This window comes from Rhinolophus hipposideros, assembly GCF_964194185.1.
Source record: "Rhinolophus hipposideros genome assembly, chromosome: 5".
Taxonomy (NCBI): Eukaryota; Metazoa; Chordata; class Mammalia; order Chiroptera; family Rhinolophidae; genus Rhinolophus; species Rhinolophus hipposideros.
The window spans coordinates 13,969,437-14,041,525 of NC_138051.1; positions in this window are offsets into that span (position 1 = coordinate 13,969,437).

Genomic DNA, 72,089 nt, shown 5'->3' on the forward strand with positions numbered 1-72,089 from the left:
GTTTCCTGGGTTCTATGAGCCCTTGGAACAAATTAACCAAACCCAGGGAGAGAGTCATGGGAACTTCTGATTTATAGCCAGTATGTCAGAAATATAGGTAACAACCTGGGCTTGTGACTGTCGTCTGAATTGTAGGGTCGTCCTGTGGTATTGATGCCACCTGCTGGTAGATAGTGTCTGAATTGAGTTGAATTCTGGGACACCCTGCTGGTGTCCACGAATTGCTTGTTGGTATGGGAAGTACACACACACACACACACACACACACACACACACACACACACACACACACACTGAAATGGGTCCAGGGACCCAAAAGAACTGGCTTAAGATTTAGATTAAACATTAAATTTCAAAAACAGTATACTTTAGTCAAGTAGAAAGTATACTTGGAATTTCAAATGGATACAGAATAAGAAATATAACACATAACAGCTTCGCCAATTTTTTTTAAGCTCTGAAACATCCCAGTCTCTTCCAAACCCATTACAGTATAGAGTATACTTTTTTTTCCCATTTTTATTTTGAGGAAAATATATCATTACAAGTGTTCTGGAGCCATCTCACACTGACTTGACTTGTGAGAGGTATACTAACTTATTTAAGTGAAAATACAAGTAGAGCAAAGTCATGTTCCAATGGGCATCCATTTTGTTATGACCACTTGATGCAACTTCTAAGGAAGAATTAATGGAAAGTAATCACTTTGCTTCTACCATTTCCACAGGGAAGACCCAGGTATTTTTGTGGGATTTGATTTATATTTACTGCAGAAGAGGGTTTGGAAAGTTACTTACATAACTGGACAAAGAGCCTGGCTTTTGGCTATAAGCCAATAATGAGAGGGGTTTCTAATCATGAATTATCCCTTCAAATCATTCTACTACTTTCCCCCTTGAGTATTTTCAGTTTACGATTACTCTCCTTCCAGCTACCACAGTATTGCCAGACCTCTTAAGTTGTGGTATTGACCATAAACCAATGTCCTGTTCTTTTCAACATCCTGTAATCCCTAAGAGCTTTAATCTGTCACCGCCAGGATTCTCAACTTTAAAAATGGCATGAGGCCTTGGTGGTGGTCAGGCAAGAAAACCTCTGCCTTCAATAAAATCATTTTTTGATTTATCTGTTTAAATAAATGAAATGAAATTTAACACCCTAATTTACATCATATTTTCTTATTCACCTAAGCATTAGTGTGTGGTCTGCAGCCAACCATAGCCAGAAATAGAATCTGGGAAAAAAATAACCTTGAATCACCTCCCCCCACCAATAGGATAGGAAGGACTGTTGGAACAATAACGTCATTAAAGATCTAATCGGATTTAGGGAAAGTCCCTGAAATAGCACCTGCAGACCAGGTAAAAACGTTGTCCTTTAGTTAACCTGTCTTCATTATCATAGCAAAAAACACACCCCTGCTAGAGATTTAAGATGCTAGTAAGACATGCAAGGCATGAAGTACCATACAGCGCAAGCGTATAAACCCACCTCAACGTGTGGAGGGGCGCGCCCAGGAAAATCGGAGAGTAGCCCCAAACCTCAAGGCCACATAAAAATGCTGTTGCTCCAATCCTTCCAGGAGCCACATTCTCTTTTGGTGGGTGCTTCCTTGGTGCATCAAGCATTGGCTTTAATAAATCTTTCTTTCTGCAAAGCTGTTCCGCCGGCTCTCGATTACTATCCTGAGAGGGACAAGGAGCTCCCTTCTCTCCTAACAGGTGGATTCAAATCACATCTACAATCTATTTGGCAGTACTTGTGACGGCACAGGTACAGTTTCCCTATCCCGACATGCCTCCCTGCACATGAGCCTCACTTCTTGTAACCAAGGGCACCTCTCAGGGGTGTGAACTAGAAGCTGGGCTGGGACACTCAGTGAGTATTTTTCTTTTTCTTTTTAAAACAAATTTTATACGTAAGTTAAAGTGTACAACTTGTTACTTAGATACATATATATTGTAACATGGTTGATGTAATGATATTTATCACATTACATAATTACAGTACAATATAATTGTCTACATTCATTATGCTTGTGCACTGTATCTTAACACTGTAGATGCTGCGTTTGCTGTCCTGCATTCTTTCATAAGTAAACCTAGTACTAGAATTAAGCTTATCACATCCTGTAAATGGGCTTGCTAACGGGAACCTGATATCACTGTAGGTTCTTGTTTATAATAAGAATGCTATGTTCAAATTGTTATTTCTGTGATGCATGTTAATAATTTTATTTTTATTTCTGTTTTACATAAATGTTTTAATTATTTATTCAACATATTGTATTTTATGTTTTTATTCTAAATTTTATTACTGCTTCTCTAAGAATTACCTGTTAATACAAAGAAACATGTTATTATTATTCATTTTCTAAATTTATTTTTAAATATTTATTTTTTGTTTTTAACTTTTATACTTCCCCACTGCCATTTTAGACATTATTCTTAATTGATTTCTAGCCACATATCTATTTTACATTGAATCATTTTTATTTCAAATTTCACTTAATAAATCTCTTGTAATTTAGGTATATTTTATTATTTTGTTGCTATATATACTATATATATGTATATATATATAGTTTCATATAAGCATATGTTTATTTTAAAAATGAAAAGAACTCTAGAAAATTACATAGAAAGCAAAAGTGATACCTTATCTTCTACCTCTCTTTTCTAAGTACATATAACTACAATTATGTTGTTTCCCCAAGAAAGAATTGATTTAAAACTATATAGACATTGATTTTTTTTCCTAAATATTAAATATTTTTTGAACATGATCTTCTATGGATGAATATTTTGAAATATAGCTTCTATAGTTATATAGTTATATATATATATATATATATATATATATATATATATATATATATATATCACCAAATTTTAGAAATTTAGGTCATTTCCAGCTATTGCTGTTATAGAAGTATTTTTATATTTGGTTCCACATAAAAATTAAAAATTGTGTAAAGTTAATTATTATCAGTGTTCCATAAATTACTGTTTATAAGGTTTCTTCTTTCTCCCAGATTCTGCTAGTGCAAAAAAAAAAAAAATAATAACAATAATCAATCTACCATAATCACTTACTGCATGAAACTTTTAACAATTTATGTATAAATGCCAAGTTCTAACTCTAACAATATGATATTTGGTAGATTGATTCATTTCTAGAGGTATTACCTCTAGAACAAGCAAGCTACAGTGTTGTTTCCTCAAACACTGGGAAACTCAGGGAGAGATGTATTATAGTACCTCTACCTACCGAGGTAAGTTCATAGTATTATTTTTTTTTTTTTTGATTCATTACAGACAGACTTCGTGGTAGGATAAAATATAGAATTATTAAACTAAATTTTGTTACTATTTCCAGCTTTTGGTGTTATAGAAATGTTATCGTAATAATTGGATCCATGCAAAAATTATGTTGTGTAAAGTTAATTAGTGTCTGAGTATATCTGGACTATATCAGTCTTCCAAAAATTTCCTCGACAGTCATAAGGAGCATTCATGTGGATTCCGCAGAAGTCTCGGTATAGGGGTTGCATATGATAATTTATGTGTATTTGGGGAGTGTATTATTTATCACATTTCCTGGCACATGATGATTTTTAATGAATTATGAGTCTCTACCTCAACTTTTTGAGTTCATGCACTGAGCTTTGCATCAATACAAATTCATAATATCGGGTACCAAGTAGTGAAGAAATGTCTGTTAGTGATATCACTGAACCACTCACCTCAACAAATCTCTTATAGTCATATGCTGGGGGTGACAAAAAAAATATACACATTTTAACGTGTAATGTGTATACATTAAAATGTTTTGGCACTCTCTGTATATTACGTTTGAAACTTTTGAGTTTGTTTTTTTTTTCCATTTAATTTCTTTTTTAAGATTTTTATTTAAAATATGTTATATTAATTTCAGGTGTACACCATAGCTATTCAACACTTATGTACCTAAAGAAGAGATCCCCATGGTAAGTCCAGCAACCATCTTCTCACCGTACCATGTTCTCACATTATTATTGACTATATTCCCTATGCTGTACATGACATCCCCATGACCTATTTGTTTAATACCTGGGAATTTGAACATCTTATTCCTCATCACCTTCCCCCCCACTTTTTAAATTTTTCAATTACAGTTGACATTCAATATTATTTTATATTAAGTTCAGGTATACAGCATAGTGGTTAGACATTAATATATTTTAAGAAGTGAACCCCCTGACTAGTCTAGTACCCATCTGGCACTATACAGTTATTGCCATACCATTGACTATATTCCCTGTTTTATTTATTATCCCCATGACTATCTTGTAACTACCAATTTATATTTCTTAATCCCTTCACCTTTTTCACCCTGCCCCTCAACCCTCTCCCATCTATCACCCTAACAAATCTAGTAACCATCTGACACTGTACATACCAAGTTTCCCCAAAAATAAGACCTAGCCAGACAATCAGCTCTAATGCGTATTTTGGAGCAAAAATTAATATAAGACCTGATCTTTTATTTTTTGTTTTAATTGGAGAGTATTGGAGGACAGTGTGTTTCTCCAGGGCCCATCAGCTCCAAGTTGTTGTCCTTCAATCTAGTTGTGGAGGGCGCAGCTCAGCTCCAAGTCCAGTCACCATTTTCACTCCTTAGTTGCAGGGGTGCAGCCCTCCATCCCATGCGGGAATTGAATCGGCAACCTTGTTGTTGAGAGCTTGTGCTCTAACCAACTGAGACATCCGGCCACCCCAAGACTCGGTTTTATTTTACTGTAATGTAAGACTAGGTCTTATGATATAGTATAATCTAATATAATAATCTAATCTAATCTAATCTAATAAAAATAACATAACATAACATAACATAACATAACATAACATAACATAATATAATATACCAGGTCTTATATTAATTTTTGCTCCAAAAGATACATTAGAGCTGATTGTCCAGTTAGGTCTTATTTTCGGGGAAACACGGTAATTATTACATTATTGACTATGTTCCTTATGCTATATCCTATATCCCCATAACTAGTTTGTAACAACCAATTTGTACTTAATCCCTTCCCCTTTTTCAATCACCCCAATCCTCCCTGCCATCTGGCAACCATCAACATGTTTTCTGTACCTATGAGTCTGTTTCTGTTTTATTTATTTATTTTGTTCGTTAGATGCCACATATAAGTGAAATCACATTGCATCTGTCTTTCTCTGTCTGACATACTCCACTCAGCACAATATCCTCTAGGTCTATCCATGCTGCCACAGACGGCAAGAACCCATTCCCTTCCATGGCCAAGCAATATTCCATTATATATATGTACCACCTCCTCTTTATCCATTCTTCCATCAAGGCCAGCATGCTTCCACATCTTGGCCATTGGAAACAATGCTGTAATGAACATATGGATGCACACGTCTTCTCAAAGTAGTTTTTTGAGTTTCTTTGGATAAATACTCAGAAATGGGATTATTGGGTCCTTCTTTGTCTCTTGTATAGCCTTTGCTTTAAAATCTATTTTGTCTGATATAAGTACTTCTACTCCAGATTTTTTTGTTTCTTTTATTTCCATTTTTGTAAAATATCTTTTCTCATTTATTTATTTTTTTTGTCTGTGTGTGTCTTTCAATATGAAGTGATTCTCTCTGTAGGCAGCATATGTAAAGGTTTTGTTTTCTTATCCATTGAGCCCTTTTATGTTTTTTATTGGAATATTTAATCCATTTACATTTGAAGTAATTGTTGATAGATATGTACCATTTCCCCAAAAATAAGACCTAGCCGTACCATCAGCTCTAATGCATCTTTTGGAGCAAAGATTAATATAAGACCAGGTATTATATTATGTTATGTTATATTATATTATATTATATTATATTATATTATATTATATTATATTACATAAGACCTGGTCTTATATTATAGTAAAATAAGACCAGGTCTTGTATTAATTTTTGCTCCAACAGACGCATTAAGGCTGATGGTCTGGCTAGGTCTTATTTTCAGGGAAGCACGGTAACTATTGCCATTTTATTATTTATAATTTTGATTTTTTTTTTCCATCTTAAAGAAGTCCCTCTAAGATTCCTTATAATGCTAGTTTGGTGGTGATGAACTCCTTTAGGTGTTTTTTGTTTTGTTTTGTTATGTCTGGGAAGCTATTTCTCTGTCCTTCAATTCTAAATGATAACCTTTCTGGGTAGAGTAATCTTGGTTGTAGGTCCTAGCTTTTCATCACGGTGAATATTTTGTGTCAATCTCTTCTGGTCTGCAAAGATTCTGTATAAAAAATCAGCTGACAGTCTTATGGGAGCTCCCTTGTAAGTTAGCATTATAGCTGCATTTCTCTCCCTGCTTTTAGGATTCTCTCTTTGTCTTTAAACTTGGACATTCTAATTATAATTTGCCTTGGTGTGGGCCTCTTTGGGTTCCTCTTGTTTGGGACTCTCTGCACTTCCTGGTCTTGTATATCTATTTCTTTTGCCAGGTTAGAAAAGTTTTCAGTCATTATTTCTTCAAATAGGTTCTCAATTCCTTGCTTTCTTTCTTCTCCTTCTAGTACCCTTATGAAGCAAATGTTATTATGCTTGTTGTCCCAGAGGTCTCTTAAACTATCCTCATTTATTTTCTATTCTTTTATTTTTTTATTTTTGCTGTTCCTATTGGGTGTTTTCTACTACTTTGTCTTCCAATTCATTGATTCGATCCTCTGCTTCACCTATCTACTTGTGATTTCTTCTAGTGCGTTCTTCATTTCAGTTATTGCATTCTTCACTTCTGACTTTTTTTTAATGGTTTCTATGTCTTTTTTTTATGCCAGTTATCTCTCACTAAAATACTTGAGCATTTTAGTTGAAGTTCTCACTAAATTCCTTGAGCATCCTTAGAACCATTGTTTTTAATTCTGTCTCTGGTAAGTTGCTTGCCTCCATTTCATTTTGTTCATTTTCTGGACTTTTCTCCTGTTCTTTCATTTGGGATGTATTTCTTTGTTTCCTCATTTTTACTGCCTTTCTTCTTTCTTTCTATGCATCAGGTAGATCTTTGTCTCCCTCTCTTGGCTAGATAGCCTTATGTAGTAGGTGCCTTGTGGGGCGCTGACACAGTGTCCCTGGTCATCTCTTCCAGGTGTTCCAGGAATGTCCCTGGTGTGGATGTGTATGTGTCATCCAGTTATAGTTTTTGAACCTTGATTACTATTGGCATGTTAATGGGGGTTGATCCTCAGGCTGATTGGCTGTGGGGTTTGGCCATGTCCACAGCTTACAGGCTGCTGTGCAGGGAGCTTACCCTACTGAGTGGGATTTATCCCAGTGGGTTCTGGTGCCTGTTAAGATCACCCTTTGAGTATACTACTTGTGGGGCTAATTAGGTGATGTTCTATTGTGGTCTGACGCCCTGGGGCTTCTTAGAAGGGGCTCCAGTGCAGGCCCTGGTCACCCACCGCCTGTGAGCAGTCGGGGACTTCCTGGTAGGAGCTACAGTGCAATCCACACTTGTTTGCTGCCTGTGTTAAACCTGGAGGTATGTGTGAGAGGCCATGCTGTGAACTGAAGAGTCTGCCACCAATACTGGGCCTGGGGTAGCTCCACCAAAGCCAGGATAACCTGATGCCACCTGGCAGCTCCCTTAAAGTTCAGCCACTGGTAAACCTTCATGCAGTATGAAAGTTGTGTGAAGCAGGGCCTCAGGGAGTCACTAGAGTGGGAAGAGTTGTGGTCACCAGATTAATATAGATTCTGGTTTGGTGCCAGTGCTGATCCTGGAGCTACTCAGCTAGCCTCAGAGCACACCATGGCCAACATGCCTCGGGCCTGCAGACTGATAATTTTGTAAGAAAGAGTGCAATGTGAGCTAGCTGCTGGTGAAGGAGGTGCCTTCTATGTTGGGGAAGTTGGGTAGGGCAGTTTTCCAATGAGTCAGCACAGTGCAGCAGTGGAGCTTACCAGATGAATCGGATTCAAATTTGACCTGTGTGTGTGGGCTCACCACAGGCAAGATGGTGACCACCTGCCAGCCCACAGAAGACCCTCTCCCAGGGAAAATGGTGACTGTCCTCCAGCCCTAGCATTGAAGCCAAACACACCTCAGTTTGCACATGCACTCCCCCCCCCATATACCTCTGATGACCCCTGAATCACCGTCTTTGCCAGTACCCAGGGTGGGTACTTGCAAGTGAGTAATTCTGTGCATGAGCCCCTTAAGTGGACATCAGGGTTTCCACACAGTCTTCCATCCCACCAGGATGGCTGGAATCCCCACTGTTTTTCACAGGCAGATGTTGTGGGGACTCTCCTTCCTGGCAACAGTACTCCAGGTTGGAGAGCCTGGTGTGGGGCTGGGGTCTCCCTAGCCAAGATAGCTCTCTCATTTTTCAACCACCACACAGAAGTTTGGGGCCAGCCAGTTTGGTGTCTTTATCTACTCCACTAACTTGGATCTCTTGATTGTTTTTTTGTTTTACTATAAATATTTAACGTGTAAATATTTTAATAGCAAAAGAAAGACCTGTATTTTGAAGGATCTTTGTTACTACTATTGTACAGAGCCTTATTCACAGCTAATAAAACTTCGTAGTAATCCAGGGTATATGACACACCAAGGGTAGATACACTCAACTATAGATAATACTTTCTGTTTAGGAAATGAGAATCTGGAGTCTTAACCAAAAGGAAAGAATGGAAACTTTGCGTTATTTCATTTCTTTTTTTTATTCCTTTGACACCCTTGATTTTTACTATTAGCGTTATGCTATAGACATTGTATTTATTCTGAAGATCGTTGATACATTTTCTCTGTAATCCAACAGTTTTCCCCCAAATGTATTGGAAATGTAGGTTATTTAGCTTGTCACATTATCTATTAAATACTTCTGATTGTACATGTCATTTTTGAAGGAAAGCATTATATATTTGTTGTGTTTTAGCTTAAGTATAATTCATTGAGGCAAGACATAATGCTATTAAGAAATAAATTTTTATACGTCTAAAATTTATAAAAATATATTTGAATCAGCATTTATTTAAAAGTAAAATATTTTAAAAATATTTAAATGGAAAACAGGATTCATTAAGAAAAGACAGAGTGTTCACTTCCATTTCAAAACTAAATTTAATAGTATTTAAAATGTCAATAAATACGAATATTGATGTTATGCAACTGATGTCGCTATAATTATATTGATATATTCATGTGATATTTCCTATAAAATATTCACATAATTCCTCATTTTCATTACTAGATTTGATATTTTAGTTTAAATGTGCATTTATTATCAAATGATGCAATTAAAAATTGATACAATCGAGTTGACTTAAAGAAATTCCATCATGTTGAGAATTAGTGGGAATGAGATAGACTGTTTTTAGTTATACATCGATTTTTAAATACAGATTTAATTCACAATATTTGAAGCACATTTGATTAGCCTTTATATAATTACCACTTCAGATGCCATAGGTTAAGGATTCAGCCCTACAAGACTGCCTCTGCCCCTCCACTTCGCACTACAATTGCAAGCCCAGGCTATTACCTGTGCTTTTGACCAATGGCTGTAGGTTCCAACAAGACTCTCCTTGTGTTTAATCTGCTAGAACAGCTCACAGAACTCAGAGAAACATTTCACCTACTAGGTTACCAACTTATTACAAAAGGATATAACTCAGGAACAGACAGATGGAGGAGATGCATAGGGTAGGGTATAGAAATAGGGATGCAGAGCTTCCATGCCCTCTCCAGATGCACCAATCTCCCAGCACCTCCATATATTCTCCAGCCTGGAAGCTCTTAGAACCTTGTCCTTTGGGTATGTACAGAGGCTTCATTACCTTGGCATGGTTGAAGAAATCATTGGCCATTGGTGATTAATTCAATCTCCACAATCTTCAGTCCCCACCCCCTCCCAGGAGCTGTGGGCGGGGGAGGGGAGAAGGAGGGACTGAAAGTTCCAATCCTCTAATTACACAGTTGGCTCTCCATCCCATTCTTTGGTTACTTAGGGGTCTTCCTATAATCACCTCATTAACATAACAAAAGTCACCTTTATTGCTCTCACCACTTAGAAAATTCTAAGGGTTTCAGAGTCTCTGTTCGAAAGGGAAGCAAAAGCAAATATACATTTCTTATTGTACATCACAACATCACAAAAGGTGAATAGAATTTTATCAAGATTGACAGAAATGAAAGGGAAGAAAAGCATGCCAGGTAAAAAATACTGCTAGAGCAAAGGAACAAAGGCACCAAAGGGTCCACAGATTTATTTATTAACTGACCATTATTGATACTGAGGGCTGCAAGGCATTGAACCTTATCATGTAACATCTTTAGCCTTAGGAGAAAATTTTCTAATTTAGGGAACAGTAGTATATTTTCATTCTGCAGTAAAGAGAACTGCTTTTAAGCCTCTGTAAAGGCCTCCATAATTTTTCTTAATGAATTGAGATCATTTGCACTTAATTAAAGATACCTACTTTGTGTTTAATAAAAGGCTCAATTGCCTAAGAGTTGTATTTTATTTTATTTGCTTTTGCTTCTGTCAAACCCCTCCCCATTTCCATTACCCCACTTCTTTGCAAACACCTGGCCATTATTACAATCTCATAGTTTATCTGAGCAACTGAAGGAGAGAGTCACAAAATGTTCTTTTGCATTAACAATTCTGAAATTAGATTGAAATGAGAAATTGGTAATTTAGAAAAATACATGCTTAAAAAATTAAAATTTCATCCCTGAACCATCAGAGAATTCTTGTATAAACTACTGGGGAAATTCTTACACTTTACCTATCTTTTGCCATGTGTATTTTAGAACTAATTTGCATCAGCAAAAGCTGGGGATTTTACAGATGACTGATGCCTGTGAAAATGAGATTTCTCTCCTGAACTTGCTTTAATTAAAATGCTGTAAGTAAGGGAACGTTTTAATGTGCCAATCTCTATATTTGTTTAGTGCTGGCTTTAGTTTGCATATCAGAGAGCTCTGGTGCACAGGTTCTGCACTGTTTATACACTAGTTAACACTCTAAATAATTTCTTATTGAATTGTGTTGCATAAAGGATGGCTAAAATGAATAGTCTTTAGTTAATTATACACCTTTACTTGGTTTTGTTTTGCTTTTTGTCATGTCATTTTTTTTATACAACATATTTAAATTGGTAATGATAAATTTATATACCAAGGAACGCTAAGTTGAATATAGTCTATGTTTGCAGATCTAGAAAGCTTTATTTGAAATAATCCTTCATTTTTTTCCCCCAAAGAATCAGAACTTTGATAAGCAACATGTCATCTTACTCATGGTGACAGAAAAATTCTTTTCCCACAAGTTATTTGCTTGTAGTTTCAGATCACCGGATTGTTCATAGGCAGTTTAATCAAGGTTATATAGTATTAACCAAGAGGGAACATTTACTTAATTACTTTGTGATGATTACTTATGGACAAAATCAATAAATATTGTAGACTATACCCATATTTAGTCCTCTTTGTACATTATTAGTATATATGTAACCATGTGTACCATTTTTGGCTGAAATCTATATTCATATCCTCTCTCCATCACAAATTATAATATAAACATAATTACATTATATTTATATAGATGGATTATAAAATATGAATATAATATAATTTTAAATAAATAAATGATTAAATTGAGATCACCCACAAATTTCAGTTCCAAAAATGAGTTTACCTAAATTTCCTGAAATGCAAAAATTAAAAAAAGAAGTGTCTATAGCATTATAAACTTAAGTTTCTATTTAGCTTTTTACTTCTATGATTCGAAAGACATTTTCATTGAATCACCATGCACATTATTGTTTAAAAAGGCAAGTAATATGTATTACGTGCTTACTTTGTCTCTAGGACTGTTCTAAATGCTTCAATATATTGGTTTTTAGATCCTACAAAATAAACTTATGAGGTAGGTATTTTAATGGTTATTTTTAAAATAAAAAACAAATGAGGTATTTTTAAGTTATGTAACTTCTCTCTGGACACGATTAATCAGTAGTTAAACTAAGTTATGAATCCAGACAGGCTGATTGTACAGCTGCAGCTTTTATTGCCTTATTTTTATGTGTTATGAAGCAATTATTTTTCTATATTTATTTATCCCTCTACCTCCCCACCCATCCCCCAAAATAATAAGCATCAGAGACAGGATATGTCTCAAGAATTCATGTTCTTAGTCATGCTGCTAGTGGCTGCTAGTTTTGATACTGAAATGGGGGTTGTAATAGTAAAGGTTGTAAATGGGATGGGAACATATTCTAAATTGGGGAGTGTGGAACTCCTAGGGAGGGTTTTTTAAGGAGCTCCACCTTCTCTCTGTCTCTGTCTCTCTTTCTCTGTCAGTACTTTATTGTGCAATACAAAACACATAAGAAATATGCATACTCTTTCCATATATACTCGCATGCACACATATGTATGTGTGTGTATGAAGAAGTATGTTGTGAACAACAGCATGAGTCAATTAATTAAACATTTATGGCACTGAAGAGGCCTCCTGCTTCTCTGTGATTGAATGTGCTCATCCTGACTTTTTAGACAATTATTGTCTTGATTATCCTTGTAGTTTTATTAACTATACATGAATTTCTAAATAATATAGTTTAACTTTGCTTGTTTTAAACTTTATGTGAATAGAAATTATTGTTTTAATATATATGTGACTTTAAATTTTAAATTACTTGTAATTTATATATATATTCAATTTTTTATGAGCCTATAATATTCCGTGCGTGCTATTTTCATCCAGAGTTGTATCAGGACTCTGTTAGATACAGAGGGGACCAAAAAAATGTATATAGATTTTAAGAAAGGAAAACTGTATTAAAATTGTAATACTCAATATATACTGATAACAAAAGATGAATACAAGTCTTTTTTGACTTCTGCAATTACAAGAGGTGCTCAAAGTGGTTACCATCAGCGTTCAGACATTTCTGATTATGGCGAACTACTTCTTGAGCAACGTTGACCAAAGTGTCTACTTGTATACTTTTTTTGGCACCCTGTATTTAAAATCTATAGAAAAAAAGTCACCTTATTTATTTAGTCTAGAATGGCTTACATAGTATTAACCATGGATATTTGTTTCTTAAATAATTCAAAAGAACATATGCATTGAATGTTATGGGAAATAGCTCAATAAAAACAGTTTTCATCTTTATGTTGATTATTTTATATCTAAATTTAATGTGGTCAAGTTTTATTTTCTATATTACCCATTTGTTTTCCTATTCATGTGAAATTCTGATTAGTCATCTGTTAAAGGTTTTCCTCTAATCTCTATTGTGGTTTTTACATTTTTCATTCTTAATTATGACCTTATGGCTGAAATGTCTTCTTTTTAAACTCTGATTAAATTAATCAATAATTCATTTTTCAGGTTTTAATCTAACAGTATTTTGTACATTATTATTTAACTTATTTTTAATTCCTTTTACTTTTAAAGTGAAATGTTATTTTGTTAGTAGCAATATCTTTTTTATATTTATATTGACAATATTAATAAGTAAAGCATATAAGTTTTGGTTAACTTGCAAATAAAATTTTGATGATATCCTATAATATTGATAATATTAATATTATCTTGAATACAGTTAATTTGTCTTTATTCTCTACTTGCAATCTTGATTTTTATTTTGGCAAAAAATTTATTTGGAAAATATTTTAAAACTGCTACATGGTTGAAATGATTTATTCGTTTATTTTGAATTTATTTTTATTGTTTTATGATAACAAAGTGTTTCTATTACCTTTTGCATTTTTAAATTCATTAATCTATATTTCTGTATTTATTAAATCTTACCTCTATATTTTTATTTAATGTTTCTTTTTAAAATTTTTAGTTTTAAAAGCAAAAGATAATATTTAAATACTGTTTAATGAACTTATTATATATTACTTTAAAGCACAACTGTCTTAGTAGAGTAATACTTCTAGTCAATATTATTAATGTATTAATGTATTTGTTTAAATCCGTACACTTTTGTGTTTTGTTTTGTTTTTAACAGGACTTTATTGGGGAACAGTGTGCACATCCAGGACTTTTTCCAAGTCAAGTTGTTGTCCTTTCAGTCTTAGTTGCAGGGGGCGCAGCCCACCATCTCTTGCAGAAATTGAACTGGCAACCTTGTGGTTGAGAGCCTGCGCTCCAACTAACTGAGCCATCTGGGAGGCAGCTCAGCTCAAGGGGCCTGTGTTCAATCTTAGTTGCAGGGGGCAGAGCTCACCATCCTTTGTGGGACTTGAGGAGGGAAGGGAGAAGTGCAGAGACGGAGCCACGCGAGCGCAGGACACAGACCTAGCTCAGTGCTCCCAGCTCGCTGCATCCCGGAACTACTGCAGCTGCGGGAGAGGGAAGAACTTGGACTGCTAGGGCTCTGCTTATGGCCCACAGGGCTGAGGGGGCAGCATATAACATGGCTGAACCCAATGCTTACGGCAGAGACCTCGGAGCAAAGACTGAGGGAAGAAGGCTGAAAACGATGGTTTAAGCCCTCACTGCCAAGCAGAGAATGGAAGCCTTAGTCACTGAGACTAGCAGCCCCCTCTCTACCCTCCCTGAGCTCGCCCCACCCCTACCTGCCCAGTGCTAGAAGCAATAAAGTATCAGTCTCAGATCAAAAGGACAGGATTTTTGCTGTTCTGAGAACGGTGGACCGCAGACACAGATTCGCAGCCCAACTAGTTCCAGTAAAGGGAAGGGAGCTGTGGGAGCGGGACCAGCTGTGGTGGTGGTCGCCACCATTGCTCTGGGCCACCTGTCACAACTCACCCCACTCCTGGCCCCACCTATATGGGCGGATCCCTGCAGGAGTAAAAAGAACTGCTGAAACATATGGGCTCTGAATCTGGTGCAGGAAGAGCTTTGGAATTTCAAAAGCTCTCCGCATACCAACACTGGACGCTGCACCCTGAGACCTAGGCGAACTATTAACAGAGGAGAAGCCCATCTCCCAGGGAATCCCCCATTGTGTGAGAAGCTGGAATAGTGCAGAGAAAACATAGCACTACCATGAGAGAGAGAGAGAGAGAGAGAGAGAGAGAGAGAGAGAGAGAGAGAGAGAGAGAGAGAGAGAGAGAAAGGCAGAAATAAATCCCAGAAATAAAAATCCACGTAATAAAACCCAGAAATAAAATCCAGAAATAAATCCACATAAATATGGACAGATAATTTTTGACAAAGAAGCTAAAAACATACAAGGGAGGAAAGACAGCCTCTTCAATAAATGGTGCTGGGAGAATTGGATAGCAAGGAGCAAAAGAATAAAACTGGACTGCTATCTGTCACCATAAACCAAAATTTATTCAAAATGGATCAAACACTTAAGCATAAGACCTGACACAATAAACCACATAGAAGAAAACATAGGTATTAAACTTATGGATCTTGGGTTCAAAGAACATTTTATGAATTTGACTCCAAAGGCAATGGAAGTAAAAGCTAGAATAAACGAATGGGATTATATGAAACTTAAAAGCACAGGAAAAGAAAGCATCGACAAAATAAAGAGGCAACCAACTGAATGGGAGAAGATTTTTGTAAACAGTTCCTCTGATAAGGGGCTAATATCCAAAATATACAAGGAACTCATGAAACTCAACAAGAAAAACAAACAACCCAATTGAAAAATGGACAGAGGACCTGAAGAGACATTTGTCCAAAGAGGACATACAAATGGCAAATAAACATATGAAAAAATGCTCAACATCACTAATCATCAGAGAAATGCAAATGAAAACCACAATGAGATATCACCTCACCCCAGTCAGAATGGCTTTCATCAACAAGACAAATAGTAACAAGTGTTGGAGAGGCTGTGGAGAAAAAGGAACCCTCATACACTGTTGGTGGGAATGCAGACTGGTGCAGCCGCTATGGAAGGCAGTGTGGAGGTTCCTCAAAAAGTTACGAATAGAATTACCATATGATCCAGCAATCCCTCTCCTGGATATCTACCCAAAAAATCTGAAGACATTTATACATAAAGACACGTGTGCTCCATTGTTCATTGCAGCTTTGTTTACGGTGGCCAAGACATGGAAACAACCAAAATGTCCTTCGATAGATGAATGAATAAAGAAGTTGTCATATACATACACCATGGAATACTATTTGGCGGTAAGAAAAGATGATATAGGAACTTTTGTGGCAACATGGATAGATCTTGAGAGTATAATGCTAAGCGAAATAAGTCAGACAGAAAAAGCAGAGAACCCTATAATTTCACTGACATGTGTTATGTAAACCAAAAACAACAAAAGAACAAGACAAACAAATAAGAAACAAAAACTCAGAGACACAGACAATAGTTTAGTGGTTACCAGAGGATAGAGGGGCTGGAGGGTGGGAGATGAGGGGAAGGGGGATCAAATATATGGTGATGGAGAGAGCTGACTCTGGGTGGTGAACACACAATGGGATTCATAGATGATGTAATACAGAATTGTACACCTGAAATCTATGTAATTTTACTAACAATTGTCACCCCAATAAATTAAAAAAAAAAAAGAAAAGAAAAGAACTGACATGCATGTATCTCCATGGGAATGCCACATTCTGTTGGTTAGAAGCAATTCACACATACTATATGTACTCAGTGAGAGGTGATTACACATGGTATGGATCCTTAGAAGGAGAAACAGGTAAAAAACAATATAAAGAACAATCAACCATTTCAATAATGTTAGTCATAAATTAAGAATTTATTCTGTTCACATTGTTTCATTATTATATTACGAACTTCATGTGCTGTAAATAGGCCTTCTCATGCAATTACAGGATAAAAAGAGATTACTGATCTTACTACTTGACAAATACCATCCTTCACTCGCTGTTTTTTAAGTAACTGATTTTATCTGCACCAACAGAAATCACAGGAAAATGTTTTAAGTTAAGGTTGAAACATTTCTCCCAAAATACATATTGTGGAGCTCCTGCCTCACTGATTATTTAGGGTCAAATAATTTTGATACACTGCCTACAGTACCCAACATTTAGAAATTTGCAATGTATTATACTTGCTTGTTAAATCTCAGAAGTCTCTCTGATACTGTTCATTTTTTAAAGATTGTGTTAAACAGACTATAAAACACTTTTACTCACAGAACCACTATAAAAATTTCAAGAACTTGTTTTTGAATATAATTTGGAATATATAAAGAGATAGAAAGCTATCCATGTTTTCAATGTCTTCTTAACCCAGATGCCACAACTGTATCAATTTTTTTGTATATTTATACTTAGGGTTTTTCTGAACTTTACAATGCATATTGTAACATAAAGAACTGACATGCATGTATCTCCATAGGAACTTACAATGCACATAAACCAACTCCCTTGCAGTGATTTCCAAGAATTTTTATATTTATTAATTTTATCATTGTGAGTTTTTTGTTTGTTTGTTTGTTTGGTTTTTTATTAGATCTTCTTTTGTATGCACTGACCTCAACTGGCTAATCATTAATATCCGATGCAAATTGTTCTAAAGACTATCTTCTTAATTCTATATTTTCCCCCAACTATTCTGTTCAAAATATTCTTATGTACTATACAACCTTATGTGAAATATTTTATTTTATTTTCTAGTTTTATCATGATGTCTTAATAGAAATATTTATTTATTTAATATAGTCTCAAAATACTACAAAAATCTTTAACTTTTTATTTTGCCTTCCTAATTTGTATAGTGAACAAAAATCCATAGGCACTTTAAACATTTTATGAAATAGCACCTTATAAATAATATTTGAAAAAGAATTCCTCATTTGTAGAATATTAGGAAACACATACTATGATTTATAATGTATTTATAAAATATATACCATTCTCCATAAAATTCATCTACTGATATTTATTAGAACATATTTCAACAGGTGAGAAAAGTATTCTCATTTCCAGCACATCTGAAAATTGAAGACAATCAAAAATGAGGGCAGAGTAAATTCAGATATAAATGAACAGAAGGAAAGGAAGAGTATAGTGAGAAATACTCTGAAATATTAATGTCATTTAAAATCTTAGCATTGTCAAGGTATCAAGAAGTAACGTTTGTTTACGATGTTTAACATAAATATTGGTTATTTTAAATACAGCAATTTTGGTTACTTTCTGTTATAGTTTTAATATTTCCTAAATTATAACTATATATTGATATATGTACACACATCTTTTGCCCACCCCACCCCCCTGAAAAAATACTTATTATAGTAGCAAGATCCTGTCTGAAGGAACTTTTTCATTAAATACTTTTTTTGTAGATGTATTTTTTTTCCATTTCTTTTAAAACTCCCAGTGGTAAAATTTTCACATGCTTCAGCTACTAACACAGTTACTGAAAAAGATGTGTAAAACATTTATCCTTAATAGGCTGTAGATGGAACATTGATCTTAAAGTCTTTGAGGAAAATAGATAATGGGGTTCATGTAATTTAATTGGTTCTAAAGTTGATAACGGAATACATAATCTACTATTTTTAAGAAATGCTATGTGAATTTGAGTTTTAAAAGAAACTTAATTTTATGTCTTAACATTTTATACTACTGAACAACATATTCTTAGTTTCTCTTTCTCTCTGAACTTAGATTCTGTTGCCTTCCATTGAAAAATATTTATGCTTTTAAAAGTTTGCAATGGATTATCAGATTTTTCTCTAAAAAATAAATGGCACTTAAATATAAGATACCAAAATTCAATGAATTCGTACCACAAGTATTGGAGAATTAATAACATATATTTGATAAAACTCTAAGCAGAAACAATAAAAATACTTAAAAATTTTGTTTATAAATCTAACTGAAAGTGATAAAGTTGGCCAGGAATTTCAGGCACATGCGTAATCAAATATCTTTTAATAATTCTGGTATTGGAATCAGCACAAATAGAAATTTATACCTCTGATATTACTAAGACTTTTCAAAAGAAAATAAAATTCCTCATGAACTAATGTAATTAATGATAATCAATTCTAGCAGCTATGGTATGAGCGAAGTTCATCTTTCTAGTTTATTCATTAGAAATATTACCCCCCCAAATAACTATGATTTTTAGTAATTTATCATTTAAAAATATGTAACAAAAGTAAATTTAGAAATATCAATGATAGTCTTCCTTGAATGACTAAAAATTCCAGATATGGATAATTTTAATTTTAAATTATTTTCATATAAAAATATTTCTTCAAGTTTCTGTTGATATGTCTATGCTCCTGATCTCCCTTTCCTTAGATCCTTTACATCAGAAAACTTGCAATTGCAATTTCTTTCTCTGTCATTATGAGATTTAGCTATTTTTGATTTTATTTTTTAATTAAAGTTTCTTGGGGTGAAAATTGTTAGTAAAGTTACATAGGTTTCAGGCGTACAATTCTGTAATACATTCGATTGTGTGTTCACCCAGAGTCAATTCTCCTTCCATCACCATATATTTGATCTCCTTTACCCTCATCTACAGTCCCCCTCCCCTCTTATCCTCTGGTAACCACTGAACTATTGTCTGTGTCTATGAGTTTTTGCTTCTTTATTTGTTTGTCTTGTTCCTTTGTACTACAGAGCAACAATAATCAAAACAGTATGGTATTGGGAGAAAAACAGACACACAGACCAATGGAATACAATTGAAAAACCAGAATAAACCCACATAAATATGAACAGATAATTTTCAACAAAGGAGCAAAAACATACAATGGAGAAAAGACAGCCTCTTCAATAAATGGTACTGGGAGAATTGGAAAGCCAGGTGCCAAACAATGAAACTAGACTGCTATTTATCGCCAGGTACCAAAATTAACTCAAAATAGATCAAAGACCTAAACATAAGACCTGAGACTTAACTCTTTTTAACAGCTTCTTGCCAATTTTACAAGACAGTTTGAAGACTGTCTTTCTCTAGGAACCTGAGGCCATCCCTTTGAAATGTAATCATCAAGGGAGCTAGTGCCCTATCTTTCAGTTTCTGTGGGAGGGTAAAAGCCTTACTTCAGTGGGGGCCTTGGTGCCAGCTGGAAAACTACCTCCTTCTACCTATCATGAAGATAGGAGAAAGATTACTTTTCCTTTGGATAAAGACAATTAACAAATTGCAGATGACCTATGAGCCCTACATCCCAGCTCTTAAAATTCTCCTGCCGTTTATTTCAGTGGAGCTGAGTTTCCATATTGTTCTATGCTCACTTCCTTACTTTTGGTAATAGTATCAAAAACAAACAAGCAAACAGACAAACAAACAAACACTTCTGCAACTCATCTTGTGTGGTGCGATGTGTTTTTTAACAGTGGGATCAGCTAATCAAGTGCCAAACATTTTCCTTTATACATCATTTTTAACTGAAAGATGTCTATAGCTTGACTTTTGTAGTACAATTTGTGTCCTATCAAAGCAGAAATTAGAAATGTGAACATAAATCTTCACAAAACAATGCCAAAATTTTTGACTAAGCCCTGTTAAAGTAATAATGGAGAAGAGATGTACAAAGAAAGATAAAATAGACTTTTAGACAAAGACAATGACTATGATCACGCATGTTTTTTTAACTTGTGCATTTGTCTGTTTAGCAACTAATTCTGTGTGCATGAAGATATGTTTAAAGTCCTTTCACAAATGAAGTCACTTTTTATTTAATGTACAGCCATACAAATAAGATGTTGTTAAATAATAATTTAAAATGGAAAAAGTGAATAACACAGGTCACATTTTTATGAATTTCAACATATGGCGTTGGAGTCTGGGAAAAGTAGAAATTACCTGGGTATTGAACTATGAGAAAAAGTTAGAAAAGTGGAAAAAAGGGGAAAGTGTATTCAAGAAGAATACAAATGAATAAAAATGTTTTAGTTAAGTCTGGCCATAATGCATTTTTCTGGACTTCTTAGAGGGAGGTGAGGAAATCAGAGGCGATTCAGAAGGTTTTAAAGAAAGTGTCTTCAGTTGCTTATAGCAGAATATAAGAACCAGTAGACTTTATTCATTTGTCTTTTTCCTTTGTTGTTTTCAGTTTTATATTCCACATATTAGTGAAATCATCATTCTCGACTTTTTCTGTCTGACTTATCTTGCTTAATATAATAATCTCAAGATCCATCCATGTTGTTGCAAATGGCACTATTTCTCTTATGTCAGAGTATATGCCATTGTATAAATGTACCACATCTTCTTTATCCAATTGTCTATCAATGGAAATTTTGATTGTTTCCATGTCTTGACAACAGTAAATAAAAATAAATAAAGAAAGAGCCAATAGACTTGAAGTACCTGTGCAATCAGGTTAATTGTAGTGAGAGTGCTGGACTACATAACTTGGAAGTATAAGAAATGGGAGAGAGTGCCCAACTGTGAGGAGCTCAAGTGCCAGGCTAGGGCCGATTTCAATACAGCCTATATTTAGGCATAATGCAAGGAAATCAATTTCAACATTAAATCAAATGATTTTAATTTCCTTCATGCAAATCTGTATATTAATCACAAATATTTAATCTCAGCATCTTCCCATTTTAAATAAAATCCTTAACAAGACATATTAATAAATCAGAATAAAGGCAATTTTTATATCCATAGAGATTCACACTGTTTTGAAAGCAATTGTAGACACTTTGTTAATGGATGATCAATATAAACCTATATGATCCAATTAAAAATATAGCTATGAATTAATGATTTAAGTGGACTACTTGAGATGATCACTGTAGTTAGTACTCTCTACATAGGTCAGTGGATGACAAAGATTTGAAATAATTAACACCAGTAATTCAGATTAAATCCCACTGACATTGGTTCTTAGTCAACATCCACATTTTTAATGCTTACTCAAACCTCTGCAACACCTCTAGACTCTAGAATTGATGAACAGAACTCCTCTGTAAGTTCATACCCACCCCACCCCACCTTGTTTCTTGTATTTTTTCAATTGTTTTTATTTATTTTTTTCATAACATCTTGTCCGCCATTTCTTGAGATTATAGGTGTAGGTCTTATAGACATCCATGTTCAGTCTTCATTTTTGATGCAGTTTTCATTTTTACTTTTTGTAAAATAAAAAGTTCATATTTTGTAAAAATTCATATTTTACTTTTTGTAATATAAAGAACAAAGTAAAAAGACACAGTACATTAAACAAAGAACATAATTGTGAAAGAAATGTCTGTTTTAATGGTTTTAGCAAACTATTCATTCATTTTGTTTTATTTGGAAAATCAGTTCCCAAATAATTCATTTAATTGATATTTTAGGTGTACAACATAACAGAAAAAAGAAAACATTACTGGAAATATTTTTTAGATAAATTACAATTATAACAGAATACCATGGATTTTAAAATATGAAGTAATTTTGAGAACACAAAAATACTTTCTAATGTTTGCTTTAATCTCTTGTGGTAAATCCCATTTGAAAACGGAGTTTTCTCTCACATCTCCACTATTTTCACGCTGCAAAATATTTTAAAGAGCATATTCAAATGAGAAGATTTGTATCCTGGGATTTGCCAATGAAGAGGGAAGAGGATTCTCTCTCTTCATCTTCAGTATACATTTCAGTGAGATCAGAATTTGCACCTTACTCAGGCATCACCCCTAGGAAAATCTTTTAGGACTTTATCTTGTGTCTCTTCAAATGGAAAGGACATTTTATTTTTATTTCTTTTACTTTTCTTGGAACTGAAGATGTGATAAGAATGCTTCTGTGGACGTGCTCTGTTATATTTACCACAATAAAATCAGTACATAAAAACAAAACCAAAGAAACAAACAATAACCAAAACAAAAAAATAAAAGCATTTCCTCATTAGATATTCTTTCATCTCCCCTATAATAATACACACAGTGGTTTTCTTTTTTCCCCCACTTCCTTCTCTTTCATTACTTCATTTCCCTAAACATATACAATAGGCGCTTTTAATTTTGTTTGTGCTGTAGGAATGGCTTTTTCCCTAACAATCACTCTGGAATGGGCAACTGTAGTTGGGAGTGGGTGACAGTGTGACTCTAAACCTGTTTTCTAATTTAAGTCCTGATATTTGGCTTTATGAATCTATTGCATCTTTGATTAGTGGTAATTTCTCCATGTTTCTGAAAACAGTTTATTGACAGTTGATTTCTCTAATGTTAGAGAAATAGAGTAAATCATTGCTAGCTAGTTAATATTTTAATGCGACACAACAATAATATTTTATTTCTTACTTAATGCAATGATGAATCTTTCTAAAATAACAGGTCACAAAAACAAAACAAAACAAAACAAAACAAAAACTCTGAGTTTCAGAGTATAGTTTCCCGTCAATAATAATTCAAAAGGGTAGAAACATTTCACTCTTAAGATACATTGAATTTAAACAGAACAATATGGTTTAATGGTACAGTAAAATTAGGCATAAGTATAGTCCTAAATTTTCACCTGCACTTTCCCTAAAAAGATTCATCATCAAAAAAATGTAAAGGGAGACCTATGCATATTGCTTTCGTGGATGTATTTCTTCCTTCAATAAAACTGGGATTCTTTTACTAAAAAGTATATTGGGAGTACATGTTTGAATATACAACTACCAAGGGTATCAAAAAAATGTATACACATCACTTGCATTCATTTTTTGTTATTGGTATATATTGAGTGGTACAGTTTTAATACAGGTTTTTCCTTTCTTAAAATATGTACCATAGTCTGTACCATGCCATAATCTGCCCCTTAGTAACCTTTGTATCTGTGCTTATCCTTCTTTCTGTCAGTCCTCAAACAAGACAAGCCGGACATATCATGCAACTTCTACATCCAGTTCTATATACAGCCCTCCCCACCAGCAACTTGTGTTTTTGTTGTTGTTGTTGTTGTTGTTTTTTGAGGTTCTGGGACCTATAAACACTCTGGAAGGAAATGCTCCGCTCTTCTGTTTAGGCTCTGGTTCTGCTCTCTGCTAACTTTTTCCTTGTTAATCTCAATATGAAGTTAAGAACGGCCGTAAGCTTTAACCTATGTTTCATAAGAAAACTTCCATTCCTTTCATGAGAAGAATGGGTATCAGTTTACTCTACATATTGAATTTAACAAATCTTTCTAAAGCAACCTGTCTTAATTGTTTGTTTGCTGGTGTTACTTGTTAGTATACATTAAATTACTGTGCTCAAGCCTCTTGCTGTGTGTGTGTGTGTGTGTGTGTGTTTATACACAAAATATACACCGAATGCATATTCTGTTTTACATATATGTGTGTGTGTGTGTGTGTGTTGTATGTATATATATACTTCTGTGTATATGTGTACAGAGATGTAGATAGATATAAAGACTGGGGATATTTTAAAATTTTTCTTTTATTTTATGTTTAGTTCTAATTAAAGTGTTTTTTTCTTGTTGACATCTAATGAGCCCTAGCAAAGTGCTAAAGTGTCTATGTAATGAAAAGATATGTAGTTCTTGAAAAAGAGAGGAAAGTTAATAGTTCTAAGGTAACTTTTACCATTACAAAATGAGAAGATAAAAACTTCCTTTAAGCAAATGACATGTTATGTAGTTCTGAATTTTTACAAATCATTACATTCTATAAGAAAAAATATTCTGAAAAAAATGGTGCACTGTGAAGTTTTGACCAATCTAATTAAATAACTCAAAGATGGCAAGAAATCAGAAAATGGAATTAATGGTGTACTTAAACAATAACTAAGGCCTTCTTTCTAGTTTATGGAGAGCAATGTAACACATTTATATGTGCATTTTATATGAAATATAAGGTATTTTAAAATATAAAAATTATGACTTCTGCCTAAAGATTTGGAGCTAAAACTGTAAGAAAAATGTTAAGAAATTGATCTGTGAAATAATATGTTACTCTTATAAATTATTAAGAAGAATAATGAACACAGGCATTCATTATTGCAAGTTGATGCGGTTGAGACAGCTATTCCATTATGCTCATTTTGCATTTATTGCATGATCGTGCAATAAGAATACATATCACAGCTTTCCCTGCAGCCTGGTGTGTCCAGGTAACTAAGAGATGGCAAATGGAATACTGGCCAGAAGTGATGTGTGCAATTCTGGTTTGTACTCTTACATGGAAAACGCATACTTTTTCATTATTTAAAACCCCTTCTTGTCAATTGGAATATCAGTCAGCTATTCCATGTAGATATAGAAGTTACAGCAGAGGATAGAAGGAATTTTGTTTCTTTCATATTCAGCTTATACAATTTAGATTACTTAATAAAAATAACAATTAAAATGGTGTGTAAAGTAAGTTAATACATTTTCCAAAATGCATCTAAATTGTGATTTTCACTGAAACAGTTAAAACACCATGGCAACTTGCTTACCCAGTTTTTGAGTTAAATAAAAAACTGTATCTTTACCTATAATTTACAACATTTCATTTTAGAGATGATATCAACATTTTCTAATATTTTCCTGATGTTTTCACATTGTTGCTATATGCAATAATAATATCACTCACTAGATTGCAAATATGAAAAACAAGTGAAATGCAAACAAAATTATGACAGTTGGTTATGGACGAGAGAAGAAAAGTAAAATATTCATAAAACAATGAAAATACTTTCAATGAGTTACTTAAGCTTCATACATGTTTTAAGTACCTTGAAACTCTGGGAATGATTACATTCAGAACTTTTTTTTTTTTTTTTTCTTGTTTTGAGCACTAATGAAGTCATCAGACAAAAGGGAACACACTCAACTAAATTTTAATCAAGGAAACAAGAAAAGACAAGAAAAAATGGTATTGAAATAGTAGAAATGGGTCCACGCTCAAGTAATCAAGTTGGAAAACAGGCAAATTAAAGACATATGCAGAAGAAAATTTGTACATTTTTAAGCAGATAATTTTATGGTACAGAACTCACTTACAAAACTATTTATACTTTGGAGCATTTAAAACTGTTGTTATGTTTACCTTAATAGATATAACATTTCCTTAAGAATACATTGTTATCCTTCATTTCACCATTTTTATTAACCTTAAACTTCTCTTTTTCTTTCTACATACTCTGGTTTATTTTATTGATTAATTTTACGAAAAAGATGAAAAAAAGAAGAAACCATATTTATAAAAGTATTTTACATAGAAAGAAAGCATTATTTTTTCTGTAATTTCTTCACTTCATATGCATTAAAGATTAATAAAGATATATGACAGACTTTAATTTACAAATAATAATGTGGAAAATTTAAGAAGACAGAAATGTCTAAATCTACAAATGGGACTAGGGTGAAAGGAACTTACGTATCTGTGTTATATTTTTACCTTTACGCATGCACCGCAGTGGTATTTGTAAAATATAACCATATGAAACTAAAATATATATTTTCAATGAATATAGGGTAAAATATTTTAAACAATAACAGAGCATTGTGTAAGTTTTATTAAAAGCATTATTTACCTAGTGATACTTAGAATTATGGATATAATAAAGAGCATTTTGAAATAAATGCAATATAGTCTATTTGGACTTACTAATTATATTGGGCCGACATTCAATATCTGTGCTTATTTTCTATCTGCTAGATGTATCACTTGTTTTAGGACCCTCCAGAAATTTTTCAATTTATATTTTTATATGAAATATATATTCCATTTATACAGTGCAACTTTAATAAGTCTAATTATTTCTGTATGCCAATTGAATTATTCAAATTCTCTCTTTCTTCAGTTATTTTCCTCTACTAAATCAGTAGAATTCTGAAAATGATGTCAGTATTGCCACTCTTGCTTCCTCTTCACTTGTATTTGCATGAATATTATCTTACATGTTTTCAGAATCTAGTGCTTTTAAGAGCGTTTCCCGTATATAATGCATAAAAAATTGATTTTAACCCAACACTAAAATCTGTTTTATAAAATAAATTTACATTTAATGCAGATACATACATATAATGCATGTCTACATACGTGATTGTACTCCTTTCATCTTAGTTCATTTTAAAAAGTAATTTGCGCTTTGTTATTATCCATTCTCTTTTGTCTTTTGCTTATTTTTGATGGTTTAATTTTTATTCATCCTCACCTATAGTCCAGTCAATTTGGAAGATCCCTTAAGCTTTTCTGTTTCTCAAGGTTTTTTTTGTTTGTTTTTTGTTTTACATTCTCAATGTCAATAACCAATTAACTTATTTCCACCACATCTACATATATCAACTCTATCCTACAACCAGAACACTCGCTCCATAGTTCCATGATTCCCCTACCCAGAATATGACATTGTATAGATCTTCAGTGACTCAGCCTCCAATGCTAGAAAACCTTTATAATGCTTTTGTTTTCTTTTCCTCAGTCCAACACCCAAATCCCAGATTTTGCCAAAATAGTTTGGTTATTTCAGTTACAGGCCATTTTATTTTCTTTGCAATTTGACTTTTTTATGTCAAAGAAATATTTTCAAAAGGCAATTGAAGTCTTTAATCCAAGAGAAATATCCATTATTACATAATAATATCCATTATTATTATGGGTAATAATAATGATAATGAATATTTCAGAGGCATCTGGCTTCTGAAATCTCTGCATGAGAGATGCCTTATCCTTGCCTTCCTTATGGGTATACTACCATTTCTCCGGGCTCTGGAATATCTGGCAGGTCAGTTTAGGGAAGGTCTCCAAATGGCAAGGTACCCTACTTGAAAACAGTGAAATGCTTTCTGAGGGCTCCCGTTTTCCTGGTGACAGAGTACAGAATTTTACTTTAGAATTCTTCCTTCTGTTGCTGCCTCAGACCTTGGCTCATAGGAGAACAGAACTCCTTTTCATGTGGGCTCCTTTACAAATCATGATTTTGACTGGCTTATCTTCTTTGCTGATGCATCTATTTTTTATGATGTGGAAGGAGAAATACGTGTGAAAGAGTGTAAATCAATTGGAGATCTAATAAACAATGATCTGATTAATGAAATTGTGTTGAACAATGTGTTGAATGATATCAGGAAATGCATTTTATTTAACATCTATATTTGACACTCTTAGTATCTGTTGCTCAAACTGTACCCACACATAGACGTACAGAGGAACATTTTGGAATAGCCATCTGAAGGTTCAGCATTTTAGCATGTAAATGTATTAATTTCACAGTTAAATTTGCAGCAGAAACATTAATGTAAAGCAAGTAGACTTTGATATTTTGTAACAAGTTAAAAATATCTGTGACTCCCATGGCATAAAAAATATGGCCACTCTATTTATCATCAAATACTCTTTACTTTCTCTGGAAGTAAATAATATATGTTTTCTGAACCCTACTTTTCCAATGTTATGTGTAATCTGGATAAAAAAATATAACACTTGAATATATCTATATCTATTGGAAATCTTAAGGATTAACCTTTTAAAATTGAAACATACCTTTTTTGGTTATAAGCTGTTAGTTGCTATCTCAGTGAGCCCACTCTATAGCCATAATTATAGCAATGGACTACCAAAATTAACACTGAAAGCTCTGTCAAAACTGTCTTAACCTGAATCATTGCCCACAGAAATACATGGAAAATATGGAAGTTTTATTGAAAATAAACCAGTAAACACTAGGTTCTGGATAATTTAATTACTCCATGAATTATTTTTAAGATTCTATATTGTGAAATTCTACTAGAATGAACCAAACTGCTAATGTGTATATAAAGATTAGTAAACTTAACATTTCCATTTTATTTATTATAAACAGTGCTTGGAATAAACCTTTTAAATAATACACTATATTTGATAATTCTTAAATGCATATATTGAATTAAAAAACAATGTGAGAGGTCAACTCTGAATAGTCCCACAGCAGGTTCATTCTAAACTGATAGTGGTATTAATACATTCACACAATCAATGCTATTCTCTTGAACTTTTAAAAACCAAATAAAATTAAAAGCATTATATAAAAATAAAAATAAAAAAGTAAAGATACTTCCACCTTCCTTTTTAAGCGGAGAAGGATACACCTATTCATGGTGCACTACAAAGGTCTAAATTACCTGGCTTCTGAGAGATGACAGGACAAAATAGAACATTTCATTTCCCTTTACTTATAAACTATGAATTTACATTTTAAAATGTATCGTAAAATCAGGAGTGTTCACTAGATGTATATTGTAGAATTTCAATCTGTACTGTGACTTTAAATGGAAGTGTTGATAGCAGGGCACTTGAGGATCTGAAGTTGATATCAACGCATTGGTTCTATTATAATTGACTTTATTCTCAATATTTGTTTCTTGCTTTCATTGTGCACAGAAAAAGCAAACAGTGCTGAGTCACAGGAATGTCTTCCTGATTTATTTACGTAACAATAGTCGGTATAGGGGTCAGCTGTGCTAGATGCCCTATTTGCCATCTACATGTGTATATATATTCTCTTCCCTACGTGATTACATTATGTGGGTGAAAAATTGTCTTTCACTCTGAAACCAAGTAGCTAAAAACTGCCCTCAAATTTAAGGCTACATAAAGTGCTGAAGTCAAGGGATTGGTGCTGCAGAACTGTGTTCTGCGACTTTATTCAGGGCTCTCCCAGGCGACGGCTGTTTTTCAAGCACACATTTTCCAGCCTACTCAGCAAATCTGCCCAGTCTACTCAGCAAATATGAAGTCAGGGTCTTGACAGGGTCCTTGCCATGCTGTGTAGTCTGGAAATGCCTTTTTTTTTTTTAATTTTACATTGGGGGACAATGTGTTTCTACAGGGCTCATCAGCTCCAAGATGTTGTCCTTCAATCTAGTTGTGGAGGGTGAAGCTCAGATCCAAGTCCAGTCACAGTTTTCAATCTTTAGTTGCAGGGGGCACCATCCCATGTGGAATTGAACTGGCAACCTTGTAGTTGAGAGCTCATGCTCTAACCAACTGTACCATCCAGGCACACCTCCAGAAGCTCGGTGGCAGCTCGTTGTCTTCAATCTTGCTGTGGAGGGCACAGCTCACTGGCCTATGTGAGAATCGAACCAGCAACCCTGTTGTTCAAAGCTCACACTTTAACAAACTGAGCCATCCAGCAGTCCCAAGGAAATGCTGTTTTTCACTAAAGAGACTTTCTTTCCAATGGACTTAGGGGAGCTGCTCATCACAGAGAACTAAGCAAAAGTTGATTTCAAATGCATTAGCAAAAATCTCTTTTCAAAACAGATGTTTCGAAAATGTTACTATTATTAAGATATAATTATGTGATACAAATTAAAAACTCTCTTTTTAAATAAATACATTTCCCTAGGTACTCACAATATGAAATTAATTGTAATAGCCGTTGGATAGACTTCGGCACGTCGTTTAAGGTTTTTGACTATGATTTGACTCATTTCCAAAATGCTGATAGTAATATGTGAATTCAGGGTTGTTGTGAAAAATGGGCACATGTAAAATAAACAACAGAGATCTGGCGGCAGATCTCAGATGAAGCATTGACCAATGGAGGTGACAATGAGGGACCGAGCAGCAGGCCTGTCGAGAGCAATGGGACAGGATACACAGCTCGACCATGGGAGCTTTCATTGATTCTGTTAGCCCCCAACACTAGGAGGGTATGAAAGCTGAATAAGAAAGCCCAGAGACAGATTACTGCAGAGGTTAAGGAAGTTAGAGGTAATTAATTGTAGTCAAGAGTCTCTGATATCTGTAAACCAGTAATCAGGAAATCAGAAGTCAATTCATGAGCATTCAGTCTTGTTTCACTTAGGTTTGGAGGGAGAATGTGTACCAGCCTGAAATTCTGCTGTTGTTTCTCCTATTCTTGGATCTACAGCAGGGCCCACATAGAATTCATTGTATTTCAACCTAAATAATAATGAAAAATGAATTGACAGAGGATCTACACAACGAAAAAAAGAAAAAATAATAACATATTTATTAAAGGATACCAGGGAAACTTAAACAGTGGGAAGGCATACCATGTCCTTGAACAAGAATTCTCAGTATTATAAAGATTCACCTTTCCCCAAATTATTTGTTTCTTAAGGGTCCATTAAATGGTCACAACTTAATTTTTAAGACACAGAAAACCTCAAAGATTCTGAAAACTAAAAATAGTTTAGCTAGCTCATTTTGCAACAGCACTAAGAAAAAATAGATTTACTAGAAGAGAGGAAAACAAAAACAAAAAAGTTCTATCATACAAGCTTGTCGGTATAGCATAGTGGCTAATCTACACATTTTGCTTAATAAGAATGAAAATTCTACAGCCTTTTTTGAATTTCAGAAGCAAATTTTAATTTTCCTGTATAAAAAAATACATTTGCAACAGTGTCAAAAGATTCTAAAATTACTAAGAGACCAGCTATCAACATATATTAAAACTTACATATGTAATTTAATTAAAATAATGCAGTATTGTTTAATAAGTAAACAGTTCATGTGAAAGAAGTCTACAAATATACTCAAATTCATCTATAATAAAAGATGTACTGCTTATCTGTGGGGGAAAGCTGAATTGTTTTATAAACATTGTTTTTAGATCTGGCCTTTCTCAGAAGGATACAAATTTAGAAGTCATGAGAGAAAAAATGGATAAATTTACCTGCATATAAATAACAAATTATTATATGGTAAAAAATACCATGAACGATGTATAAAAATACCAAGAAAACTGGAAGAATATTGCAACACATACCAAAGGGGTACATTTTAATCTGGTAACAGGTTCTATGAATCATTAAGAAAAATGAGCCAAGGAAAAAGAGCCAAAACAGGAACAGCAAAGGCACAATAGATAACATACAGATGGTCTTTATACATTTGAAAAGAATTGTAGTCTCATTCAAAAAAATATAAATGATAATAAAAAGACAATTAGACAACCGTTTCCCATGTGCAAGAGTGGCAGAGATAAAAGAGTTAATGTTATTTTTACTGTGAGGTTATATCTACAGAAGCATTCTCAAACATTGTGATTAGGGGCAATTTGGCAATGTTTAGCAAAAATTTAAAATGCTTACACACTTGGAAATAGCAATTCCATTTACAGTAATTTATTCTAAAGTTTTATCCACATATGTGTACAAAGAAATATACATACACCTTTTCATAGTTATATATATAGTATAATTGTGTATATGAGAGTCAGAGGACATCTAGCAAAGACAGAAATATCGTCTCATTGCTAGGGAGCAATGAATTATTGGGGGTTTTGCCTTTTTATGGATCTAGGAGCCCCTGACACAGGGGGAGGAGGAGGAAGGGCTATAAGTGGAAAAGTACTAAGTAAAATTGGGGAAAAGTGAGTAAGCCACTGCCGCTGATAAGGAAACCTTATGAGAATGTGTAGATAAGATACTCAAAGTTTAAACCAAAGAAGAAATCAGGAAACATATGTGTATGCAATCATGCCTGCTTTTGGACCATCTGGTTTTCAAAAATTCACATAATTTGAAAGTTACTTGTCCTTAGTTTTCAGTCCTTTGTGAAGGACAAGAACAATACTTCATCAGAACATCAAAGGAAATGTGTTTGCCATTCATCTTTCCCAACACTATTTGTTCTTTTCCTAGTACATTGGTAGGCATTTATGGGATGTTGAACAATAAAGCAATATACAAAATAAAAATTATAATTATAAAGTAATTAACTAAAAGAAAGGGCACAAGATATCTTTTGAAATATTTATGGAGAATAGAGAAACTTTTCAAACTTAATTTTCGTATGCAAAATAATTTGAGTTGTTACTTTCTCTTAGATCTGATAGAGTAATGCCATTTTCTTCTGTAGTACTAAACCCAAAAAGATCAAATTAAGGCTTTCTCTGTGTTCAGTATCACAGATCATTACCACTCTTTAGATCGTGTGAGTTAGGACCTCAATATAATTATTTTCATTACTTCTCATCTTCTTATTTCAATATATTATCAATTAATCTTTCTTTAGGTTTATACTAGTAATCAATTCTTGATTTCAGGACATCTTATCACAGTTATTCATATTGCTTCTTTGATTGCACTTTTTACCCTGTATAATGTTTTCTTAATAGGAAAATTTAAGGATCCTTGTTTATAAAAGACCAATTTTACGTAAATACAGACCTGAATGTCGCAATTCTTTTGACTCCAGCACATACACCCACAATAAATATGCTTTATTTCAGTCACCACTGAATGAAAAAATTCACTTCCCTCTCCAAGGCTTCTGAGAAAAACAGTGAATACATATAAAATATTACAAATACCTAATTAATATTGTGCCTGTCTCTATTGCTGCCGTAACAAATTATCACAAATTTAACAGCTTGAAATAAGATCCACTTATTATCTGACAGGTCTGTACCTCAGAAGTCTGGGTTGATTCAGCGGACTCCCAGCTCCAGATTTCGTGAAGCTGACAACAAGTTGTGAGCAAGGTTGTCTTCCCTTGTGGAGCCTCTCAAAGTGTGAAGCTATTTCCAAAGCGTATTTTGACTATTGGAAGTATTCAGTATCGTTGGTTGTAGAACTAAGGTCCACCTTTCCTTGCTGGCTGTTGGTCAGGGAGAGTTTTTGGTTTTCTAGATGCCGACATGTTCCTTTTCTTATGGGCACTTTCTCCATCTTCAAGGTCAGCAGCTGTGGGCTGAGTCTTTCTCCTGCTTTGAATCTCTCTGCCCTCCCCTATGCTTCCTGTTTCCCCTTTATCAAGACTGGAAAAGTTCTCCACATTACTAAGAGCGCATGTGATAAAATTAGTCCAACTCTGATGATACAGGATAACCTCCGTGCATCAAGGCTCATAAACTCAATCATATTTTCAAATTCTATTTTGCCAAATAATCCAACATATTCACAGATTCCACTGACATCTTCGGGAGGCCATTATTTTTACTACAACAAATACATTCCAGGAAAAAAAAGGAAAAGATTTTCAAAAGGAAAAGGAAAAGACATAACATGCACACTACAATGCACACACACATGCACATATATATCTGAGTAACTATTTGTTAATTACTGTTTTTATTTCTGATTCCTACCAAATATTTCTATGTTTTATTCTAACAAGTTGATTTTATGAGTCAGTCTATGCTTTAATGAAAAATTTTAAAGTAGTCTAGTTGAAAATATTCATATTTTAAAAAAAATCTTGTTAATGTCACTTCACATATGTTCCTCTGTTTTATTCCCTTCAACTCATATTACTTTTTATTATTTTTCAGACTTTTGATCATTCATCATGCTCTTCCATTTCTGACTCCTCGTCTTTAATATGTTTTTCCAGTTCCTTTCAGCTTTTCTAGTACTGCTGAAGTTATACATAGCGCCACTAGCTTATTAAAAAATCTTAATTCTGTGTTTTTAAAATGACAGTGTTATAAATGTTATCCACATCACTGAAATACATGCTACATACTTTTATGTATAAAATTGTCATCTCCATTCCACCATTTTTTAATTGTTCTGTATAGTCACCATTCAACCACTCTTGACTGGCGAGTTTGGAAGAAAAAAAAAACACAAAAAAACAGGCATGGATAGCTTGGCCCGTTTACCTGCAGAGAGGTCCCCTTTGCCGTTGGCCTTCCATAAGCTTGGCCCTATCTCTGCAGGCCAGGCCTGGGGATTTCTTGCTAGCTCTGGATGTCAGTGCGAATACCAATCTGACTCTGAAATTCAGCAGTTGGAAAGTCACTTGTCCCATAGATAGAATTATTTTTCTATTATATCTAACTAAATTAATAATTGGCCTCTATTAACCATACTTTTTGTTTGTTTTTCATTTAGTTATGAACCTAGGAGGGAAGAATGAGTCCCTACAAACTACTAAATATAGAAATAGTCATTGTGGAGGAGAAACAGAATATCATTCTCTAGCACCTTTTATGTGATCAGGAATTGAAACGAGTGTTGTATCTGAATTAGACTATTGAATCCTAAAAACAACATCGGGGGCTAATTAGTGTCTGTATTTTAATAATTACAATTATTTTGCCAATAATTATAGACCTAGGAAGAACCAGGGCTCAAGTGGGAAGCAATTTCTGCTCGACACACAAAAAATACTCATTTATTGTTTCTTCTCCAATACTTTATATGTATTTCTATTTTGACTAATTTACAAGTAGGTATTATATTATTCATACAAATTCACTGTATCTATTATTATTTGTAACTCAATATATATTCATATGGCAGTTTCTCATTAATAAGTTTTTTTTTCTTGTAAACATTAGCAATTTCCTTTAGATTTGTTATTGGTCAAAGTTATTTTAGTTGTAAATAGCAAAGCTAAGTCTGTCTGGACATTTTAAGTATAAAAATATAAATTTTAGAGTAAAAAGGGGATAATTTGCAGTATCAAAGGAACTCTTGAAAGCTAAACCTTCAGAAAGGCAAGGACCAGGGATGATTCTGGAACCTGAGTAACAAGAATGTTTATAGATCTTCTCTCAAGAAGGCTCTTATAACAAGATTTAGACTCAGGCACTCTCAGATTTCTTTCCTCTTTTTCATGTTTTAAAATTCTTGGGACAGAGCATGTGGCTGATGAAGCTTGAGTCATATATTCATTTCCCTCTTCACCTATCAACCTTGGACATGAGACACAAAATCATGTGTGCAAACTTGCCCAGTGGCAGTATACTCGTATGCATGGAGGGGCAAATCCAGATAAGAAACACTTCGCTGCAAGCCAAATAATCACTTTAGGAAATGCCTAGTCCAACTTACATTGAATAAAATACTCTGCATGAGTTATGAGCCATTTTTTATTTCCGACATATATAGCTTTTAAAACTTTATTCTTCACTTAAATATTCATTGATATAAGAAAACAGTGCTACTTTGAAGATAAATTTAACCTACAATAGAAAGGATGCAGTGTTACAAATGTGTAAATGCAGAGGAAAGTTCCTAGATTTATGGAACAAAGTCAGATTGTCTTTGAAGAGGTCTATTTTCTACATTCCCTACATTTTCCTGTTAAATATATATTATGGCTTCAATGTTATACTAAGAACGGCACTATAACTTATGAAAAACTCATTATCTAAGACAGTAGACATGACAAACCAAAGAAATCTGACTACCTACTTCAGATCTTTTGTATTTTATTGTTCAAAGTCATGATTTATATAATCTGATAAGAAATATGTCCTAAGGTACTCCATAAAATGAAAGGCTAGCAACGCTATTAGTCAAGGAAATATATGATGATAATGATAATTTTTATTTCTTATTATATTAAATTCTGTCTTTTATCTTCTTTGCCAACATCTGACATCCCATATTGGCCATCTGGGTAAAGTAAATGACATTGTGTAAATGACTGACAAACTCTGTTACACATAGTACATATGCTTTTCTTGAAGAACATTTCACATTCTTTGTACTGTGCCATATGTTTTTTATCTTGCTGACAATTACTGCACTAATAGAGAGTAAAGGATGATTATCTATTCAACTACCTTTAAGTCATTATTTGAAAATATAGGCAAAATTAAAAGCCACACGAAAAATTATCAAAATCTAAACACATTGTTTTACACGGCACAGAGTATCTTAATTACTACTATTGTTTGTCTATTCCCATACTTTTTATGATAGAGAATTCCTGTGAATTTAGTTATCTTCATAGACACTTCTTTCATGTGCTTCATTTGACAAGCATCTACATAATATTTACTCTATGCCAGGTGCTATTCTGTTTCTTAAATCTGAGGTAAATAGTCTTATTATATCTATTTTTAGGTGAGGAAACTAATGTAAAAGGGGCTTAAGTATTAGTCCAAATACCAAAAAATGGTATAGCCATTTATATTGATGTGTAAGATGCAAATTAAACTATGTCTAGAGGCTGGAAGAGGCTAGTGGAATGAGAGTGAACATTTCTGCCTATTCATTAATATTTATTTCTCTTTAGGGAAATAATTTTTTAACTTACGTAATGTTTATAACATTGTAGTGAATTGTTATCCTTAATAAGATATTCCACTAAATATAAATTGATATATTATGGTATTAAAACTCTACTTCATTTTTATTAGAACAAATGATACAAAATACTGATTCATTTTTATGATAATAAATATAATCTCCCTACTTCCAATAATAGAAGAAAAATACTGCAGTTAATGCATGTAGTTTAAAAAAGTTACATATTTAAATATTTCTTTAATTAAAAATTACCTTGTATACATCTCTCATTGATCTCAAAATCACTGTTACTTTTCCACACTTTTAAGTGTCTATTCGTGGGGTGGGGGTTGTAAGCAACTACATACTTAGATGTGGTTTTGCTCTTTCTTTTTCTTTTTCTTCTAAAAGAATGAGACAATTTTATTTCCACATTCATTTATGTTTAAGGATAAAGAAATATAATGTATTTAAAATGTTTTATGTTCAGTATAGTAAAAAGAAACTGAATTTATATTTCTCAAGAGCACCATAAACATTCTAAACTTACCAGTTTATTCATATCTGCTCATTGTCTGATGTAAATGTGACTGCATATTTTAATATCTGAAGGCTTTGCACTTAGTACAACTTAAACAAGTTCTTTTTGTTTTTATTTTATTTTATTTCAATTAATTATTTTTCAATTACAGTTGACAATCAATATTATATTAGTTTCAGGTGTACAGCATAGTGGTTAGACATTTATATAACTTATGAAGTGATCCTCCCAATAAGTCTAGTACCCACCTGACATTATACATAGTTATTACAATATTATTCACTGTATTTCGTATGCTGTAATTATATCCTCGTGACTACTTTGTAACTATCAATTTGTGCTTCTTAAACCCCTCACCTTTTTCAGCCTGCCCACTAATGTCCCTCCCATCTAAGCAAATTCTTTTCAAAATAAAATAAAGCTTTAGTCATTCCTTGGTATCCCAAGGAATAAGAGTAATATGTTATATAAAATCAGCAAATTTCTGCATGTTATTCTTAGAATTATATATTCTTGAAACTTATAATACTTTCTTTAATTGAATATTATCTTATGAATCTGTTTTTCTCCTCTTCTGATTTCTAGAATTTGATATCCTTCATCAAAAAAAAAAAAATATATATATATATATATATATATATATATATATATATATATATATATATATATTCAATCCCAACCCTGCAATTAATAGCATGAAAAATTTCAATCCCAGCCCTGCAATTAATAACATGTTAGAGCAAAGATCAATAGATGTCAAACTCGGGGAAAAAAATGACACCTTCAAATCTCTAATTAATAAAACTAGCACAATTTACCAACAGAAATACTGACTTTTAATTTTGCCAAGGGGTAGCTTTAGGGTATCATTTAATCCAATAGTTTGCCATCCAAACAACTATCAAATCAAAGGCTATTAGCTAATACTCGGTAGGAAATTGAAGGTTTGAAAAGTGTCCTAAAACACCCCTGAGGTGAAGACTGATGATTATTTCATCTAAACAAATATGAATGAGATTTGTTTTCCTTTAGTGTCTTTTGACCAGAACATCAGAGCTACGGATTCATTACTCTGTAGTTTGTTTTCAGTATGAAAAAGCGATAGTGAGAACTTCTAGGAGAGAGAATTTATCTACACTTGAGATTCTGTTACATTTCCAAATACAGAAATTTCTATCCAGGACTCATTATGTAAATGTACTCATTAGGTAAATCATAGAATTAAGGGATATATGTACCCTTATTTTACATACACACACACACACACACACACACACACAGCTCTTACCATTCAATAAGCAATCTTGAGTAAGAAAACAATAAAACTCAACAGTTAGGTATTGCCAAAGTGTTATTATACATTAAAGTGTATTTTAATGAACCATAAAATTATGATTTGTGCTTGCCACATAACAGTGTTCCTGACGACTGGCAGGATAAGACGGAGGTAGCTACTCAAGCATATTTTGAGCATAATTCTCCAATAACTATTCAGACTTCTAAAAATGCTTTAGTATTTGTGCTCCAATTCAATGACATCACTGGGCATTTTCTGTTGGTGCCTCACCCACACCTTCTTGGCCCTTAGGATTTCTAGCCATTTTTGGTTAACTTCCAACACATGTGAGCCTTTGTTTTGGGGTTTTTCTGGCTGAAAGAGCCTGCTCTGACCATAGACAAGTCGAGTGGGAAGTGGCAGAAGTCCCACACACACTGTGGGGACAGAGTCAGGAGTGCAGTTTCCAGGCTCTCACCCTCACGTGGAAAGGTGTTCATTCAGGTAGCAAATGGCCATCAACTGTGATTGGATGGCCATCAGCTGGGGCTAGTTGGCCGTCAGCTGTAATCAGTGAGCCATTGGCCACTAATAGAACTGCCATGGCTACGCTAGCAGAAAATGGGGGCTAGGAAGAAGATGGTGGCTGAGCTAGCAAGCGCGAATTGCAGTTAGCAAGTGAGATTGGTTGGTTGGCAGAGAAGCAGTCGGCTGGTTGCAGATCATGTGGCTCCTGCTTCCTGTGTCTCCAACCTAGCCTCCAGCTAGACTATAGTGGTATGACTCCCATATCTATGGCTCCTTGGGTGTTCCTTTTTGGCTTCTCAATGTCCTGTGTTCTTATGTGAGGAGCGGGACCAGAGACCCTACATGACACCCTGTATGATACACACCATCCCTTAGAAGCATTCCACAGATGACTGACAGACCCAAATTAGAAAAGCACTGCTACAGGCAATTGTTGAAAAAGACTACTAGAGTCTTTAGTGACATAGCTTTAAAGTTACCCTCTGCTTGACTAACGTCAGAGAGGCTTCTTTCCTTAATTTAGGCCCTTGACATCCCTTTTCTTAGTGCGCTTAGAAAAAAATCCTTTCTGCCTCTTTGAGATGTAAATCCTTCAAAAGGCCCTTTCCCAGTTTTAGGACCCCTTACAGTGTTTCTCAAGGACCCAGGAACCATCTCTTTGAAATGTAAACATCACAAACATAAGGCCCCTATCTCCCAGTTTCTGTGGAAAAGAAGGAGCTCGGATAAATTGGCTTACAAGTGTTTCCTGAAGAAAAAAAAGGAATTTGTTGGTTTTTCAAACATCCTGGTCAGGAATTTCCTGGAACAAACAGTTATGATAGTGCAGGTAGTCACAGAGAATACTACATGATGTGCATAGATGGCTGTGGAAGTTTTAAAAGATGTATGTAAATTATTTGAAATCCCTCCAATTTAAAGACAGAATCTCACTTTTCTCTTCTCAATATGGTTTGGACTTAGAGATTTGGTTCTAATGAATAGAATGCGGCCAGATGGATTGATTTCTAAGGCTACAGTGTAGTCTAATGGCTTCCCCCAAGCTATCTCTATCTTGGAGTGCTAACCTTAGGAACTCAGTAACCATGTCTTAAGAAGGTTCAGGACATGTGTCATGTCAAGGCCACATCCTCAACCCAATGACTTACTGTCTGTCTTCGAGTTTTCCATTTGAGGCCCTTTTTGGGGACTAAAAAAAATTAATACTTCTCTTCCCATATTCTAAGTTCTTCCAGTTGGGTGAATGATTAAATTAATAGGTAAAAATCAAAATTTCAATACATGCACATGGGGAATTCACATAGGCATGAAAATTCCAAAGACAACAAGGTATCATTGGGTATATAAGACACCTTTGGACGAAAGAGAGAAGTGGGGAATGAGTGTGAGATTTCAGAATGGAGAATGGATGATTTATAGGTACTTGAGCAAGAGGACTGGGACATACAAGGCAGGCAAATTCCTGCTGGGAAACTCAGAAACACTGGGACACAATGGGTATCTAGTTAATGTGCCTGCCTGACACTCTTATTTACCACACTTAATTCAAATTAGGCTAAGGCAGCATTCTAAGATTTCCTTCCTGAAGCAGGTTTCTCTGAAACTCTTGGGCAGGAAAGCAGAGGACGGTCAAAGATGATCTCTGAGTCTTTTTTCTTAATAAACAGCTTACAATCTATACCCAAAAAGGCAGCTTCAGAGTGGCAAAAATTGGGTTCCCTTCACCTTAGACATTGAGGAACAAGGACACACAATCTCTGGTGTGCTTAGTCCAAAATCTAGAACCATGTAATCCATGTGGGTTGTTTTACAACACTATATTCTATAGCACATTTGTTTTACAACAGTATATAAATACAACGAACGTATATATGCTTTTATAAAAGACTTTTATTAAGGTGTTTTATAAACCTGACAAAATAAAGGTATATAGTCTTCTCAACAGACTGAAAAATGTTAAGTACAATGCATCAACCCCTTTCCTTCCTTCCTTCCTTCTTTCCTTCCTTCCTTCCTTCCTTCCTTCCTTCCTTCCTTCCTTCCTTCCTTCCTTCCTTCCTTCCTTCCTGCCTGCATATTTTAGTTTTCCTAGAGCAGTTTTCAGTTCACAGAAATACTGAGAGGGAAATATAAAGATTTGCCATATACAACCTGATTCATACATGACACCATCAACATTCCCACCAGAGGGGTACTTATGTTAAAATTGATAGACCCACACTGACATCATTATCATCAAAAGTCCATCATTTCCATTAGAGATAACTCTTGCTGTTGTACATTCTATGGATTTAGACAAATGTATATTGCCACGTAGTCGCCATTATATTATAAGATAAAATAGTCAAACTGCCCTAAAAGTCCTTTGTGCTGTGCCTATTTATCCCCTTCTCCCATGCCTGATGTTTATACTGTCTCCATAGTTGTGCCCTATCCAGAATGTCAGGATTAGGAAGAGGAATGTACTCCTGAAGTATGAAACACTACTGTTAATCCCAAATAAAACAGCATAATCAATAGCAAAATACAAAACATTTCCAAAAACAATTGCTGTAGAACACCAGTCAAAGGCTAATAAGTGATACTTGAAAATTTGACACTACTTAACTCATTTCAATGGGTATTATTTTTAACATAAAATGTTGAAAAATTAAGGAGAGAGAATATTGGTAGATTCTATTATACAATATTTAATAAAGTTGATTAACCTACACTAACCTCCATTCTTCTAAAAGAATGATGAAACTGGACAGTATTTGTAAAAATCACAACTTCATTGATGTTCTACAAAACAATAAAAGAAATATTGTAACAGAAAAATTAAAAAGGGACAAATGCAGATAAGTTACATAAGCAGAAATAGATATAATTAATAAATATTTTAAAAACCAGCCCTAGAAGTTATTGAAAATTCTCAAAATTGTGCAGAAATGAAATTCACTTACTAATTGTATTGTGTTTTAAGATAATTTGCTATGGCTTCGTTATCGCTAATTCTTATATATTATTTTTGGGAAAATATTGAGTTGACACTTAAAAACTTTGTAAAACATACTCAAAGCATTAAAGATTTATAAATTTTGTTTATGTTTCTGTAATTTTATGAACCAGTTTTTGGTGAAACTAGATATCATCAAATATTTCACAGTCATTTTTATAACGGATTTATTTGCAATACAGACAAAATTTTAAAAATTGGAATAGCCAAAAAGAAAGCATGATTTAACCCACGGTGATGCATCTATTCGAAAGAATAATATATAACCACTGAAATCGTGTAATTTCTATTTTATTCAGACAGAGACAAATGTTTAAAATACAATAACATTTGAGTAAAGCAATAGAGCTTATTATTTACAAAATAAAATCTTTATATATATTATATATAATATATATTATTATATATAATATATATTATATATATATATGCATATAGGACCAGCTTTATATCAACCATATTAGTTGTGGGCCTCTATATTGTGGACTAAATATGTATTTTAAATTTCTTTGTAACTTTATAGAAACGATAAAACTGAACAAGTATTGCAGTTTTAATCAAGAAAAGTATAACTTTTTGATATCTAAAGAAATAACAATTTTTGCAAAAAAGAAGGATATTAACAACTGTAGATATTTCTAGTCAAATATTTTTTATGATAATCAACCCAATTTGAATAATTTAATAGCTTATTTACATCATAATAGACAAATGTTTTAAAATTATTGACATCATGCTTTTTTGACTGAGCATTCAACTATTTCTCAATAATTTCTCAAATAAAGAAAGAAATAGATCAAAGTTATAACCTAGCAGAAAATCAAACAAATATCCACCCCCAACACAATTTGTTACAAATAATGCTTTTAAAGTTAGAAAGTATTTATAAGTCCATTTCAAAGTTTTCTTATATTATAAACAAGGAAATAAAAGCCCAAAGCAATGCCTATACTGTGATTTCTTTGTATATTTTAATGTGCTTGAAATAAAACTTTTTTCTCTTTAGCTGATCAAAGGTGTTCTGGGTTTCTTATTAAGGTGGCAGAGATTCACCTGTGGGAGCCTGGGGACACACTCAGCAGGATCTAATTTTTGGTGTAGTTAAAAAAATGTTTTCCGTTTATGTAAAAGTTTGCTCTTTATTTGACAGGAGGAATCCCCTGCTGAGGTGAGTTTTAGCAGAAATGCTAAAACATACATCTTGAGAATTGTAGGCATCAAAGTGAGGAATGCAAAATTAAAGATTTATTCATTATCTATATTATCCAAAATAATACTCTCTTTTGGAAGTAGATGATAGAGTTTTGCAAAAGTGGACTTGAATATGAAGCATTTGGCTTTGTATTTGCTTGATAGTAGCGTTTGTGGATCTCATATAATGTTAAGTTTAAAACACCCGATTACATTCTCACTCCTACATTATTTAATTCATAATTATAATTTTTCTTTTTAAATAGTATTTCCTTCTATCTAACTTTCTGTCACAAAGATATTAATCATAATTACAGATTGAATAGTTTATTTTTGTTTATTGTCCCTCTGCTTACAACATTTCTTCAACGATCAGAAAGATCTTGCTTCTACAACCTTTCATTCTCTGTTAGCTGTTGAGAATTCTGGTTAGTTGTAAATCTGTGTTAAACTTTTATCGGTAATTTATGATGTCTGCTGAAAATAATTCAAAGTTATTTTGTAACTACACTCTCATAACACTTTAGCCGTTGTCTTAGTTCAGCCAGCTGTAACAAAATATCACAGACTGAGTGCCTTAAACAACAAACATTTATTTTTCAGAATTCTAGAGGCTGAGAACTCCAAGAAAAAGGTGACTGTAGAGAGAAAACACTTTCTTCTCTCTTTCTCTTTAAGTTCCACCCTCAGGATCTCACCTAAACCTAATTATCTCCTAAAGGGCCCATCTCTAAATACTGTCACATTGGGGATTTTGTCCTCAACATATAAATTTTGTGGAACATGAACATTCAACACATCAACAACAAAAGGTTTTAAAACCATTTTTTGCTGAGAGTGATACATTACTAGTAATATAACTTCTTTAGAGAAATTGTGACTGAAAGCCAAAGTTTACTACAATTTTCTATGCAATGTAGAAAATTTTCCTGCAAATAAACATGTAATATATATATATATATATATATATATATATATATATATGTATATACACACATATATATGTATATGTATGTATATGTATATATATACATATATATATTCTCATGAAGAGTGTCTAAATTTAAAAAAAAAGAAACAATAAAATAGTTATTTCCTATTTTTTTCCTCTAGCTACAAAACTCCTGGGACACACTGGTTTTATTTAAATGTGAAGTAGTGTTTTCTATAGAAAGATTTTAAATATTTATATAAAGAATTTTGTGATTTAAAAAATAATTTCATGCCATTGAAGGCTTTGGTGGATAGCTACAGAAAGGTATGAAAGAACAAACTGCAGTATCAAATATCCTGGTTAGAATCAAAACTTCACCACTTACTACTGCCTATGAGGTCTAAAAATATATATTTTTTTAGCATATTATAACTTGGCTTTATCATCTGTAACAAGGGGACAATAATAATGATTCCATGGTAGATTTATTGGGAGTATAAAATAAGGTATCTGTGATTGTTAATTTTATGTGTCTTCCTGACTGGACTAAAGGACACCCAGATAGCTGGTAAATCATTGTCTCTGGTTGTGTCTATGAGGGTGTTTCCAGAAGAGAAGAACATTTGAACTGGTGGACTCAATAAAGATCATCTTCAACAATGTAGGTGGATAATATCCAATCTGTTGAGAACCTGAACAGAACAAAAAGGCAGAAGAAGGGTGAAATTACTCTTTTTGCTTGAGCTGAGACTTCCATTTCCTCCTGTTAACAAACATCAGAACTCCTAGTTCTTGGGTCTTTGGACTAAGATTGGTGTTTACACCATTCATCCCCTAACTCTAGGGCTGTTGGACTTGGACTTACATCACTGATTCACATGCCTTTGTGAACTCGCACTGAATCCACCACTGTCTTTCTTCATTCTCCAGCTTGCAGAAGTCCGATCATGGGACTTCTCTGCCTCCATAATCGAGTGAGCCAATTTCTTATAACAAATCTCTCTGTCTCTGTCTCTCTCTCTCTATCAATCAGTATCTACCTATCTAATCTCTTATTGATTTTGTTTTTCTGGAGAACCTTGAATAATACAACATTCATATAAAGGTGCTAAAAATAAATTCCAGCATAGGAACAGTGCTCCATAAATATTATTTATAAGGATAAAATATAAATTATTTAAATCTAATTTCAATTTTTGTATTTATATTAGATTAGCCAAGGGGCTTAGGGACAGAAGAACAACAACTTTAATACATTTTTTTAATAAAGTACTTCGTATAGCCAATGCAAAATTAATATTCAATCAAATTATTTTAAATGAACTGAAATAATAAAAGAAATATAGTTAAGAAACTTCAACATTTGGATGATAATATATCATATTTAACAGAAATGAAAAAGAATTGCTTTGAGGTTTTAAACATATATCCAATATTATATTGTTATAGATTCTCAATCATAAATGAACTCCTTAGCTTAAAGAAAAGATTTTAAGAATGTTTAAAATATATTTAAAATGAATTTTTTTTTCATTGAATAGGATGAATTAATTTATATTGTGCCAGTTAATTCAAATTCAAATACTTTCCAAACCATAAAGGCTTAGACAGAAAGTGCATTACACATTTTCTGGAGTGGTTTGATGTGCTATGTATTATGAAGTAAATACAAGAAGACCTCACAAATTTATTGTTTATTTTGTTTGTTTTTATTGTCTTCCATTTATTTCTCTACCTTAGGTAGGTAGGAAAATTACTTTTCATTAGTGAATAAAATGCCTGTTACAGTTGGATAAAAATGACAAATCCTATAGTCACTGGTTTACAAAAGGAGAAATAAATGAAGTTTGGCTGTCTGGGCTGCAAAGTAGCTCAATAAAATATATTACTGCATTAAGTTTTCCCTAAAAGTTTGCTTGAAATACCCGAACCTGCTGTCAGATCTCAATCTAAGCAATCTCCTCAGATGTAATTCCTCTTTACTCTTTCTAGATTTAGAAAGATATGCTTTAGAAAGCTTTTAATCATAAAGAATCAAACTGAACAGAATAATCAATCCATTACTAATTCACATTAGTAGTGAAAATCTTCTATTACTATTCAAATGTAGCTATTGCTCTAATAAACTATATTAATTTTTCCCACTTTTCTAAAATATGCCTAATTATGGGTTTGCGTAACGATAATTCACTTTTGCAATATTACTTCTTTCTGACTTTAAAAAACAAATCTTGTTTTTTATATGTGTAAATCCATATTTCTGTTTCAGTTAATTGAATGACTTACATGACTATAAAATTTAGTTATGCTGGACTTTTCATCTGAAGCCTACTATGGGGAAAATGCTATTAAATAGTACTGGTATATTGCTATCCACACACCTTCTTCTTCTTCTTTTTTTTTTGATTAGTTTCAGGTGTACAAAACAATGTAATAGTTAGACATTTATCATTTATATCCCTCACAAAGTGATAACTCCTCTCCCCCAATCTACTACCCCTCTGACATCTCATACCCCCATTACATTTCCACTGTCTCTATTCCTAACACTGTACTCCACTTCTTGTAACTATATGTATATACATATATACATATATATATATATATATATATATATATATATAAATTATAGTTGACATTCGTTATTGTTCAGCTTCAGCTTCAGGTGTATAGTGCAGTGATCAGGCATCTACATCATCCCTGAGGTGGTCTCCCTAATAAGACAAGTGTCCATCAGATACCCTACAAAATCTTTACAACATTATTGATTACATTCCCCAAATTGATTTTCTTATCCCGTGGCAGTCTTATGGTTATTGATTATGTTTTCTAATCCCCTCACTTTCCCCCTTATCTCCACCCCACCATCTAGCAACCCTCAGTTTTTCCTTGATGTCTCTGACAGTGTTTCTCATTAGTTCGTTCATTTATTCTTTTCTTTAGATTCCACACACACCTTCTTTTTCATGTTCAAACCACTCCTTAAACGGTAGGCCTCACTGGAAAGAAAGAACATGAGTTGAATATTTCATACTGTGCTCGTATGTATAATTCATGATTCTTCAAAAAGAAATAGATAAGAAGTACTGAAAGCTAGAAATGAAATATTTTTATATTTAACAGAAGAATTGCATAAAGATCTTTAAGTCTTACTGCACTGATATCATGAAGAATTATGAAAAATGACAAACCACTAAGAAAGAATCAAAGACAGACAGAGTAGGAAACAAAAAAAGGGAAAAAGGTAAACCCCAAAATAGATAATTGTCCATATAAATTGCAAAAAGGGTTTTCTCACAAGTAGTATATGAAAAAGTTAACAAAATACAAAATTTTGGCCAAGATATTTTAGTGCGTTATTCACTGCTTCCTTTTCTCTTGTGGGCACAAAGTTAATGATCAAGTTTTTAAAAGAGGACATTTAAAAACATATTTTAAAAATACAGAATTAAGTATAACTGGGATCAGTTCATTCACTGATTTATTTGTTTATTCATTTGTGAATTCCACAAATCTTTATAGGGTGACCACCATTTACCTAGGTTTCTGGTAATTATGAGGGGTACAAGATTTATAGGTGGAGTGACCATGTAACGTATCATTCAAACGAGTTCACTTTGGGTATGAAAGGAAATACTGATACACAGGATGTTGAAGAACCAGTTTAAAAATGAGACTGTCTCTGGAAGTAAGGTATATAAACTCCGTATTTATAAGATTTTCCTTTTGACCTTAGGATTTCAAGATGTATCATTGTATGCTGCAAAATAAACATTGAACTATAATGTGGTATGACACATTTTTAATATGAGCAGCTCTGGTAGAGTAGAAATGTGTATAAGATGGAACTAACCAAGTTGTAGGAGGTCATAAATCATTTTTTGGAGGAAGTAACTTTAAGCTGAGGAAAGGGTAATATTCATTAAATTACTACTGTGTAATAATTAAATATCAGATTTAGAAAAACACTAAAAATAAATCTGAAGCCCCTCCGGTAAATCAACCAGAATAAAAAGAGATTATATAACATTTTAATTAAAAAAACTTTTCTTGTCTGTGTGCCCATGTAGTAGATACAAAGAAATGCCTACTCTGAACCCAAGTTTGAACTGTTATGAAAAACTGCTAAAAGAGCATACAAATTCTGATAGAGTAATCTGACTTGGATGAATGCTAGGAGACATAAGATAGAGTTTTCTACTAGAAATATAACAGACAGTGGCTCTGCACCACCTTTTTCTGAAGGAGAAATCCTGCTATCTGAAAACAAATTTAAGGCATTTGAGATTTCTCCTGGATTACTCCTCATTTTCAGTTCCAGTCAGGCCATTGAAGTAGAACACAAGGGTTGTGCTATCTTGTTATACACCTAAAAGAATGTTTAGAATCTCCTAAAGGAGAAGAAAATTCACATAATACAGGAATAGTGTCTTGTTAGTATTAAAAGCTATAAGTTATTTTGAAGCACCACAAGGTAACATTTTAATATCATTTACCATGAAAGATAAAAAATCACACACACACACACACACACACACACACACACACACAAACTTAACTGTCAGACCTTGAATATACATCTATAAACACATGTATGCATATATATACACGTACATACTAATATATCCATGTAATGTTTTGAAGAAATAGTTACTGCAAAAATAGTCTCAAAATACACTAAATATATGTTTCTATACACATAATTGTTCTCTCAATATTTTTATCTGATAGCATTTTATACAACTTAATGGGTGGTTATCAGTAAAAATTAAATTTAATATTGAGGTTGAGTACTGGATATTTCCTGAGAAATCTATTCTCGTTGTACAGAAGAAAAGTATAAGATGCTTCATACAATGGGAAAAAAAAGTAGTCATTATCCAGAAAATCTTGAATTTGTATCCATTTCATGTGACATATGTATATACCGGGTTACCAAAATATGTATACAAGTGGACATTTTGGTCACCGTTGCTCAAGCAGTAGTTTGCCATAATCAGAAGTGTCTGGACGCTGATGTTAACCACTTTGAGCACCTCTTGTAATTGCAGAAGTCAAACATGACTTGTATCCATCTTTTGTTATTGATATATATAAAGTATTGCAATTTTAATACATTTTTCCTTTCTTAAAATGTGTGTACATTTATTTGGCACTCTTTCTCTCCATATATATATATTTATATTTATATTTATATTTATATTTATATTTATAAATAAATTTATAAATAAATATAAATAAATATTTATATTTATAAATGGAAAAATGTATTAAAATTATTACAAATTATTAAAAATGTATTAAAATTATATATATATATATATTAAATATATATATATGTATATATATAACTTTCCAATGACTGTTGTCTAAATTTAGTAAGTAAATATATGTTAAGTTTAATTAAAGACTGGTTAAATAACCACAGCCATCAATTTACAGAGTCCTTGATCTAAATGGCTTCCATCTCCAATAAATTTCAGCTTTCCATCCACATGGCAAATCTTTAACCCTGTTAGTACAGGAAACTGTTCCACTTCCAAGGTGATCCTCACAGCATTCTCTTCCCTTCACATTCTTGGCTTTCATAGTTCCTAATTCTACATGATCAATGATAAACTCTTTTTTCACTGGTTCCAGCAATTCCATTCTGTTCCTCTAGAAAGCCTTGATTTCATGAAGGCTAATCAACATCCCCTGTACCTTTCCCTAAAACTGCCTTTCTTCCCCTTCATTGCAATATTTGTAAAGCAATCACGGAGAAGCCTGCTTCACCTGTTATTCTACTTTTTATCTGTTACTTCTATGGAGTTGGTATCCCATGCAATAGTATTCAAATCCCACAAAATAATCTTAAAATGTTTGTCAACTCTTTTATGTTCCTTTAGTGGCTGTTTCTGTTCTTCTCTTCTTCCCTGAATTCTTCACACTTTTTTTTTTCCCCGGAAGCAAGATGATCTTAGCTTATGCTGTATTTAATAGAATATGGCAATATAGGTTTATGCCCTCATGTATCTCCTTTACGGCATTTCACTGAGAAGAGTTATTGAGGGAATATAACTCATTTGAAAACTTAAAGTTTCTGCTTATCAATGTGCTTATATAAGCAGTCTTCAGTTCATTCTCCATAGGCTGTGTTTCCCTCCATGTTATTCTTAAGTACTGACCTTTGGCTCCACTTGTTGATCTCTGAAATATCGAATCCCAGGACTCTCCCTTAGCTGTGGGGATGGCTACAGTGGTTGGAGAAACCATTTCCCCATTGAGATTTAGGAGAAAACAGATCCTCTCATTGTACCGTGTTATGATGTTTTTTATGTAATCCTTATTAAACATTTTCTAAGCACTAGTGGTTAATCACTTCCATGTCTACTGATATGTTGTCAATAAACATTGCGAGTGGTGCATTTAGTTGTTTATCATTTGAAGCTAATAGGATATATTGCACTTATGAAATTTCATGTATTATCAAACAAAGCAAATGTAAATGCTTTGGAATTTAGAGTACATTTCAATTACATTAATGTTGAAGTTTATTTATTCATGTAATGAATACGTATTGAAAAGGGGGTGTACATAAGAAAAAATAGGCTTCCGAGTTGTAAAGATCTGGGTTTGATTTTCATCACCCCTACTTAGCACGTGGTTGACTTAGGTGGGTGTTACATAACCTCTTTGAGCTTCAGTTTTCACATCCGAAAAATGAAAGCATGATCATTATCTCATCAGACTATGAGGGATAAGAATATATGTTTAGAATACCTTGCATAATATCTAAAACATGGTAGATGATGTTGAATAGCGTTTCTTATTACCTGTGTGAAATTCATCTAAAAAATATCTAGAGGAAATTATACGCCAACAATAGCACAAAGGTCAGGAAGGGAAAAATAAAAGTACAGAGATATAAGATTTTTATACTATATCAAAATGTTATATCATGTTACTGTCATCTTTGCTAAGTTGACAATGTGCAGTGTAAATCCTAAAGCAAATAATAAAATCAATAAACATAATAAGCTAACAAATGAGAAACAAATCATAAATAACATTCACTTAATTTAAAAGAAAGCAGAATAAAGGAAAAAAAGATAAAAGAGGTGATGGGACAAGTATAAAGGAAGTAGAAATGTGGTAGATTGAAACACAGCTATATTAATATTCATATTAAAAGTAAGTTATTCTCCAACTAAAAGCAGAGATTGCTACATTGGATGCTAATAAAGCAAGAAACAACTGTAAATTGTCCACAAGGAACCCATGTTACATATAAAAGAATCCAATAGTTTACACTAAAAATGATTGAAAATATATGCCATGTTAATGCTAATAAAAAAAATGAAGACAGTATATTAATATCAGGAAATGTGGATTTCAGAAAGAGAAAAGAATGTTACTAGGGATAAAGAGACACTAGTGTTATAAATGATTAAAGATGCAGTTCAGAGAGGATGGCCAAACCACAACAAAACAAAACAAAGCAAGCCAAACCAAACCCAAACCAAAACAAAATGTTTATACACCTAACAAAGCTAACAGAAGTAAAAAAGTTATAAAAGAACCAAAAAAGTATAACATAGGCAAATCTGGAATTATCATCAGAGATCTCAACATTTTCTATTAAAATTCATAGTCCACATAGAAAATCACTAAGAACATAGGTAGTAGGCTTGAACACCATCAATCAACTTTTATTAATTAATAATTATAGAACACTCTATCCAACAACAGCAGAATGCACACTATTTCTACATGCAATTTGATCACATACCAAGATATACTGTATTCTGGGCCATAAAACAAGTCTCTATAAAGTGTTCAAATCATACAAAATATATTTTGTGACTATAATGATTTAAATTATAAATCATAACAAAATATATATTTTTTAAAAATCTCAACTATTTTTAAACTAAAAAAAAATTTAAATAACTTAAGTGTCAAAAACAGAATGACAATGGCTATTAGAAAATAGATGAACTGAATGAAAACAAAGTAAATAGCACAAACAAATTTTGTGGGATGCAGTCAAAACAATGCTAAAAAGACATGGACACCATTAAACGCTGATATCAGAAAAAGAAGCAAGGTGTCAACTCAGTAACCTAAGATTTTATCTTAAGAAAATAATACAAGAAATACAAATTAAACACAAAGTAAACAGAAGAAAGGAAATAATAAAAGGATGAGTTACAATCAATAAAATAGAGACAGTGAATAATATAAAATTCCAGTGTTTCTCAACCTCAGCACTTTTGAGAGTTTGGGCTACAAAGTTGATTTGTTGTGTGGACTGTCCTGTTCATTATAGGGTGCTTGGAGATATTCCTGCTGTACTGCCTAGATGCCAGCTGTACCCTTTCAGGTATGACACAAAAAGAATGTCTCCAAGCATTCAAACATTGCCAAAGAGGCAGAATTGTCCCTCTCATTTGACAAAAAGAACCCCACTTAAACCAGACCAACAGGGAAAACAAACAAAAAAAAATAGATGGAATGAACAACCAGATTACCAATATCAGAAATAAGATAACTGAAATCACTTAAATGATAATAAAAGGGTAATAAGTTAATATCCCACACTAATTTATAACAATAAATTTGGCAAATTAAATAAAATATAAAATGTATAGATGACACCAACTCACACAAGATAAGCTGACACAAGAAGAAATAGATAACTTAATACCTATCTATCTGTAAAAGAAATTGAAATTGCAGTTTAACATATTCCTATGAAAACATTTTAGTTTCAGATTGCTTTCCTGAAGAATTTTTTCAAATATGAAAGGAAGAAATCATACCAATTTCATATATATTCTTTCAGGAAATAGGATAGCAATATATTAGAATGCAATATATTCTATGAGGCCAACATTATCCTCATACCGAAATAGTATAGAAAACACATGAAAAGAAAACTACAGAACAATATCCCTCATAAAGATACACAAATTCTTAACTAAATTTTAGTGTATTGATCCAAAAATATAAAAGGAATAATATGCCATCACTAATTGGGGTGTATTGAAGAAATGCATGATTATTATTATTATTATTTAACCTTCCAGAACTTCCTATTTGATTATATGAATCTTTGTTAAGCCAACACCACAGTTTGATTTCTTCCTCTCTCAAGGGAAAATCCACTCCCTTCAGAGGTTTTTGTTTCCTAATAAATACAATGCATCCTAAAATATGTCTCGACTTCTGGTTCCAAAGAACAAAAAATGTGATAATGATCACCATTAATTTGTTTCCTATACAATCCTTAATATTTGATGTTAATAAGTATCAGGAAGATTATGTTAGTTGTCATAGTCTCACATTTATTAAACTCTGATATTCAAAAGTGGATATCTGATGTCAAAATCTAACCTCTCCTTTGCCTGACAGGGGCTGCTGAATGTCTGTCTCTGCAACAGTACATTACTGGTATAGGCATAGCGAATACGTGGTGGGCAAAATGCACACAAATGAAAGAAAAGAGAGATGCATGATAAAAATGGCACTGAATAATGCTATTAACTCACTGATTAAATTACCTTAAGAGAATGCTTCAACAATATTTTATTTAAGGAACATCTGCTTAATTTCAAGTAAAAATATTATTCTGTCACTCTCATATCATTATTATAAGTGTGGCAATTTATAGTTTCACTAATTATTTAGTCTGTGATAAATGTAGAAAAAAAATTTGTTCCTGAGTTAAATAATATCACTAGCTTTAGCTGCCTCATAATCAAGAAATGGTGAAAAGCCTATAAAAGTTGTAAATTTGTTTGCTAAGTTCAAAATTGTTTTTATTTCTTAATGACAGTTAAAGTCATCTAAAAGTATACCTAAGTTTACTATTAAGATTTTTCTTTCCAGAAATTAGGATTGTTAAAAATTTATATTGGAATATAGGCAGATGGTCAATGAATTCTTTGTTTAAGTCTAAACCATGCGTTTATTATATATTAGTATTTAATCTTTTTTCAACCAAAGCATAGCTAAGTATGAAATTATTCACTCTAGTTATTTTTAAGGCATTGTTTTATAAATGGCTTCCACAAATTTTGCAATTTAGATTTTAATTGTGATCAATGATTATATCTTCTTCATTTTTTTGGTTACTAATATAATTTTAAAGTTTTTTTTTTTTTTTTTTTTTTTTTGCAAAAGCTTTAAAAACAAAGTAATAGCTTTCCAGAAAGTCAAACCCTGGCATTTGAAACACTCATACAAAAAAGCGACAAACTAAATGTAATAGAACATAAACAAAATGACTGATAATTAGTTACCAGATATGATTAATTTGCAGGGTAAATCGATTTAAAAAAATATTTTTGCCTCTTTGATTTTCATAACTCAGTTACCATTTTTTGTTTTATATCCCTTTTGGTAGCAGTTGTTTCCCAAGCTAGTCTAAAATGATAGAAAAAGTACCTCCACAAAGGAGGGCTGCCAGATAGATTCCAATTATGCAGTAAAACTAACTTAAGTTTTTAGGTGTTTCTTTTCAGGGTAGCTTTTATAGGAAAAATAAAAAGATTTCTGGAAGTCCATAGGATTAGTTTCCTAAAGTTAGATTATCTAGCTCCACACACATCTTAAAGACATTTGCAACAATCAAATTAATGATGGTTTATTTCATTATGTTCAGTAATACATTATAACACCTAGCTAGAGATATACAGTTTTTAATCAACATTTATTTTCTGACACAAATTTTCATATATGCCCTTAAAGTCTCTCAAAGCAAAATCACCTCCAAGTTGTTCTCTAGTCTTTGTCGTGTTGTGGGGCAATTTTAAGTTCTTTCATGAGAAAAAGTATTGATATTATCTGTTGGCAACTCTGAAACTCACTTCTGTGTATGTTTAGTTAGTACTTCTAAATATGTAGGATAGTTTGACATATAACTCATATTAACTTTCTTTCTACAGGTCTATGTTCAAAAGTACGTATTTCTCCGTGTAAGTGAAATCATAGAATTTGTAATTTATTCTCTTGTCAGAACCTTCACTATTGGATTTGATAAATTTCAAAACATGTCAAAGTCTCCCAAGAAATCATTTTATTGGGAGACTGTTTCTTATTCTATATGCTTTAAGTTATCTCCATGGTTTATTATATATCATATGAATACTTTCACTTAAACTTTGTTATTATTGAAACACTGGTTCAACAATTATTGAGGGTTGTAATTTGAAATAATTCCTTAAATACTTTTCTGTTTTAAAAACTCTCTAAATAAAATGATCTTACCTAAAAATATTATATTATATATTTGTCTCAGGTTTTAATGGCAATATAAATGAATGTCTCTACAAACGATTCTCTTTCTGAATGCTTCTCAATGCCAGTAAAGCATTTCTTTGCTTTCTCTGCCAGTAAGGTCCAAATTTGTTGCTAAATTTAAGTAATTAATATGTTCTAGGTGATAGAAGCTTTTTTTTTTATCCCATTAGATATATGTCGGAGATAAATCATGGATAAACTAAAATAATTCACACATGAAAAAAAGATTACAGACTTAAGTAGATAAATGGTACAAGCCACAATATAATACGTTCTGTTTATATGATTTATGGCATTTGAAGAAAAAATAGTATTTTGCAAAGGTATTGATCATGAAAAGGTTATCCATTTTATTTTTCTCTCTTCTCTCTGAGACAATGATGAAGTATTACTCTTTTGTTATCTAAAACACCATATTTTAAAATGTGTTTATACTAGTCCACTACCAATTATGCTAAAGCAAAAACATAGGGAAAATAGGCCTACTCTTTTTTTTCTTCTCAAACCTAGTTAAATGGTAGATCCATATTTTGTACACAAAGTATTTAGGTACTTTGTTTACAAAGATGTTTATTAAATGTTTATTAACTAGTTAAGATATCTTAAAGGAAGTAAAAGTTTATAGTCACTTTTGAAAATAGTAAAGAGTATATAAAAATCATTGTGAATTACCAAATATGCTTCTGGCAATACTGCTTCATTTTGATATTTTTGTCTTTATTTAAATCACCTTTTATACATAATAAACTTAATGATAACAGCCAAAAGTTATTCTTCTTTTTTAGACTTATTTCAAAGAAGAAAGTAGATAGAAAATTAGAAATAGTGTTTCTTCAGCTGCTTTTTCACTTTTAGGTACGCCTTTATATATAAATTATATAAACTCAGTTATATGAACAAATTAATGAAACATTTCTTTTTTTCCAAGTACAAGCCCACATGTTATAAAAGTAATAGGAGGAATACTTCAAATGACAATACGAACAAGTGGTATTCCTTTATATAGTGCACTTGCCTATGCTAGTAGATAAAATGAAATATATACACTGCATAGTGGGAACTGTGGATTGTATAATATATATGAATATCCCAATCTCAGTTCTGCCATTTACTGGCTTTGCTGCTTCATCCTTTCATAGCACTTCTCTGAGCTCAGTTTCCTCATCTCTAAGTGGAAGTATATTACTCTTTTATTGTAGTATTGTGATAGCTACAGATGATGTGTGCACTATGCCACTTCCATATTGTATATGATTTATAAGTGCTATATTGGTCAACCCCAACCCCCATATTTCCTACTTTTAATATCAGGTCAAATTTGATGCTTGTATCTCTATGGATAAGGAACAAGTTTGCAAATTTATCTTGAAGAAAAACACCATAATATAGTCAAAATTAAATCATTATAAAATCATCTTTTAAACTTTATCCTTGTGTCGGTAATAGGTAGAATAGAGTTGTATACAGCCTTGGAGAAAATTCTGCACAATCTGGCCTACTTGGACAGAATCAGTTTACCTCTGAGAAGATCAAAATTTCTGTTTCAAGAAAATTCTGTCTCTACAAGAAATTCTCTGTCTCTGTGGGTACTCAAGAGAACACCAGCATATCCATCCAAGTATCACTTTATCTCAGGAATTAAATGTCACGGAGGCACAAATATTCTTTCCCATGATTTAAATCATCATGAGCATCACCTTAGTTAGTATGCTAGTATGTTAGTATGCTTTAAATACTATTTAAGAGGTGCCTGGAAAATCCGGCTGAACCAAATACACAAGGAGGTTTAAATAAAATGAAGCCTTTAATATCACACACACAAAAATACAATGTCTCTACAATCAGTTTGTGAGGACAATGCCCCTACTGGCACTGCCCTTTGGAGACCACGACTATCATTGGAAACTAGATATCTTTATTATGACCATAGCTCAACACTGAATTTCCTGCGCTTATTTCTTTTATGTCAGGAACAGTCCTGATTCACAGCCCCAAGTTTTAACTTTTCAAGGTGGGTGGAAAGACTGGGTGGTATGTAGAGAATGATTATCTGGCCCTTTTAGCCTCGAAGCTGGAAGTTGTACTTTGTCTCCCATCAGATTCCTAAGATGGAAACACCTCCAAAAATAGGAATAGTTCACATGTGCTAGGCAGCTGGATATTAATAAAAGGCATCATCTACTCTTGTTTAACATTTTGACTGCCCAACATACTCATATGCCCTGATTTTCAAACGTATACTTGCACAATTAATTGTTTGGGCTATGATAATAAAATCATACCTTGAATAACAATAGGAAATTTTTTAAAAATTCCCCCCTGAAGAGAAATAACCCACAGTCTGACCAGTTATTTTTATCAGGTTTAGGCTAATGTAACCCCCCGTAGGGTAAGAACAAAAGAAGCACAACTAGACACATCATAGAGAAACTGTTGAAAGCCACAGACAAAAAGACTTTCTTGAAAACTTTAAAAGATAACTGGTGATAACAGAATTAACCTTCTTTTAAAGTTAATACCATGTGTTGCCAGAAGTCCATATCTTAATATCCGCGTTTTCATCAGTTCCAACTGAAACTAATTTGGGGCAGGGGGCAAAATCTCCCAATTTCTAACCACTGTCCTATTGTTATGTTTTTTTTCTGAAACTATTCCTGGTGGCAATAATCAAATTAGTTACGAATGTTAGTTTCAATCAACAAAAATTGAATTGTCAAATGAAACCAAATGGGAATTTATTGAAAAATAACTTTCGGCTGAAAGGATCTCTAGTCAGGTAAGAAAATGGGTCTCAATAAATGAAGGATCAGAGATGAAATTTCAATCAAAACATACCCTGGAAGACGTGTGGTAAGCAAAATGCTACCCTGTTCCCTCCTGCCAAAGCTAGCTCCATTAACACCACATTACTGGCACTATTTGCTGAGCTGGTAAATGCTGGTAAATGTTCCCCCCAAAATGGAGTGTTACTTATTGCTATTACTGCTCCCTTCGAAGTGCACTCCCCCCTGTACTTGTTCCTCTAACTTAAGAGATTTTGTAATATAATTTGTGAATAATATCAAGAACTACCAAAATATTACCTACACACTCATACAATCAAAAGTCTTGGTGAATTATAGATATATAGATAACAGACATATAGAGAGGGGGCTTACATTTCCAATGCTAAAATTACAGCCATGAATGAAGATTAAACAGCAATAACAACAACAAAACCTTTGCTGGTTCACATTTCAAAAATAGTTCTTGTGGACATAAATTATTGATGAGAGGTCAAAACGGCCAGATTCTCCCTCATCCAACAGAAAATAGATACCCATAAACTATTAATTACTTTTCAGAGATTACCAAATGATCAGAATAAAATCAACTGATCAATTATTGCTGCCTGCAATGATTCTTGACTGCAAACAAGCCAAATATAAAATTAAAAACTAGATATAAAATACAAAAGTGCTAGAATGGATAAGTACAATTAGGAAAAAAGTAGAAAAAATTAGATTCAGCAAAGTTTTGTTGATTTTTTGGATTCTCCCTCCAATAAAAGACTCCATTGGACTCAGAGTGTTAGGAGGTTCCCTTCTCTGGGAATGAAATCAACCTAGTACTGTTAGTTATATCCAATGGGCATCACAGTGGAAGACCTCCAAAACTATTAGAGATTATTTTAATGAAAGTATAAAATCATGCTTCTTATACAAGTATACAAATGAACACATGTTAAAGATTTTATTTAACTGTTGTGAGGGAGCCACGCAAATATTTTAACAGGCTCAAAGGAGAATTCAGAGACACGTACATAGAACAGGAATATTTAAATAAATGTGAAAATGGAAACAGAACTAATTCTTCCAAAATGGGGGAAATAACTCAATTGACACTTCATTGCAAAGGACAGAATTTACATAGAGAAAAATTCGTCTATAATAGAGGTTTCACATCATTATCAGACAGCTGTAATTTACAGAATTGTAAAATAGCTGTCATAAACTCGGTATTATATAACTTGGAATGGTATGCTATAGACAATACATAGTTTCAATGAAGCCTAGATTTATTTTCAAAATGAATTCCTTGTAAAGTGTGTGGTGATATTTTAGCATTTGATTTCCTTATGTTTATATTTAATCTTTCAGTGATTGTCTGTAAAATTATCTGTCAATAAAATTGCTTGTCTATAGATATATATCTGTCCTTGATTATTCCTTAAAGTACATTTTTCTAAAATTTAGACAACTATCCAAAAAGGCATCCAGAAAACTTGACAGTTTACTTACATTGTAGTATGTTTAAATGCATTGAAATAAATTTAATTTTTTATTATGGACCTATCTTTTCATATGAAAGCTGAAACTAGTTGTCTTATATACTTAGATTTAATTAAAGCTTGAAAATAAATATTTTTGTAGAAAACAAGTAAAGAATAATATTTCTACATCACAAACTACCAAAGCTGAACAGCTTAATGAGAAACCTAAGCTCACAAAATGATTAAACCTACCAGTTTTCTTCATCTTTGTATGTCTTTAAAATACCAGAAGGAGGCCAAAATAAAATAAAAAAAAAAATAAAAATCAGGAAAAGGAAATAAAATGGCATACTGATTATATACTATACTTTAAGCATGGTAGAGAGGTTTTTTTAATCTAGAAAATTTTCATCAAGATAATAAATTGTTATTTTATAGCTTTGGGGATTGACATAAATTTGCTCAATACTTAATCCACATGCTTGACTTCCAAAACATGTTTTAAAAAACAATTATTATGTACAGTATCTTAGGAATGAAAACAAAATTTACATCTTTAAGTCTGAGGCACTCTGATAATAGGTACACATATTTCTTGGTTTAGATTAACACAATTTATTAAATACTAAATTGTATCACAATGCTAGCTGAGTTTTAGCATAGTGAATTACTTCCTTTTTTCTAATTGCATTGTTTTATAATGGCATCTGACAGAGAAACTCCTTGAAGTGTTAATAAAAATAATAGTTTTATCCATCTCAAAACAAGTCAGTGAGAAGTATACTTTACCATATAAAAAGACTTTTTTCTAACCTCTCTTTTCCAGTCAGTAGAAAACAATGATAATTGTCTTTATTGAACATAAAATGCTATACATTGTTGAGATTTTTAGAATTGTTTTCCTCTTATACCGTTTGCAAGGTCTTCAGTGATATTTGTTTCAGTTGTTAGAAAAAAAAAATCTGATTAGACCCACTACCCACTACTCTGAAATATGAGGATATGAGAATGGTATTCTTTCACATTACGGTAGGCAAAATAATATTAATCAGAGCAGAAAATAGTATGGTTGATATTTTATTTTCACGTATATTGGAAGATTTATTTAGACTAAGGTTCTGACTAGGGTAACTAGTTACCACTTACTAGTCACGATCATTTTGTACACCATTTAGTGTATGTTCCCTTATAGATAAATGAGAAATTATGCTGATATCACAGGACTTTTGTGAATATCAAATAATATACTGCAGTGTTTTTCAAGAGTTCTTAAAAACAATGAACTGCAGAACATTGTTTTTAACAAATTATTGTATAAATTCCCAGAACATTAGTAAATATTTTGGGGATCAGCAAAGGTTTTCTGGAAAGGGTGAGATAGTAAACATTTTAGGCTTTGCCAGCCTAAATGGTCTCTGTTTCAGCTACTCTAGTCTGTCATTGAGGAGTGAGAGCAGCCACAGACAAGTAAATGAATGAGTGTGACTGTTTTCCAATAAAACTTTATGGACATTGAAATTTAAGTAGCATAAAAATTTCATTTTATCGTGGAATATTTTTTTTTATCAAATTAAAGTTATGTAAAACAGCCTTCTAAATATGCAGGTCCTACATAAAACATACTGCGATGAATTTTGGAGGGTTTTATATTCATCATATTGAATTGGAGGGCTCCTATTCAACTTCCCACAAGGGTCAGCGTGGCCTCTTCATAACTCCCAGGAAACTTTGTAAGTAATGATGTGAAAGTGAATGATATAGAGAAACTGAGAGAGTGTTGTGAATTGCAAAATCCTAGACAACTAATCATTGTTTAATTAAATTATGGCAAACATCAGCTTGGCAGCTTATGAAATATTTTTGCTATTAAAATAATATTTTATATAGTTGCATAAGTTTAGAAACTCAAATTAAGGCCAATAGAATAGACTTGATTTTTCTGCTCATATCAATAAAGATATTTAATACAATATTGTAATTACAATAAAATTTACAGGTGTACAAATTGCTTCATGAGCCGAATGACAGAAAAAGCTGAGCATAGCCATATTATATTTACATCTCACTTTGCAAAAAATGTAGACACTTTAAAAGAAGAAATTCATAGAGGAGCTGGATTTCTACCACCTTGAATTTTTATTCTGTGCATTGGCATGTGGTAATTGGTGAATCACTGGACCACTTTAAGTTTCTGGTAGTCCAGGAGAGTAGTCCAGGTGATATTCCTAACACCTCTTTTTAATATAATGACTTTTGGTAATGGCATGGGACATTTAGCACCAGAAATTAGGAGTGAATCTTTCTTAATGACAAACTGCCAAGTTTAAAATGTAAATGTGAGTTCTGTATATTTCTTCACTTTCTTCATTCTAGCAAATTACTTTTAGTTTTCCATTCTAAACTGTATTTTCACTTTTACAAAATGTATCTTTATTTCAACTGGATAGGATCATCACACTCACTCTTGCTGAAGTCAGGTTTGATTTGGAACAAAGAACTGAAAGTTACATTCCACAAAGAGGTTAAGAAATGCATTAGTTAGAATATAATTGTGGCCGCTCTGAGAGTTCCAAAACTGCAGTGGCTTAATTAAGTTCATTTTTATCTCTCATAAAAATCTCGGCTGATATGGCAGCTCTGCTCTCCAAGTAGAACAGGCTATGTCTACCTTTTTGCTCCTCCATCCTTATGGTGCTCCTTTATCCACATGGCCCAAGGAGGCTCATCACGTGTCCACATTATAACCCACAGTAAGAGAAGAAGATGAACTTGGGAAATTATGCCTTTATTTTAAATATATGAACTAGACATTACATACATTCCTCTTCCTTCTGTTCACATTGACTAGTAATTAGGCACACAGTAGGCCTGAATTCAGAAGAGGCTGAGTAATACAGGCTTATTCTTGGCAGCCATGTGCTTGCTCGACACTGAGATTATATTACTATATGGGTAAAAGGAAGAATGGACATGTGGGGACAATAAGAAGGATCTCCCACAAATGTATGTGGGTTTGATAAAGAAATTTTTATGTGAGGAGATAGGACACATTTTGGAATAAGATGAAAATTTAAAGTTGCTGTTAGGGAAACCAAGCAGCAAACTTTAATATGAACACATAATAGGATGAAATTGATGGAGTTGTAAGCTTTAAGTTGTGATAGAATTCAATAATTCCATTACCCTAAAGAGAATTATACTGTTGTTCCTTCATTTCCAACACATGTTACTGTCTTTCCCTTGGTTTTCCTTTTTTTTTTTTTTTTTTTTTTCATTTATAATTGGGGAATAGTGCGTTTGTCCAGGGCCCATCAGCTCCAGGTCATTGTCCTTCAGTCTAGTTGTGGAGGGCGCAGCTCAGCTCCAAATCCAGTCACTGTTTTCAATCTTTAGTTGCAGGGGGCACAGCCCACCATCCCATGCAGGAATTAAATCGGCAACCTTGTTGTTGAGAGCTTGCTCTCTAATCAACTGAGCCATCTGGCCGCCCCTCCCTTGTTTTTTCTTAGCTCAGAGTTTATACATCAATATCGTGTCTCATTTCAACAAAAATTCAAGTGTATTGAAAATGGAAATGTAACATTTTGAGAAAGAAGGACTCTGACACAAGATTACTGGTATAGCCCAAACATAACCTCCACCTCCACCCAGCGACACACATAATGAAATGGTGTAGGTGGGGCTAGTCTCTACTAGGATTCACACCCCCATCTAGGCATCAGTAGCGCTGGGTGGGAGTTGAGTCTCTTCCTCCATCTGGTATCAGCAAAGTGGAATGAAGTGAGGCAAGTCAGGGTAGTAGACACTGTTTCCTCCCTCTCTTGGTGTCAGCAGAGCCACATGGAAAACTAAGCCCTAACCTCCCACTCTCTACCCCCTGCTGCCCATAAAGGAGGCAAAATAAAATAAAGTGGTAAAAAGGATACTTGGCATTCTGCTGTCCTCCATGTCAGTAAGGTCAAACAGGGAGCTTACTTTCCATCCCCAACCATGCAGCAGTAGAGTGGTGTAAGTAGCCCTCCACGTTTCCACTCCTAGTGGAAACTAGGTTCACAGGGGAACTTATTTGCCATTCCCTCTCAAAGGCTATGTTGGGAGCCCACTTCTGCTGGGAAGCTGTCAGCATGACCAAGAAGTGAACTTCTACCCTGCCTGTGTGCAATGAGGTGATGTGAATCTTCATTCCAATTTTGCTGAAAAGACATTTTCAGAAGAAGGAAGATTAAGAGAGGGGGAGGGAGTTTGATGTGACTATAAAACACGAAGGATCCTTGTAGAGATGTTGCTGTTCTGTATGTTTACTTCATCAAAGTCAACGTTTTGGTTGTGATATTATACTACAATTTTGATAGATGTTACCCTTAGGGAAAACTGAGTAAATTGTGCATAGGATCTCTCTGCATTACGTTTTTACAACTGCATGCAAATCTACAATTATGCCCTCAAAAAATGAAAAACTGTCCTATTTATTCTGTAACAAAGTCTATGCTAACTTAGATATTTCAACTGAGACTTTTGAAATATGATGGGTAAGGTAGAGGTAGGTCACCATCCACAAATATTCATGGAGGTGTCTGAGAGTCTGTTACCCTAACCCTCCAAGCAAAAGAAAGGAATACAATATAAGGCATGAAAAAAATAATTACGATTTCTTTGGAAATATGATAGGCTCCATTCCGTTTCTTTCAATTAACCCAGGAGACGAAGAGAGGGAGAGAGAGAGAGAGAGAGAGATCCCACGGTTAGACTTACTCTTGATTTTTTTAAAAAAACCTCTAAAAGTCTAAAGAAAGACTGCTTCATCATTAGGGTAAAGAAAAGGAAACCAACTTTAGAGTAATCTTCACTCTATTTGTCAGAAAGTTTAAGTGACAACAGAATGTGGCACATGTAATTTGGACAGTACACATTTGTTAAAAAAAGATATTTGAATATATTTACGTAGTAAAACATTTTTAAAAATATGAGCTCAAATATATACAGTGATTTCTTAGTGGTTGTGGAATTTTGGATTAGATTATTCTTTGTGTTTATATACAGTCAATAAAAATAAAGGAAATGACAAATACCAAGGTATTCAACAGAAATTAAATTCCAGGCATATGAAGAATGCTCTCTGCAATGCTACAAATTTCTCCCCAACAGATAAAAGTAGTCCACACTTAAGGAATCAAAAAAAGGAAAATTTAAAAAAAAAAAAAAAAAAAAGGAAAATTAATTTTTTAAGTCTTATTGCAATTTGTATCTTCTAGTCTAATCTGGCCATTATGGGGATTTGAAAAATAAGAAGATAGTAAATTGGGATGTGAGTCTCTAAAATGGGAGTGAATTCAAGGTTGTTTAGCTTTTAATCTGGATATGGAATGATGCTTCCATTCTGACTGTGGTTACCCCACCATAAGTATGGGAACTCAACTCCGGGCTGTTTACCTCCACCTCTGACCTTCAAAATAGAATTCATAGGGAAAATATAACACATAATGTATATCCAGACTTTTAAAATTGTCATTATTCTGTTAGTATAAAGGAACTCAAACAAGTATTAAGTTACTGGATGCCTGAGCATTATAAACAGGTAAGGGTAAATCTGGAGGTGGGCAACTATAGGTCAGAATGCAGGAAAACCTAGGATAACCATAGGACATTCTTCTGAAGTATCAATTTTAATCAGTAAAACCAATTGGAAACTTCTATTAAGTATTTTTCATGGCAGATCTACTACTTGCACAATGTTACCAGTTCCTGGACTGTGACATATGACAGTACAAAGTTCAGATAACTCCTCAAGGGTTTCTCTTATATGGAAATTGAATTTATAAATTAAGTGTAATTCTGTCCACTGAAGAATACTTTAATTCAGCTCTCAATTAGTTATGAGTCACACGTCTCTTTTCAGAAGACACCCATTAAATAACTAAGTAATGCTCAGAATTAATAATGATGGGATTCTTTCAATAAGGCAATATCGAAGAAGTTCTCACAGTACATTATACATAATTTTGAACTGTAATAATTGCTCCCTATCCCTTTAATAAATGTATGTAATCCAAAAGATTTTCTCAGCTTGATGTATTTTACTCTTTTGCTAAACCTATAATTTTAGTTTTAAATTCTCTCATGTCACAGTAATTATTTTATGTTATTTTTCTTGAAATCAAATTTTTCAAAGATGCCCCAATTGAAGAAGGTGAGAGCAAATCTAGCAGAAAAAAAATATTATAGACTGATAAGGAAGGTCAAATTTCTGAGTATCAAATATGACCTAAAAGAGTTTTGTTATCTTTGTAAAAGAAGTTCCTTCTTCCCTGAAGACAGTGGATTGGAAAAGTTTTTGAAGTGTAACTCCCGGCATTTTTACTTAAACTCTAATCCAGGAAATCTACCTGCAAAGCTAGCTGAACTCATCTTCAAGGACGGCTCACTATAGTTAGCTTTTATGTGCAACAGACCAGTTCCAGTTATAGGAGAAAGCATGTACTGGATTTTCAGCCCTATAAAACCCATGCTTTATTTACAAATTTAGTCTTTCCACTGACAGAAATTGATGTATTACATATAAAAATTTAGGTTATTCAGAATAACAAGGCAGATGTTAAAAAACAAAAATCATAATCATCTTATACCACCAAATAACATGATTGTCATTTGGTAAGTCATCAAAGTCAGGATAGGTTCTTTTCTAATACCCTCCGTGGCGACTTCTGAATTGAGCATTAAAATATGCCTGCTTAATGGCTGAGCAATTTATCAGCCAGAAGACTTGGGGTCTGAAAGTCCTTGTTTTATTTTTTATTGAAATACAACTGACACATGACATTGTGTAAATTTAAGACGTACAATGTGTTAAGTTCATACATTTATATAGTATTGCAATATGATTACTTTCATAGCTCTAGCTAACACCTCTATCATATCACATAATTATAATTTCTGTGTGTGTGTGTGTGTGTGTGTGTGTGTGTGTGTGTGTGTGTTTGGTTAGAACATTTAAAATCTAGTCTTTTCATAACTTTGACGTACGCAACATAGTGCTGTTGACTATAATCACCATGCTGTGCATTAGATCTACGGAACTTAATTTACCTTCTGGTTGTAAGTTTGTTCCATTGAACAGCATCTCAACTTCCCCACACCCCTGTCCCTGGTAACTGGCATTCTACTCTGTTTCTGTGAGTTTGGCTTTTTAAAAATTCCACAGAAAATTATATCGTACAGCATTGATCTTTCTCTGTCTGGTTTATCTCACTAAGCTTGATGCTTTGAAGGCCCATCCATTTGTTGCAGATGGCAGGATGTCCTTCTTCTCATGGCAGAATAATAGTCCATTGTATTTATCATCTATCTATCATCTATCTATCAATCTATCTATCTATCTATCTATCTATCTATCTATCTATCTATCTATCTATCATCTATCTATCTATCTATCTATCTATCTATCTATCTATCTATCTATCTTCTATCTATCTAGCATCTATCATCTATCTGTCTAGCATCTATATCTATCTACGTAGACTGATACCTGTATCTAAACTGTATCTATATTTATATCACATCTTTATCCATTCATCCATTGACAGACACTTGGCTTGTTTCCATAACTTGGCCATTGTGAAAAATGCTGCAATAAACATGGGAGTATAGATATCCTTTCAGTACCGTGTTTTGATTGCCTTTGGATATGTACACAAAAGTGAGGTTGGTGGATAACATTTCAGTTGTCTTTTTAATTATTTCAGGAACCTCCCTACCGTTTTCCATAGTGGCAGAACAAACTTACATTCCTACCAACAGTGCACAAGGGTTCCCTTTTCTCCACATCCTCTCCAACATTAGTTATATCTTGTCTTCTTGATCATAGCCATTTGAACAGGTGTGAGGTGGTATTTCAATGTGTTTTGATTTGAATTTTCCTGACGATTAGTGATATTGAGCATCTTTCATGTACCTGTTGGCCACTTGGATGTCTTCTTTGGCACAATGTCTATTCAGTTCCTCTTCCCATTTTTAAGCTACAAGAATTTGTCATTTATGAGTGTTCTCCTTTATGTTTAAGTTTCTAAGTTCATCTAACAATTCTGATGCATAATTTAGTTTAAAATCTTCTGGGACAAAATTATTTGGAAGTAAAAGAAATATAACATGTCACTAACTAAAAATGTTTACTTCTCATATCAAATATCATGAACAGACTTTCTGGTTTATGTATATGCCACTTTTGAAATTTCCAAATATGTTTCAATTACAAGAATTCTATCACTTGTAATTTCCCTGACAAGTTTCAGTTATTAAACCTGTAAAATTATGAACCAAACCTTGGAAAATACTCCCATAGAGAATAGTTTTTCTGTATTTGTTTACAAATATTAAACTATTAACTGCACATCCAGTTTGCTCCATGTACATTTAATTTTTTTAGTTACATTCAACTTATTGTTCATTGAGATTGTAGCAATTTATACAACACTAGCAATGTATGAATGGATTTTCTTCCAGACACTCATCAACACGTCTTGCTATTAAACTTTGCAATTTTAAACAATCTGATTCATATATATGTATATGTATAGGTATATATGTGCATATATATACATGTGCATGTATATATATGTGCATGTATATATATGCACATATATACCTATACATATATATATGATGTATTAAGGGACAATTTGTTTTGAAGACTCAATCAGACTATTACTCATTAAAAATGGACTTTATTTCCTTGATTTGGAAGAGTTTTAAGCTTAGAAGACACAGCCATTTGGTGTTTGTTTTTTGACAAAATTTGAATACTTTTTCGATCATCAATTTAATATTTTTTCCTTATACATTTGAATATATCTTATTTAGAGTGTAAAGTTAAATAATCATAGCTGCTTTTACGAAAACGTTTTTCTTAAATTACTATGATTCTTTCAGGAAGGTTCTTGCTGAACCTGCTTTCTTCTTTTTCATTAAATTTACATTAATTATCATCATGGAATACATGATTTCTAGATACAATGTAAAATAATTTGACTTATTATGAAGCATAGCCTAAATATATTTCTAATAGAATACATTGATCATAAAATATCCATCTCTCACATCACATTAGATAGAAGTCAAAGTGATTCAAATACGTCATTTCATTAATAGTAATGAAATTTCTGAAATAGCAGAAACACCATGCTCACTAACAAGATTCACAAAGTACTAGAATACTTGTGTAAAAGATGCTAAAAATACCATTTGTTTAGGCATGCTCCTTCTACTGCAGAAGTGCTATCAGATGCTATTTTCTCTGATAATTGTTTTCGCTGATGAAATTTTTGGAGAAAGTGAGAGGAGGGAGATCCAAGCAGGAAGAAATAGTTCTTTGAATTTTTCAGTTTTTTTCCCCCTTTTTAAAATCTTCAACCAGGCATATTAATTATAATAATGGAGTCTAGCTCTAAAATGGCTTGGGAAGGATAGTTGCCTAAGTTATTAATAAGCTTTGCAAAAGCTTGAAATTCTTGGTGGAAAGTTACCTAAGAAACAAAAAGTACTGTTGAACAATGGTGATCAGTAAAAACTAATAGTTGTCCTTAGTATTTTTGCAATATATATCAAGCTAAAAAAAGATATTTTGTTATCACATAAAAATGAGGACATTTATAAGAGGTGAGATGTGACGTAAATTTAAATTAAATTTTAAAAAGAGGATTTAAATTAAGGAGTCATCTTACATTGCATTTAGTGACTTTTTTGAAAGTCATTTGGTATATTCTTAAGAAGAGACATATCTCAAAGGTGAAGTTCATTGAGATTTTAATGTTTAACAATATTGTTGAGAGTACTGTGTCAAACAATGTACTACTATAGATGCTGAGGGTATACTTACTAATAATAAATGAAACAAGAAAATCTCCCTACTTTTATGGAATTTATCATTTGGAGGGAGAGGGAAAAATAGATAACTAAATAGAATATTATCTAGTATAAACTGTTGAAGAGAAACAGGTTAAGAAAAGAGGGTAAGAAATGTCAGTGTAGGATGTGGGTATTGACATTTCCAGTAAGGTTTCTAATCAAATTCTTGGGAAGGTGATTTTCAATTAAGAACCAGAAGGAAGTGAGGGATCTAGCTATACGGACATTTAGGGGAAAAGGATGCAAAGAGAGGTGTGAGTAAACACAAAGATCAGAGCAGATATGTGCTTTGATGAGTCAAGGAACAGGAAGAGTGTGACTAGAAAAGAAAGGAAAAAAAAACAGGTTGAAGTCACAGATGAGGACAGATTATAAACCAAGAGCCAGATCACAAAGGTCTTTTTGGTCATGGTGGGTATGTTGCCCCTCACTCTGAGAAGGGATAACCTTAGAGGAACTTGACAGAGGCATAACATACACAGACTAACATATTACTATTTATTACAGAATTGTACACCTGAAATCTCTGTAACTTTACAAATATTGTCACCCCAATAAACTTTCATTAAAAAAATACAAAAATATTTTACATTCATTTCTTTAGATGGACCAATAATAAACAATTATATTAACTGTGGAACTAAAACGGAAATGCCTGCTTCATATCAACATGAGGAAATTCTTCTCAGAACGCTCTGTGATGAATAAGTGTTGTAAATTTACTACACAACAAAATTTATTCACAAACAAAAGGGTTTAGATTAAATGATATTTAAGGCTTTGACTATAGTTCTATGGTGTGCTTCTTATGGGTTAGAGTAATTAACACACAATGTAAGTCCTAAACATGAGACATTTTTAAACCATGTTTATGAGAATATGATATTGTCAAAAGCACAGCATTAAAATTTAGACCAGGTGCTGGATAAGCCTGTCCAATGACTTCTCCTTCTTAACTAAAAATTGATTTTGCTCAATTTTTAAAAGTCTCATTTTTCAGATGAAGAAACAACTTTCATTTTCTGAAGCAACAACTCCTTCTACACAGTGTGAAAGAAATGGAAAACCAAAGGCAGCCTATTAAATTTAGGATAAGTTTTGCTTTTTATAAATATTGAATAGAAACATTTCAAATTACTAAGTTTGGTGAAAAGTAATTAGGTAAATAAACACAACAAAATGTATGTATAAAATAGCACACTTTGTTAATTTATTTTGACAAGCATAATTGAGTTTTAATTATTAATGAGTTTTATGAGTTTTTCATCTGAGGTAAATGAACTGCAATGTAATTTTAAAAGACTATGAAATATTTATTCTGATAAAAATAAGTCAGCAACCTATTACTGATATTATTTTTGAAAAAGGACACAAACACCAGATGTGTTTGTCAAACATATTGTGTTTGGAACTTAATTAATTGTGTAGGGTTTCAATATATAATTATCATATGGCTTAAGAAGAAACACAATGCTATTTATTAAGATATTCCCCTTTAGTTACTTCAGATTAGAGGTAAAAATAAATAATTAATTGTATGATAATATTGCACACAATCATTTCACAAATATCACTTTGCTAAATTTATTTGTCATATTTCAAGAATATATAATATTATTTTTTAAACTACATGTGAAAGCACCATAATCGATCATGAACTCTATCATCATCTGGAGGAGAAGATTTAATCAGACTGATAAGCATAATTCAGTGACAAAACAAGAGAAGGAGAAGAGAATATAGAGGTTAAGAAAAGTAAAAGGCAATATTATTAGTGAACATAATCCAATAATTCTTTAATATCAAAAGTTAAAAAAGATAAGTGGTGAAAATTTATTTAAATACATGAATAAATGACATAGCTACAAATAAAAGTCAGCCCAGTAATACATTTTAAGTTTGACAACAGATAGGATATATTTTACCACTTATCTTTAGAAATTATAGAATACTTAATTAAATTAAGATGATAATGTCCTTTTTTATGTTCCCAGTGAACCAGGTTCTCTACAGCTAGTATAAAGCCTAAAACATTAAATGAGATTTAGTGAATGAGCTACCGATTACTTTGTGAGTTTCTTGAGAGTTAAAATTATGTTTTGTTTTTTTATTCTGGTGCTTCCATTAGAGCAGTAATGGCTCATTAAGTAAAGCCTAACGGACCAGTCTGAATCACTGTGTTCCTTATTAGTTACCCATTTTATCTTATTCATTTTAGTTCTTTTTTATCTCCAATGACCCCAATAAAAACATCACCAAATGGCATCATCTTATAATCCAATTGTTATTTCTATGTTTATATTTTTATATCTTTCTTAGGAAGATTTGCAATAATTTAACATTCCCTTTTAGGATGACTGTTTTTAAGATTCCTTGGCCATACTTCTGTTTTGTTTTC